At 37.7% G+C, this 72,089-nt stretch overlaps 1 protein-coding gene across 1 annotated transcript; it reads left to right on the top strand.

Annotated features, from left to right (window-relative positions):
- The first annotated feature begins 33,931 nt into the window (after positions 1-33,931).
- MACC1 (MET transcriptional regulator MACC1) lies at positions 33,932-69,879 on the top strand. Its single transcript, XM_058814053.1, has 5 exons — positions 33,932-34,014; positions 53,717-53,831; positions 55,911-57,949; positions 60,445-60,633; positions 66,833-69,879. Exons 1-5 carry the CDS (start codon positions 34,012-34,014, stop codon positions 67,043-67,045), a joined length of 2,559 nt encoding a protein of 852 aa, XP_058670036.1. The 5' UTR covers positions 33,932-34,011; the 3' UTR covers positions 67,046-69,879.
- Positions 69,880-72,089: the final 2,210 nt, after the last annotated feature.

Raw genomic sequence — 72,089 nt, 5'->3', positions numbered from 1 at the left:
GGAATGCCCATGGCTTTCACTGTGGCATGGTACACAGATGTTACACCACAGGATATACTTATCGGCTTGGATTTAGGACAGAAAACACTAATACTGCCCAAACCCAATTAATAATTTGTTCTCAGTACCTTCAATTCTGATGAATATGCTCCTATTTCTTTCTGCAAATGTTCATATAATTTTCCAACAGATGTACTGAATTGCAAATATGAATGGACTGTGATATACTGAACCAAGATTTTCAAATATGGCCAGGATTCAAAGCATCCTGGAACTGACCAACATAATTTTGGATATCCAGCTTACATGGGAGCTAATTTTTTTTCTAGTTTCTACTGAAACCAAGTGGATTGCCATCTGAAATCTGAAGATGGTTGGACGCACCATTTTTCTTACAGAAAGCCAGACCTAGTTCCAAACAAAGCTGCCACCCTTTTCTGTGTTCCTTTCTTTACCCAGCTGAACTAGGAAAAGTAGGCTCGTGTTATTAACAACCAATTGTTACAGATACTGCAACTTTTTTTTTCCCCGCTGTGGAATAAGAATTTATTTCTTTCAACATTTTTATTAAAAATTATTGATACCATCTTTCTTTGCTATGTAGCTATTTCTCAGTTATTTTTGTATGATTCAAGCCAATTGTTCTGAATGATATTCAGGAACCACTTCCATGATTGCATGTCCTGTTCACTTAGGCCACATAGGTTTTTAGAGCTGTCTTCATTGGCTGATGGCAGGGCACCTATTCTGTAAATGAACATGGTTTTTCCCAGTTGAGAAGAGATGATGCTGTCTCTACAGAGCTTCTATCTAATACTCCCAATTCAATCACTGACACTTAATTTCTCTTTTATTGTCTGTAGCCTGTGACTAAAATGCAGCAGTGACTCACTATTATATAAAACAAGTCCATATTTTTCTTTTTAACTTTATGCTTCTTTTCAAAGTATGGGCGTGCCAGCTCTAATGTGCCCGTGGCATCATTGGGAAAGAATTTGGAGGCAGGATAAATGTATTCCTTCCTTTCACGAGAAATTCCACCTATTTAAAGATTTTAAAGCAGGCAGATGGGAAATGCCTAAAAAAAGCACAAACCCAGGGGAAGCAGAAAAAGAGCAGGTTGGAATGGACCATCTGTGAAAACTTTCTGACTATCACATGTAAGGCTTGAATTGCTGGCATAGAGAATGAAAGCATCATTATCTCCAGATGATGCAGATGTTGGGTCTGCCTCAAAATATTGCAAAATTGTTCAATCTGTGCAGCAGTAATTTTCCAAGCTGTATGAATAGCATAATCTAAGCTGGATTCAATAGGCTGACACCACCTGCCCAATCAAGCAAAACAGGGGTCCTTTCTTTTATGCCAGTTTACACACAGCATTTTCTGTCTTGTTATTTTGTGCGTTGCAGGAAAGGTAACTTTGGTCAGACAAATTTGGCAATTCCAAGAGAATTCCTAAAATTATTTGACTGAAAACCAAGCTGGATCTTAGACAAGCTGAACTAGACTTAAGAGACCTACTGCTCTATGAAAAGTCATGATACCCACAATATGTAATTAGGGATATTTCTTTTTAGTTTTCTTTCCTTTGATTTTTTAAAATTAATTTCATTTTCCAGCAGGTTCTGATGAAAATATCCTCTTTAAAAAAAAACAAACCAAAACCCAAACTCTTCAATTTTATTTATTTTTCTGAGTGCATGCATTTGAATAAATGAAGAAATATTGCTAAAGAACAGTTAACTATTTTTAAAAAACTTATTTTAGCACTATTATCTTGCAGCAATAAATGGTTTTCAGCTATAACATCTTTCCTGAGTCGAAAGAGTGGACAGTGACAAGTATGAACAGGAAGTGGTACTGGCTAGAGTTTAAAGAGATCCTCTAAAATGAACTTTATTATTTTGAAAGTAATTTTAAAGTCATCTTGCTCTATTCTTTTCCCCTGTCTCCTCATGGGATTTTTCTTTATTATGGGTTTCTGTAAGTGCAGATCCCAGCTTCTGAGTAAAAATTTGGAATGTGTGTGTGTGTATATAACAACATAATTAGTGAATATAGTGAGCCATTGAAATTGCAACAAAAAATTCCCTACCAGATTTTATAACAGCTGCTGAAGTCATGTGGATAAGCCTGCTCCCAGTCTGGACATCAAGGGAAAGAGATCAAAGGATTGTTCAGAGCTAATCATGCCTAGAGTACGGTAAAAGAAACAATGGCAAAATTATGTTTAATTTTTAGGTTTTTTAAATTACTTGTGTTCATAATTATTTTGTAGACAACTGTAACCTTGTTTCAAAACTTTCAGGCTCAATTTGAAAGTATTCACCCAGATTCTCCATAGGAACAAACATGTTGCTATGGAAATGGACCAGAGCAAAGACAAAATATAGATGCACAAAGATTCCCCAGAGGAATGTAATTTGAGGCATTAGTACAATGCTTTAACAGTATAAACAGTGTCCTGGTATGCCTTGTTTTCTTCATCAAAAGTACAATAAAATATTCCTAATCCTAAATGATCTGTTGTTTTCGGACAACTTTTAAATCTTTTAACTTTTAAAAGATTAGCCATATTTCTAACAATTTTTTCACTTATTTTTTCAATAAAAGACAATAATTGATATTGCTTAAGTGCTCTTAAAAGAAAAGTGTAAATCAGCAATAAATTGGACACAACTTCACAGAAAAAAAAGTGGTGAAAGCTTTGCTGATGCAAAGAGATCTTGCTTGCTGTGAGTTTAGTATTCCTAATAAATGTCTAAAAATGGCTTCCTTTTTCTTCATTGGTGCAAAATATGCCGAGCCCATCTGGAACTTCTGAGGGAAAAGATGAGTGCTTCTGCTCTGAAACCCATGTATCTCCCACTTGGCATAAGCAAAAATCTTTGTTAAATTTTTGGATCAAAGGACCTCTTCACAGTAATTCACTGAATGGAAATTTCCTGCCCAGGTCAGTACTGCATTTATAAAAGTGCAACAGCTCCTGCAATTTTTTCTTATAAGCATCAGTTTCATAGGTCTCTCATTTTGAGAAAGTAGCTTGTGGAATTCAGGATACATGGCCTTTTACAGCACTGCACTGCTGTGTAGTACCACCACAAGAGACCACTGAGAGGGGACCTCTGCAAGCATCCAGAGGGAGGGTGCCCAGAGGATGGAGCCAGACTGTTCTCAGGGGTGCCCAGCAATTGGGCAGGAGGTCCTGGGCAGAAACTGCTGCACAAGAAATTCCACCTGAACATGAGGAAGACCTTTACTGTGCAGGTGATCAAGCACTGGATCAGATAAACCAGAGACGTTGTGGAGTTTCCCTCACTCGAGATATTCAAGAACCACCTGGACTCAATCCTGTTCCATGTGCTCCAGGAAGTCCCTGCTTGATCAGGGAGGTTGGACCAGATGACTCACTGTGGTCTCTTCCAACCTCATCCATTCTGTGACCTGTGAACACAAAGAAGAAAATATTCCAAATATAAATTACATAGATCAGCTTCATGGATACCCTGTTCTTAATATTACATCTGGAAGCTATTAAGGAAAATGGATTTCTCTTCAGGGATGTTTTATTGACATTAATTTGCACAGATTTAAAAATATTTCCCTACAGCTGTTAGCACCAGACAAGCTTTTGTGTGAAAATAACTGGGTTTTTAAAATATAGATGTGTATTTGTATGAAGGATTAATCTTGTTAGAGAACAAAAATACCCAGAAATGCTTCCAAATAAGTGCTCAATCAAATGGGAAGTAGGTACCAGATTACCTCCTTCAGAGTGCTTCTATATATGGATGAATGCGTCTTCTTTAATGAGTTTAAGTTCCTTGAAAACTTCATGCTTGAATCTGAGTTCTCTGTTTCTCTTATGCTTTCATTTCTAAAAAATATTTTTGGAGCACATTTGTAGGGGGATAGAATATAAGAAAATAAAGGTAGTATAGAAAGTAATCTTACCCCTAAGGAGTTGCAGCTGAGCCAATTATTAGAGATTTGGCCTGACTTTAACAGGCTGCAGCTGTAGCCAATGAGAAGAGTGCTATAAAAGAGTGGATTGGTTGGTTGAGAGGGGGATTGGAGTTAGCTGGCTGCAGTGAGGAGCAGGAGGAGTTAGTGCTTAGAGGAGATGCCCATGGGAAACCTCGAGGAGGTATGAAGCGCTTGCAATAAGGAGACAACAGTATGGAATCTTTGCGATATAATGACAATACGCTCCCCCTCTGCCCCCAAAAAGCTGGTCAGTAATATTTGGTTAAGAGATACTGTCACCTCCTCATTTAGTTCTGGAAGTAGATTGTTAAAGCAATGTCCTTAGGAGTTCAGAAGTATTGTTTGAACCTATTCTTTGCTTAACCCTAGCTGGGCTCTTGGGGGCTTATTCTGAATAATTCTCTCACTAGTAATGTCAAATTTAAAAGGAATTTATGTATGCCCATGAAAGTTCTTTAGAGGGGAAGCCTAATTTCCAAGATACACAAATGTTCCCGGTGCTGTCTGAACCAGGCTAATTTATGTGTGGGACAGAAATGGTTTGGATCTTGAAAATGGAGGAAGAATTGTCAGAAGTCTTGGTGAAGTTTCAAGGCTATCCAAGTATCTGTAACTAAGGTGAAACTAAAAGTTTAAACAGGAAGGCAAAATGCTAATGAGTTGAGCTTATAATGAGAAGACTGAAAAACGTAAGTGATACGACTTTTCTTTAAGACTGAGCTTTTGTTGGAGTGAAGTGGTAAAAATAACATAGGATCCTTCGATTAAATAAAAAAGGATTAGTTTGAAAGTTTTGGTTTTTATTGAAGAAATGTGTGTGCCACCAACAGGCAGGAAAAACAAGGATCAAAAAGCTATATGGTGAAATGTAACCTTTGGGAACTAATAAGAGTCACAGCTATATTAAAACCCCATCAAGTGAGGAAAGCGTGCTCTACGCCACACAGACAACAAATCAGAGGCTGGTGGCAAGGCAGCAGCAATGCATTCTTCAGGCAGAGGCAGTGCATTAAAATGATTACACTTGGATAAACTGAGCATCTGCATTCAGGGCAAATGTACTTCCAGTGTCAGCAAGCAAGACACAAACCCAGATGATTGTTCCTAAATAAGCTGTGGCATCACTGTGTATGCTGGCACATGCCAATTTTTTTGTTGGGGTTGAGCATGGCATGAAAGTGAGTTATTTGGGTATTGACAACAAAGAACAAGATACCTGCCCGTTGCTGATTCCTGGAATTCCAGTTGAGAGGCAATGCTGTTCAACTGGTGAAAAGTAGGACATGAGAACCGTAGGCACGGCTGCCCTTCTGCTCTTGCAAATTCATTTGCTGCTTCCTCTAAAAAGCTTCAGCAGAATGTGTAGTCTGGTACACATGAAACATAAAATAAGTTTCCCAGAAATCTAGATGTGAATAGTCTCTTTACATATTCTCAACAGGGAGAAAATTTTTAGTATTTTAGTTTTAAAAAGTACAATAAGGCAGCACAAATGAAAGTTTTGGTGTTACTTGGAGTATGTGAAAACCAAGCACTTTATAAAAACAAACCCACAAGAAGGCTTTACCTGCCCCCACACAGAGTTATGCACAACGACCAGAAAAGCTCCCCAAAACTGAAACGTAGAGCACAAAGGTTTACACACGACGTAGGTGACAAGCAAAGCTGTGACAGGAGACAAAGTCGTATCTGGAGATGAAAGCTAAACTACTGAAATATGAATGTCTTACCAAATGGAAAACAATTATGTAGAATCTTTGCAAAGGAAATGATGGTTTAGTGACATCTAGTGATGTTAATGCTTGTCTAGATATTTCCATCAAAATAGGACATCAAATATTGGTTTAAGGTAATCCATATTGTACTCTAAAGGAAAATATGGTTTGTGCAGATGTTCAGATTTTTGCTGGGGAAATCCAAATTATGTATATAATTTTGGGGTTTAATAGTTTAAAAGTCACTTAAAAGTGAACTACAAGCAAATTTGGTTCATCTTGGAATAATGGAATTGTATAAAAATCAGCAAAGAAAAATGTAAGCAAATAAAAAGATGAAAAATGTAACTGGACCATGATTTTACCATGAAAATAAATCCCACATGGGACCTTCTACTCTTCATGTTGTTGAAATTTCATTAGTTTAGATGTTCAAATATTATATAAAGGCAAATACACATGCTCTGTATTATCTAGATGTAAGCACTGAAGCTCTGAAGTGACTATGGCACATTTTTATGTTATCTAAAGAATCATGAAATCAATGTATTTTTATTCTCTGTCAGCAGAGCCCCAAGGAGTTGAGCTTATAATGAAAACACTGAATAAGTTAAGTAATATGAATTTTCTTTAAGACTAAGCTTTTGCTGGAGTGATAAAAACAACACAGGCTCCTTGAATCAAATAAAAAAAATATTACAGATTATTTTCTGCACTTTTTACTTGCATGAGAACATTAATTTTAAAAAAAGCGCCCCACTGTAAAATACTTGAAGCCATGCAATTAAGTATTATTTTAAGGCAGGGGCCCGGTGTTAGAATTCTTATATTTCCCCAGAAGTCTCTCCCATTTTTGCACTCAACTTTTCTGTTCTGTATCTACCTCATTTATAATCCTTCCATCTTGTATCTCTTAGATTTTAGGTTTGATATGTTATGGTTTCTTTATCAACCAGGTTCAATACCATCCCAAAACTTTGACATCAATTATTTTTATTTTTTTTTTTTTTGCTAAATTAAGGGGAAAACCACAGTTCTTTAATATGAGACCATAACTTCTCTGTTCCAAGAACAAGTTCATTACTGTTAAGGAACAAATGTACTGTAACCACACAAGAAAATTGAACATCTCTTTTCTAGTTCTTAAGCTGCTGTTTTATTTGGCAGAGGGGAGGAGTGTATTGTTGGCCTTTATTTGTCTTTCATTTCATACCCTGCAAAGCTGCCCTCAAGCACCACTGGGTATGACATATGTTGCTGTGATATACAGCATGAACTGTTGATGTCCTGCCCTAAGAATGTCTTGGGAAGAGCAAGATGTCAGTGTGGTTACTGAATGCCTGCTTCCCAACATTATGACAAGGAAAAATTTGTATTAGCACAAAACCCAGAGCATCTTCTGCAGAATTCAGAAGGGTTCATGTATGCTACAATAAAATAGGCTTCCAGACTGCCTAGATAAATGCAGATTTGGCATTGAGCAGAGGCTGATGTACGATCTGTGAAGCTGGAAGCAGAAGACAGGATAAAATTATGTGTTTTGTGTGTACAGGCCCACTGTGCAGAAATGATAATAAGGTGAGAATGACAACTGGATATTTTCTGGTGTGCACTTTTTCTGTCAAAGAAAACTAACCTGCTGAAAATAGAAATATCCTGGGGAATGTTGATCTCTGTAGACACTTGTTTGGCTTTTTCACAAAGCGGGTTTTAGACTTTGGCTGCTGATCTAGCCATGAGGATCCCAGAGTTTTCATCAACTGGCCCTTCAGATGCTTGCTGCTTCCTGACTACCAAGATCTCTATCCTTCCAGGACAGTGCAATTCAGCATGTGAAAGCTTAGAGTCCCTGGGAACTCACTGCCAGACAACATAGCTGTCTTTGAAACCATGAGTTCAGCCCTTGAAATGTTTTGCTTTTTAAGAAATTATAGCACCTAGACTCCCATTTCAAGCAGAAATCAACTTTCAAAATTTCATTTTGATTTGTGATGTTTAAAACATTATAAATGATACCTTAAAAATTACTAGAAAATAATGATGGAAAAACAAGCTGAAAGAAAAAAGGGCAAAGTTCAGTGGAGATGGACGAGCTGAAAATACTACTACTACTACTACTACTACTACTAATAATAATAATAATAATAATTCATGAGTGGGAGGTTAAATGCAAGAAAATGTGTCAATGTACTGTGTCAATGGGACCCTTCTAGAATATTCATATTCTCAGGTAAAATGAGAATCTTCATATTTGTGTTTTCTTTGGTCTTTTTCCTTTGCATTATCATCTGTTGTATTCAGACTAGAGCTACATATCCCCATAGCATTTATTAGCACAACAGCAAGAGCAAGAATACTCAAAAAAAAAAAAATTGATGTCCTAGACTGCATCTCAAGATAATCAACATTTTGGAACAAAACCCAGGGGTGAAATTCTGGCTTGATTTATATCCCTGACTATTATTTTTAATGAGACTTTTATTGCATACTATTTTCTTTTCTCAGGTGCTATACAGGTACATTAACTTAAGTATATTATTCTAGTGTTGGAGCCAGCAGATCTCATTCATCACTTTCAAGTTGACTATAATTTCTTTCAGTACTTTCCTGTGATTTCTTTAACCTTTTTTAATTTGGGGTTTTTTGGCCATTGTGCAAACTTTCATTTCACATAGCTGTTCTGTGAAAGGAGTTCCCTAGACCGTGATTAGAATTTCTCTGCATATCTGCCCTTTTATGCTGAAGTCTCCCAAGAAATCTCATTTTCATTCTGTGCAATACTTGTTCTTTTGCCCTCCTTGCTAGCCACCAATCTGACATGTACTGTGACTTGCTTAATCATCATCTAGTTCAATGATTAACTTGACATTGCAGATTATTTAGCATATTCCTGTTGTGGCAATTTTGCAATTTATTGTTCTATTCATATTGACCACTAACACTTAAACTAATATTGCAATTCACAATCATTGCTTGTCAGCTGAAGTATTTCAATTCTTGTGTGATCTTGCTACATGAGCAGAGGTATTTGAATGCTTGTATAATCCTTACATAATGAAATTTTACTGTATTCTTTTTGCTTTTCTCATCATAACATCTAATTCTTCTTCTGCCAATCAATTTTTAAAGCATTTGTCTTCTCATGCAGATTACTTAGAGTATAAATATTTTTTCACATATTTGCTTTCACAGTACAATATAATCTTAGACTCACACAAAATTCTGATGGAAAGAAACCCTTGGAAGCATCTAGTTCAACTTCCTGCTCACATTAGCTATAATGGCAGACCAGGCTTTTCTGGGCATTACTGTGAAAACAAAGGATGGATGCAGCACACTCTCCTCATAACCAGGCAATCTGTTTCAGCTGATAAAAGCTTTTCCTTCTATCTAGTCTGGAATTTTCCTTTTTTGTTTTATGACCATTGTCTCTCATCCCAACACCACCATATTTTTATGAACAGCCTGGCTCACCCAATTACACTCCATCATTTTGTAGGTAGTTCCTTTGAAATCCTCTCAGCAGGATAGTCTCCTTGTTTTTATTTGGCCACAGAACCAAAATCTTTTTGATGTTTGATCATTGACCATCATCTTAAACACCTAAACTAATGCTAGCGTGTGTGACTTTGCTCTTGCTTTACCCTATGCTGCAGACACATTTGCTGCTGTGTCCTGTGCTTCAGACAGAAGTTGATTAATTAACTCCACTCAGCTCTCCAAGGAGTACTTTGCCACATTTTAGACCATTTTCTCTTGTCAGGAGGCAGTCAGATTGTGAAATGGTGGCACTGTTAATTTAATTAAGTGATAACCTCCCCATTTCCAACGTGGATTTTTTGGCAAGTCAGTCCCTGACTGACTTTTTCTGGGCAGTCTCCTTTCTGATTCTGAAGTCAGGGCACTCACTGCAGACCTTGCTGGGCTTCACTGGCCTATTGAGATCTATCATCAGGTATGGACCGTCTGGGATTTTACCACACTTTTAATTCAGTTCCATCTGCAGTTTTCCATTTTTTTTCAGTATTATTATTTTTTGGCATTTTGGTTTGGCTTTTACCCCCAAATATCAGCAGATAACAATTGAGGTTTCATGTGTAATGTGAGCCTCATTAACTAATCAAGCATAATATTGTTTGGAAATCTTAGTTATTCTTAGGTAGAGGTTGTGCTGTACCTGATGTCTCATAGCTGCCCATATCTGGTTATAGACTGCCACGTTTTGTACCTTCACCTTAGTTCAGAGTACCTCCCATAACAGGGAAAATAACAGAAATTCATCTTCCGTACACCTCTTGCAACACTTTCTAGGCATCAAATTATTTCTTAAACTTCCTTAGGCCAGCTTTCTGAGGTATATTTAAGAGACTAAATAGAAAGAAAAACTTAAAGCAATTTATAAAATTAGTCTTTTATACTGTGCCCGGACAAGGCAGAATTCTGCCTTTCTTAGTCTGTGCTGTGTAAGTTTTCGGCATTCTTCTTTGCTCGGCTGATTTACGTCCGGAGAGTGATAGCTCAGAGAATGCCACTTGCTCGGTTTCTCGGCTGTTTAGGCTTGTAAGGTTCTCTGCTTCTGCTGTTTAGGTGTTCTGGAATTCTCAGGGATGGTCTTGAAGAGCCGACGCTTCAAAGGACGAGGAGAGACTTCTGATCTTGTCTCGGTCTTGGTGTTTATTAATTGTTTATCTAAAAGATTTTCTTTCAGCCCGACAGAGGTCTGCACAGCAAGTCAGCCATGGGCACACTGCGAGCCCCCGGGGCGGTCACTTATCTTTATACCCGAAGTTACGTGTACAATATTTATCATTTCTCCCCAATACCTTCTACCCTTATTAACCGGTGCACTTTTAGTAATGACCAATCCCAAAGTGCCACCACCACCACAGAAGATGGAGGCCAAGAAGAAGAAGAAGGAGGACAGGACACGCCCCAATTCCTCCATCTTACTTCTTTAGACCCCCCTGTACCAAGATCCTAAACCCTGTGTTTTACACTTTAACTAACTTATCCCTTCACCATTCACCCAGTGAATTCCTCCCAGTCCTCATACAGGTCTCATCTCCTGTGTAGGATCAAAATCCTGCCACCAGACACTTCTGGCAACATTCCAGGATTCCCGAGCCCCCCAAGGGTGGTCTCAGCCTCTCTGCACCTCCATCCTGAGGTGCTGAGATCCCACAGTGCTGTAAGTCTCCCCACTTTTAAGAATCTTGGAGTCAGGATGAGCAAGTGGTTTGTGTACACAAAACACATTGCTCAGAAGATTTTGATCCATCTCATGCATTGATTGTTCACTGTTATACTGAGTGAACTGTGGAAAATTCCTTCAAGATCTCTAGGAGGACGCAGAATATTTTGTTATTGACTTTGATATACATAGGTATAACACCTCATCAAGAGCTGATGAACATTTCTTTTTCCTTTATTTAAAAAGACAATGGTATCACACCTTGGAGCCAAATCCTAAAATCTATGACAGAGTAAGCAGGCAGGTAGGGTCTGTACGCTGCCTTTTTGAAAAGCTTGATTACACCTAAAGGAGGGCAAGCCCTACAGATTTTTGACCAGCATGCAAGAATAGGATTACTAAAAGCAACAGCAAGCTGGCCATGAAGCTGTAGGGGAGCTACTTAAGACTAATTTGTCCTTCTCACTGACTCTGGTTAGTCAATTTTTTAATTTTAGGCCCTTGCTGAGTTTTTGCTCATATAAATTCCTGTTACAATTACCTTGATCTTAAACCCATGACTCAGTTTCAGAAGGTCACCCAGCAGGTGGCACTCCCCATCTGATTTAAAACTGATCCAGAAGAGAAAGGTCTTGGCACTTACACGGCAGGGCAGACCTGCCAAGCCACATCCTGGGTGGTAGACAGGTGCCTTCATCTCCATCCCAACTTTCCCACATGGGGGCATCTTTTCTGCTGACCCACTGGCAGAGGAACATTTCTAGGCTTCACATCATCTCCAGCATCTTTATGTTGTGGTTCCTTCCTTATTGCATAGCCTAGAAAGAGGCTGAAAAGTCCAGCTGGTGCAAAGGAAGCTGCAAGTAGCAATGACCAGAAAATAGCTGTAGAACTGAGGTGAAGGGTGACGTGGAAGTCTGTAAAGTGCATGCCTGAAGGAGGTTAAAATAAGCTTGGCATTGGAGTGAATGCAAAAAGATTGACATGCGTATGCATTTGTCTCAAGACATATAATTTACATCTCCCTCTTCTGTAGGTTTCTTGACCTTTTCAATATTTCAAGTTTCGCATAATTAACATATTTCTTCTGGTTAGAGAGGCTGAAAGGTTAGAAAGGTTGAAATCAGAAATAAACGGATGTCTCCTTTGAGTCAACAGATGAAAAAGGCACAGTCTGACACAAACTAAAATTTTAATTAATGGAAAATATGAGACAGTAAGAAAGAATCAAATACGAAACAAGATGTCAAGGATCTAGACCAGCTGAGTCTGAGGGAGCTTCTCCCTAGCCCCTAAATTTCTCTGTATTTTGATAGCTTTCATCCTCCCTCTTATTTTTCCCATTGAGAAACACCTGAAATATCTTTTACGTTCTTCCTCTCACTCAGGTTGTGTTTTCTCTGCATCTTCTATAGCTTTAGTATTCCTGTGTTCCCAAAGAAATCATCATAATGTCTTTTTTTGATTAATTTTGCTGCCCTACATCCTTCTGCTTTGTACCCTTCCATAGTAGTTTGCATCCCTGGAAAAATCTTTCAGGAGTGCTAAATTTAATAAAGATTTTTTGATATCTATTTTCTATATCCAAACACATTAGAGGAAGTTCATTTGCTACATTGGAAGAAATACTCCTTACAGTCCAAATATAAATACTGTTTTGTTTTTCTAATTGGAGCTATCATAAATAAGTATATATTTTATTTCTAATGATTAATCATGAAGCTGATATAATCTAAATTTTCATATCTTAATAGGTCATTTTACTACTGGTTTTATTCTGTTGATTGTTCTGGATGTTCTTATTTCTCACCTGTGTCTGTTCAAAAAATTCATGCCTGTCATTACAGGTTGCAGTTTATGAAACCAGACTTATGAAATGTATAAATCCTGTTTGTTAAAAAATCAGAGTTTGCTGTATCAGAGACTTAAAACCACTACCCACAATTAAAGGGCTGACAATCTGAGAGGTACAGCAGAATTTTATTTTCTTGTATGATGCTGGTGAGATGCTGAAATACTTTGTTAATATGTAAGAGAATGCATGTTGTTCTAGAATCAGAAATCCTGATTTTTACTTTCAGGGATTCCTTATTTTATCATTCGGCGTGGGGTTTTAGGGCAGTAAATAATCTGCATTATGGATTGCATCTGTGAAATTTGGGATCAATTGCAGCCCATCTTCCACTTGCTAAATATTACATACGTATGTCATATGTTTGTGCATGTTATGGCCCTGTTCTTTCACTATGTAGGCTCTAAACACATTCTAAATGTTTTGCTATATAAAAATGAGAAAAGGCTGCCACAAACTGTGAATTCCATAATTATTTTGTCCTAGGCAATATTCCAAGACACAGAGAACTACTGATGTTATTTCTATTACAGAGTCATTAGTGTCAAATGCAAACCCTCAAAATAATGAGCCATACCTCATTTTCCAAGAACTGTGAAATTACATCATTTTAATTCTCCTGTCACTTTTAAATCTTGTCTTTAGGAGTTTTTTCCTTAGCTATTCTCAATCTGTATCAAGTGGATACACATACCTATGTGTACTTTTCTGTCTTCACATGTAAGTGTGTGAAAGTCAGTGCATAGTTTTTACTTTTCCATATATGTAGTAATTCCAGAACAAAATCAATTCCAGTTGCATACATGTGAAATGTCTGTTTTTCATAGCCTGTCTGGCAGAAAATATTTTGTTCTATTGGGATGATGATAACAGGGAGCTGTATGAACTCTTTTATGTCTGCATGCATAGTCTCAAATCGTCCATTTACAATGACCTATATTGTATTTAAAATATCTCAAAATTTTCTGATTAAAGAGGCTTGTCATGACAATTAAAAGTAGTTTTTTTAGTGATTATCATATATTAAATTATAAGTATTTTAATTTATTGGCAGTGTCTTGCTTTCAAAGACAGAGACTGGCAAGTCTGTAATTACAGTTTGTATAATTTCACCATTTTCCCCAGCAAGAACAAATATGCAGACATCTATAATGCTTCATTAACACCCTTATTTAAAAAGCTCTTCAATATCTGACTACATTAATTTTAAATTTTTTTTTGTTATGATCTGTAATGTGGAACGGCCTTTTTCAGCTCTACTTTATGTGCCAAAAAATAGTACTGAAGATAGAGAAGCAAGAATAAGGTCTGGCATTCAAAAAGTTTTAGTTTCTTAAAAAAGAAAAAAATTAAAAAGAATCTGACTTCAAGGTCATATTGGAAATCTAGGGCAAAATAAGGTTTCAGGTTCCAGGCTAGTGCCCTCCACACAATGAATAATGTGCTAGGCGATATACTGCTAGAAGAAATTGCTGAAATACTTTTAGGGAAAAGAAAAAAAAAAAAAGAAAAGGATTCATATCCTTTTGAAAGAAAGATGTTAGATGTATAAAGGCTTTAACCTTCATTCATTTTCCACTACTTCTGTTGAGAATTGAAAGTACATAGTATGTTGCAGGACTGTTCACCTACATATGGTCCTTAGAAATGTATGAGTGCTTTTTGTTCTGCCAAATAAATGCATGCTGTAGGGAACAATCACTGTTCAAGCATTCTTTATTGCAGGTTGTCACTCATGTATTTGAATTGTACATTTTTCTCCATATGAACTGAGAAATCTTTACCCAGTTTTTTCCTGCCCCTTTATGAGATTTGGACATGTCACTTGATAAAAATCAATTTTTCAAAACATCCCCATCCCAAAGCTTCCTTGGGTCTATATGCGCTGTTTTTCATTGTATGGGTTTGACTCTGTTACTGACAAAAAAAACTGAATGCATTTTTTCTTTCTTACATTCAAATTAAACATAGGAAACAGTAAACACAAATGCTGAATTCAAGGTTTTGCAAATGCAAAAGCCTAGACATGAAACTAGGAGAATTTTTACAGTAATCTTATGAACTCTTCAGAAAGTCAGTCAATTTTTTGTATGAGGTGCTGATATACTGATCATATGTCAAAGTAAGAAGCTTACTATGCAGAGAATCTGCAGCCTCTTGGTTTTTACTGTTTCTAGGGTTAAAAATCACACAAGAAACGATGTGCACTGCAGTGTAAAAATGACTGAGACCACTTTCACTTTCATTTTGTATCTGGTCTGTGTTCTGGAGGGACAGACTGTGAATTGTACGCTGCATTGACAGACACCATGACTGCAAAGTAGCTCTAATGTGTATTCTCTTGACTGTAATGCATTTTCTTCTTGCCCAGTGCTGCAGACAGAGCAGCCAGACACGTGACTGGGAACAGCTGCTCATCCTTTCTATGCTGGTGAGCCTGAGAAGCAAAACCTTCTCTCCAAGGTAAAGCCACTCTGCATTGTTTTGCAATCCAATGGCAAAAGTAACCTGGAATTTAATTTGTTTTTGAAAACCCCTTTTGTATTTTACTTCATTAGATGAGGACTAGAAAAAAAGTACGAGTCTTAGTCAAAGTGGGTTTAAGGCAACATTACTTTTATCCATGGTCTGATTCTAAACAATAAAGAGAGCAATGCAGAAGCAAAACAGTAAGAGATCTGAACTCACTTCAAAACCTTTAGCAGATCCAGCTAGCAACTGAAACTATTTTGGCACTGAGACCTCTGGAAAAAAGGAGATAGCAGGATGAAAAATTGCAGAAGACTAGAAGTGGAAAAATTTTTCTGTGAGTGGATAAATTTCCAAGGGTTATTCATACTAAAAACAGAACATTTTAGTTCTATATCTAACTTGCTGCCATCAGCTCCCAAGACCAATAATTCCTGTTTCAGATTTAAAAATTGACCCCACAAACCACAATGGAACATTTATTTTTAAATTTAAAAAAACTTTCTTTTTTTGTTTAAATGCAATTAATGATAAAAGACACTTCAAAGCATTGCTGTTCTCTATAATTTCACAAATATTTAAACACACAGATCCCAAAAAAGTGGCTGTGGCCACCAATGACCAACATCCATCCCTAGTGATGGCTGAAATACATGTCAAAATGAACCTCAGAGATGCTATGAAAGCAGGGGAAAAAAATCAAGGAGGAAGACACAACTTTGATGGGAAGATATGAGAGATATGCTATGGATACTGGAAAAAACAAACAACCAAAAAAAAACTTGACCAAAAAAGCCATCAAAAAGCATGGCATGCCATCAAGTGCAGGGACTTACATCAAGGCTTACCGAAGTGATCCCCATACAGATGCCAACAAATTTCCTTTAGGACAGGGAAATGAAATCTTGCGATTTCAATGGGGATCAATTTGGGCAAGCTTTAGTGCATGTCCCTGTGCTTGATGGCATGCCACGTCTTTTGATGGCTTTCATATCACCTAAGACTTTTTCTTTCTTTTTTTTTTTTTTTTTTTAAGTATCCATACCATGTCCCTCATATCTTCCCCTCCAAGTTTTGTCTTCCTCCTTGTCTTTTTCCCCTGATTTTGCAACATCTGTGAAGTTAGTTTTGGCCTCTTTTGGTCTTTTGCACTGCACCTGATGTAATCCCGGTCCATTTTCTTGTAGTCACTAAATTTCCCATTTTTTTTTTTTTTCCTGCAGTTGCATTGCCTTTGATGATATCTCCATTCCTGAGTGTTTTTATGTCCTTCTTTTCTGTTTCGCTAGATCCTACATTGTTGTTGCCAAAGCAATGGGAAACATCAAGGCGGAAACCAGAACTCTGGGGTGAAGTGACATGGCACGGGTACTGAAAAAAAAATCTTCACCAACGTGAAAGCCATCAAAAGGAATGGGATACCATGAAGTGTAGGGGCATGGACCAAAGCTTATCTAAATTGCCCCCACTGAAATTTTGGAAACAGAAAAGGAGGACTTTCAAACACTCTGGTATGGGGATATAATGAAATGATATGTAGTTGAAGAGAAAAAAAAGAAAATTGAGAATTTTAGTGACTCTAGGAAAATGGACCCGTACTGAGTTTCCATGTGTGCCTTGAGGATTGATAGCAGTCACTTGTCCTGCACTACTCTATTCAACCCAGATTGATCAAGATAGACAAAATATCCGTGAACTAAACATGCATAAAAGCCACGGTAACTATTTTCCTGAGCATTTACTTGTACTCTGAAATTGATAATTTCTTCTCAAGGGTCCTTAGTACAAGGAAATGGTGCTACAATTCACATCCCACAGAGGCTTGGCACATAACATAGTAAAATTCTCTTTCCTCTCCCTAATTATGACCGTGGAGAGGTGGTTCTTGTGCTCACTGCTGTGCCATTCTCTGCTTCATTCAAAATTTGTGTTCCAAAATCAAGGGCTCAGAATTTAGGAGACATGTGGCTAAGTTGGGTTTGGTTTACAGTTACATGATTACAAAGAATTTCTGCCTCTGTTCCAGGAGGCACTTTCTTTTCCAGTCTTAATGACCCTTGGGATTAATAGGTCTCAAATTCCCTTAGGATCTGTTACACGTCCTCCAGTGAGGAACATTTCAGGAAACCCCAAAAGTCTCCTCATTCTCTTCCTCTTCTCTGTGGTTTCTTCTGTAGTATAATTATTATTACACAAGACAGCAGATGCAGAACTGAAACAGGTAACCAACCCCCAAGTATTTGTAGGCTTTCTAAAACAACACTTGCAGCTTTTTGTAGTGTACCCGGCAGTGATCAAGTGTGAACCCTTGAGTTTTATCTTCAGTCAGTATTATGAAAAGAAAATGCAGAAAAGCTGCCCTGGAACAAGAAGAAAGGTGTTCTTTTTCCATTAAGACAACATGTGTAGTCTGAACATCAAAGACAATGAGTGGAAAAGAAGCAAAAGGATGCATAAACTCTGCTAACTAAAGGCATCCTACAACATCTCACTTGGATAATTGGGTGACATCATTAACAAAACCTACGGATCATCTTCATTTCTTGGGAAGAGGGTATCAAGGCAATGGAGCCTCAGCCCTTGTCATCCTTGGCTCCTGAAGCTGGTGAGGTTACTTCAGCCACAAGCCTCTGGACCACACTTCTTTGTCCATGGCAATATCATGACTTGCATGAAAAACCTTCCTATGTGCCTGCTATGTGTTCAACCTGTTTGGTAAGGAATGATATGTATGGGATGTAGTGATAAATTATGTTCAGCACAGTACTGGTGCAAAAAAATCAGCCCCAATGGGATTTAAAATGGGTTCTCAGGTCTTTTTTAAATAGGAGAAAAAATATTAAAGGCTGCATTATTATTAATCATTGCATGAAAAATTAAAATTGTGTTATCAAGAGGAGTCTCTGTAACATGTCTTTTCTTGATGCATCTTACTCAGTTATCACATGCCCCTAAGAAGCCTTTTTACATCTTTCTTTCCATTAAAAATTCTTTCACCCCATTCTCTCAAACACTTCAGCTGTGTTAGCACAGCGCTACAAACCATCCCTGGCCTGCTCTCTGTTGCTGTAGTATATTAAACTGGTCTTGGCTCTATAAATTTTCTTCATAGGCTTGGGCATATTTTTGTCTCAAATACTTTTCTGAAGTTTATGGGATCCTTAATTTTTCATGGATCGTAAAGTCAGAATGAACTGTTGAGGTATCTGTTTTGCCCTCCCAGATAAACCATTCCGCATAATTTCTCTGAAACAGATTACACTTGGATGGACCTGCCCCAGGCCTATCTTACAGCCCTGAGGAGGCTCCTGCAGAAATGCCGGGCAAATATTTTGATACAATACTTTCCTCACTTCTCTGGACTTTTTCTTGCCTGTTGGTGCTATTTCTGATAGAATCTCAGTAGTACAGACCGGTGTAGCAAATTTTAGGGTTTATCAGAGGTGTCAGGGTGCCAGGACTGCTGGGTGCTCTGGAGGTCATTACCTGCAAGCAATTGTAGCATGCAGCATCTCTCTGCTGCACTCTAAAAAGATCCTGGAGCAAACTCTGGAAGGCACAAACATGCCTGATTTACATCTGCTTGTTTAATCTTGTGTCTACAAATACCTTGGTATATGTCAGCCAGAGATAGATTGATTAGGTTTATACTTTACAAAAAACCAAAATAAAACAAAATCAAAGCTTTATAAGGTTTTGGAAATTCCAAGTTTGTTAGAATATTCTTTATAAACTTCCTTTTTACTTCTGTTTTCTTCTTTAGGAGTATGTATTTTACATATAATGACAAGCATAAAATTTTTATTTAAAATATGAACTCACTGACTGAAATATCAATAAAAGAAAAATATACCTTTATTTCTAATTGCATTATCATGTTACAAGGAGGCTCTGTGAAAATGTACATGCTTTTCTGGTGATTGAGTACACGGTGTTTCCAGCCTTGTATTTCGTGGGGAAAGCTCTGTTGTTTCCATAGGAAAAAAAAAAAAGAGGGAAGTTGGCAAAAGAACCTGTTCTGGAATAGAATTATTCCACTATCAAACTAATGTGAGTTTCCAAGCATTTCTGTGTGTGCGTGTGGAATGGAGCCATGCTACAGCAGCTTTTTTTTTGCAAAGCTTTAAAAATATGACTCATGGGTGTTTTGTCAGTGGAATTGTTTGCAAAAGATGTTAGAGTACTATTTGTTTTCAAATTCTCTGTTCACTCTGGTTTCAAATGTTTATATACATATCACATTCAGAAATCTCTTGATTCAAATCATCTGAACATGATATGGTGTAGATAAAAACCACTTCATCACATTTTTTTCATCACCTTTCCATGTGATATCTGTTATAGAAGAGTCCATTTTTCAAAATACTGTATGTTACTGTACAAGTTGAATTTAAAACATTTTTTTTCTTAAATGTGACATCAGAAAAGCATGTCTGCGCACACATCAATAAATGAAAACTTTACAAGTTATATATATAACTTCAAATCTTTATGCTTCAAGGGTAAATTAATAATAAGACTCTCAGTACCACTGATGATTAATTGGAATAAAGTCTTAATAAAAAAAGTAACAACAAAAAATTCTTAATATTACGAATGCTATAATGTATACTTAAAGTCATTATGAATGTTGAAGTGAGAATTTTATTTATTACTGAACATGACAGTAACGTCCAAATATTCAAAATCTAAATTTCTATTAACTTCAGAACTCATAGAACAGAGTAAAGACCATTTTTTATAGGTGTGCTACTGCTGGTCTTTGTGATAATGACTGAAGGAAGGACACAAAAAAATCAGAAGGGGAAGGAAAGGGACATGGAGAAAAATACACCTTTCATACTTTATGGATGTAACCAGATTTTCTACTTCAATCTGGCTTTTTTACTTTATAGAACCACTGGGTTCCTGGTGATGAAATGAAGAAAGGATAGTTAATTTCTGTTTATTTAATGGAAATATTTTTCTTATTCCTCTAGTAAATTAACTAGTGTTTATGTCTAACAAAGTTCTAAACAAAGAAAAAATCTTTGAAAATTATGATTTGACAGCATATTTTTATGTCATTTCTATCTCTCTAATTCATTAATGTTTCACCGATGTTTAGAGCTACAAAGATATTTCACTTATGGTAATATTGCTGCTTGTCATGAAAATGAAGCTGAAACATATGGCAGGATATGTCCAAAAGGAAATAAACAGTAAGGGGCTTTGTTTTGGTGGGGTTTTTTTTCTGTGTTTTTTTGTTTGTTTGTTTTTAAATTAGACATAGCTTTTTTCATGGTTTTCTACTTTTCAAAAATCCACCATAAAGTAAAGTGGCATTTACAGCCAGGCTGGTACTTATTGAAAGTTTGGCTGATGTCATTTGGAAACTTTGTATGAGGCATTTCTTAAGAGTGGATCTTGTGGTGAGGTTAGGCTATGAAAAATCTGCATCACTTTCCCAAATTGTTGTGATTTTAGTATGATTCTTAATTAGAAGAAGAGATCAAAATTTTTAGTCAAAATATCTGCTTAATTTCTTTATTTGTCTTGGAAATATTTTTAAATAGAAGAATTTTCTTATGAAGTTCAGAGAACTTTTTTTTTAAAGAAAAAAGGTTTACTGTAAATGTATTTAACTGTTTTAGTATTTTCTTCCCTCAAGTACAAGCCTAACATTCTGACTTTCCCTTCAATATTCTGCTGAATTTCAGATTACTCTGTAAACAACAGTCAACAAACAAATCCAAGTTCAGCTAGACAGTTTCATTTATCAGGAGGTCTGTATATTTTTAGAAGTGTAATAAATAGAAATGGAACAAAATAATGAGAAAATATAATGTTTTCCTGAAGATAAAATGAAATATATTTAAAATTGAATGTATTTTAAATAGTTTAATTAAAAAAAGGCATTCTATTTCTAACCAAATGTAAACCTTTTTTTCTTGGTGCAGTAATTGCCTGTACTTATCAGCACCTGAAAAAAATAAAAATAATACTTGATCCCAGGAAGAGAGTTGAAACATTTAATCAGAGATCACTAAAGCCTTTCCTTCCATGCCGCTCAGGGAAATGAAATCCTTGCTCTGCTCACTGTAATTTCAGTACCTTCAAGGTTTTTATTTCAAAGTCTGAGACAATGTGTGCCATCTCTGTGGTCATGTAGCTTTTAGTTGAGAATAGCTTCTGATGAAATACATTTACTTGACAAGGGTTCCATAACCAGAAAAAAGTTTGAGGCACCAAAGCTCTTAATTTTTGAACAATACCAGAGACTTGATAAGTTTTCAGTATTCAGTGGAGAAAAATGAAAAAGGAAAATTGTAGCAAAATTCTAAGTGGTGGTAATCTTGTAAAACAAAGATTTTCATAGCAAGGTGACTGTATTGAATAATCTGAAGACATGCCTGTCTCTCAGAGGCTGAGTACAACTTGTTTCAACTGCTTTTTGCAAGCAGATGTGATCTTGGTACTTTACAACAACTGGAAGAGGGTAAAATCAAATGCACAGTTCCAGTTACTCAAAATTAGACAACTGAAATCATGGATCTTAAGATCTTGCAATGGTTTCTTGTAAATGATATCCAGTTATGGTTGATGACAGAGCAAACTTTCCCAAGAAAAGCAGCTGACTTCATTGGAGCACAAATGGATAATGACAAGTTCATATGGAGTCTTCACGATTACTCAGTGTAGAGAAGTTGTAGCAATAAAGTTCCAGTACTAGTGATAAAGTTTCAGCCCTGAGACTCAACATTTTTCATGGAAACCTCTGTAAGGATTCCAATACTACTGAGGCCTTGGTCACATGGGAAGCAAAATGGAGATGGCAAAGACTCTGTTTGCTCCTTTTAATGTCCATGCTAGGAATTTGGCATAGCTTCAGACAGTAATGACACTACTATTTTATGTGACAACCCTGTGGAGGTTTAGAAAACTATAAAGTTTAATTCAAATTACACAAAGATGATGTTATTTTGCAGGCCAAAAAAAAAAAAAAAAGTCATGATGATGATATAAGGAATTTGACCAAAAAGATAGCATATGTGTGAAGAAGAAATGGTTTTAATTTCTGAGCTGACTAGAACGAGTTGCAATAGGAAAACTTGAACACATGCAAAGAAAGAATTTAAAGTGATTGTTTGAACTGATTGCAAAGTGTTGTGAGCTTTAAAAATCACCTTCTTTCATACTTAGTTATATGGAAAAATTCCTAAGACGGTAGATCTTTCCAATGCAGGTGGCAGCAAAAGAAGACAAATCTTATTTGTCTCCACTCCTGAAATCTAAAAGTAAGATGTCAAGCAAAGCTTAGCACCTTGTAATTCAAATGGCTGAATGAGCCTGCAGTAAGAGGTTTTTCAAAGTACAATTTCAGATTATGTATGCAATGAGGAGCACTCACTTGATGAATTATACTACAAGAGCTCCAGCTACAGGATCTTTGGCAAAGAAGCAAGGATAAAAATCTGTGAAGGGTGTAATTTCTGAACTGCCACAGACATTTTGGCAGGAATGATTTGTCAAGGGCAAATCCACTAAAAAGTTGTCAAGTTAGGAATTTTTGAAAGTGCCTGAGATTCCAAGGAAGAAGAAAGTTCCAAGGAAAGTGTGTCTGACAAAACTAGACACTCAAATTCATCAAAGTACTTCATGACATTTTTCCTTGGCTCATAACTGCTTTTCCCAAGGTCCAGCAGTCGATCAAACTTTGAACAAAAGAGGCGCCAATTATGGAAGATCTGGTCATTCATATGAACTTAATAGAAACATGCATGCAGATGTGCTTTGGATGAATGGCTTTAAATGTAGCTTTCATTGTCAGATTTTATAACTTTCTTAGCATGTTTCCTGTCACGATTTGTCTGATTCAGTGAGTGAGGAAGGTTCTGGATAATGGAAAGGGGGAAGTGAGATTGAGGCCTGAATTGAAGGGGCTGGTATCATGGAGCATTCTTTTGACCAGAGAAATGAATCCTGGAAGAAGTCGTGTCGCAAGGGGCAGTCCAGCATGCTCTGCTATTCTGCAATTAAATGCTCTATGTGCAGCTGGTCAGCAAATAAACATTGGTAGAGGAACCAGAGTGAAGGCAATGCATGGCCAGTGCAGGAGATGTGCCCAGGCTGCCAAGGAACAGGAGCCTGGATTCACGCACAAGCCTCGACCTCTCCAGGTGTGAGGCTTCACAGGTCATACCTGTTGCAAGGCAGTGTGAGCTCACAGCCAGATTGTTAATGTCAGATCAGAAATATGTATATTTCTTCAACCAAACAGATACAGTGTCTGTATTCAAAAGCAGCAAAGGCAGTAACAACGGGCCTGGTGGCACTGGTAATGAACGTTCTTTGTGGGCGTATTTAAATACTCTCTTCATCATAACGAACTGTGTCTTTGATCCACAATTTAACAGTCATGACTGAACTTGCATTTGATTTTACATGTTTATGAGGGGAAAAAAATTATCATTTACAGCTTGCAGATGTTGTTGAAGAATCCATTTCAAGACACTCATCAGGAAGACTATTCTCTGAACCTTTTTTCAGTTTTGTTATTTGTTCTTTTCCCTCATATTTAAAAGATTAATATTTGAACAGTATTTTGCTATGATTAAATTTGTCCACTATTAATAAAGTGAGATAATGATCCCCTATTCCAAAAATCTATTTTCATATTTAGAAATTAAGTCCAAAATGCCAGTAAACTAACCAAGTAAAATGAGAAGTTAGTAATATAAAAGCAAAACTTTAAGGTTTTACATGGTCAAGTATTTATGAGCATTTCTTACATGTTTTTGCATCTGTATTACTGTAGTCTGTAAGTTTTTCTGGAGCATGGCAGCATCACTGTCCAATTTATGTACGTCTTTGAAGTTCGCCTTCAGCAAGAAATGCATGCAAAGGGAATCATCATAGATCCTCTGTGATCCAGTGACTCCAAACCATCTTAGACTGATTAACTTTGGTGCATGCATTTACTGAAATGCAACTGTTATTTTTTCTTACCATTTTGAGGTAGTTTTACAGCCCTTTTTATTCCCTGTTCCTACCTGAGCTTCCAGCCACAAAGCAGCACTGCTGCTGATCGAAACTCAAAAGTTGTCTAAGTCCTCAAAGTTGCAGCTGATAACACCACAATCAGTGGAACTGCAATTTCATTTCCTCTGCATAATCATGGCTTCCTCACTGTATTGGATTTAAAAACCAAAAAGAACTCTGTGTGACACTGGAAGATGCCAGGTTAAGCATTGGTTGTATTATTTTGATGGAAAATGTTTACTGAAACCACCCCTGTCATTTAAAGAAGTTTAAAGCAGTTCGTTATTTGATCTTATCTGCTCCTGTAGGTGTCAACAAAGATAAATCATTGCATTCAAAATGAAGGCAAGAGGAACGAACCTTGCAAGATTTTTATGTGAGCACTCCCTTGAGCTAGTCAGTGCTCAAAATATTCAGTGATTTGCAGAGACCTGCCTTCCAGAACAGGGCCCATAAAGATCTCTAAATCAAATATGCTTCTATTTCCACATTTTTCAGTTAATAGGCACCCAGTGTACTGAAGTGATGTTCTGTGTTTATTAACTTCAGTAGGGATCAGACCCTCAGAAAAAGCAAACTGGAATTATTCCCTTCACTTCAGCAGAGTTGCCCTCATTGCTAGCAGATCTGGCATTACTAGTTGTTTTTTTTTAAATTCTCAGCATATGCTGTACTTAAATCCTACTGTTTATTGCACCTTGCAGGCTTTCTCTAAGCTGGAAAATCATTTTTAGTCAGAAATTGAGAGCCTGAGAAGAGAAACAAGGAGAAATACGATGTTACTGGAAGATGAATACTAGAATATTGTCTTCTTGCATTGCCATTACTCCCATATTAGCAGTCTCAGTGCAAAAAGTGTCAGTACAGGTAGGGAGTGCTCAGCGGCCATCGCCTCATGGGCTGCAGGAAATGGCTGTGGGTGGAGGGCTGCTGGACCAGCACACACTGCTCTGGTGGTGGAGGCACTAATTACAGTCATTATGGTAATCAGAGGCAACTGGAGGTATTACTGAATAAGAGGTTCTCTTTTAAGTACCATGGGCACACAGGTAACAGCAGCTCTTCCCAGAGCTGGCCAGGTCTCAGAGATGTTTTTCTGAAATACTGAAATACTCTTGGGTTCCTGCCCTATTAGTCCTAAGGAAGCCAGAAATGATCTTCCCTTTTGGTAGGCAATATTAAAGACCATCTCTGGGCCTTTACATGAGATCCAGATTGGCCTTGTGAGGTAATTTGGGAATTAAAGCCAGGTCCTGCTTTTAAGTTACAAAGATGGAAAAGCCAGGCCTTTTCTGAAAGGAGTGGGGTCACTGAGTTAGGAGTAACTGTGATATACTCATAGTCCATGAGAAATTCCTTGTCAAAAGAGAAAAGTTCCAGTTGCACAAGAAGTCTTTTCAGGTCAGGTGGGTGTTTGTAGAGCTTTTTGAAAATTGCATTTCAGTTATTAAAGGTGACAGAATCATCAGGATGGTGTAGCACTGGTTGCTTTGTGAAGCTGAGAGACTCATACTCCAGAGGTCAGATTCTGGCTCATAAAAAAACATTCATATGCAATGTAAGTATGATAATACTGTTCCTAAAGAACAAAACACCAAAATACATGGTTAACTATGCATCATCCACAGCAACAAGATTAGATTATGTTTTGCTGACTCAAAAACCTGATTGAACACCCAAGTGAATACATAGCTCAACAGTTTCTTTATCAGCAGTGGGTTTTTTTTCCTTGGCATTGTTATAAAAAGTTTTGTTTTACTTAATGTACCTGATGGTGAGAAACAGTGTTTTTTTCCAGGAAATGAATGCACAAAACATAAGAGCTCAGATGCACAATCCTGTATCAAAAAACATGTGACAAAGGCCAACCAGAGCTTCACTGGTTAGAGACACTATAAAAGTAAATAGAATCAAATTATCTAAGGAGAGTACAACCAAACCCAGTACCTTTTTAATCTTCAAAAATGACGTGTAAGTAATTGATGAATAAAACGTGATCAGTCCAGATATCTCATACAATGTTAAGGGAGTTGTAAAGATATTTTTTTTATACTACGAACAGTATTGAAAGCTTAACTCCTATTTCTAGTTGTACACAACATTGGAAAGGTAACCTTTGCACTACCTTATCACCATACCACACAGTAAACATGACTAATGGATACTTAAGGTATTAGACATAAAAGTACCGGATATGAGAGGTCAAAAATGTTGTAATCTTAGAGTATTGTTTCAGTCATTGCAGATATAGGCAGTCATCTGGCATATTCTAACAGATCACGTTTCAAGGATATGTCACAGTGAGCAGCACCATGCTGTTGAATTAAGGAGGCCAGGTAATTGTGAGAAAGGATGAGAAATCAGCTTTTAGCTTCATTCACAACTTCTCGGCTGACTTCTTATTCATCTGCTCTTTAAGCCACATTTCACAGAAAAACTGCATTTGGGTTTATTATTAATACAGGCTAAAGCATCCTTAAACTAAGGAGAAATATTTTCTACTGAACTGATGAAAGGTTCTGAGATGGAGGAATAAAACCCAAAACCAAACTCACTTTACAATGAAGAAAACAATGAATTTGTGGTTTTTTTTGTTTTCAAGGCTTATTAGCTCCTATATATGTGGAGATAAAAATCTGTTTTAAATGGATAAACAGTTGATTTTCAGGTACAATTATAATTATGATGCATTTGATAGATATTTAGCAAATAATTGGCAAGACCAATAAGTTGGTAAGAAGGTATAACCCAAAAAATTCAATGCCTTTGAGCCTTTCCAAAATTGCATTTTTATTAAGCTGAAGCAAAAAGGAGAAACCCAAACACGTAAGTACTTCATTTCAGCTTTAAATAGCATAAAGAATATGAAACTCTTATTATTTACATCCATTCTCAACCCCTATCTAACATGAAGAAAATCAGTTTTAAGCTTTTAATGGCGCTACAATGCATATTTCAGGTCTTACCCTGGTGTCTTAAATCTGATTTTCAGAAGCGGCTGCTTTCCATACAGGCACCTAAACAAAGGCTTGTCTTTCAAGGGCGTCTGGTATCTCCTGACTCCCAGAGTGAGGCACCCATGGCCAGATTTTCAAGTTCTTAACGTAGTCATTGCTGAAAAACAAGTCCATGTTGACAATGCATATGGTCAAAGTGAGCCACCTACTACTTAATTCAGCAGAGCTGCTTGGGATCTGCAATGAGATCAGATTGTGGCTCTTTATGTCTCTGTGTTCCTATGAGGAAGAGCAGCTTTAGGATTCAAATTTCTTTGGAATTTCTGTTTTGATCTGTTTTATTCCTGTTAAAAAAGGAAACCTTCTCTGGATTTTGTGATTTGACTTCATGCCCCTCTTTCATTTGTAATTTTGTGAGAGTCTCTGAGACTCTGTGAGTCTCTGAGGTCTAATAATAGAAGAACCTTTCCTCCACCGATATCCTCAGCTTTCTTTTTCATGGAACCTAGTGTTCTATTCAGTCTGAGATTTCTGTGCCTGCGTTAGGCTGAACTGGCTCATGAATTCACAAACTACTGGTGAGGATCAATTAGAGCCTTACATAGAAATGGCATGATCATGTAGACTCTGTTTCCTGAGGAAATTAGGCTAAAACTTACAAGAAAAATCTTATTTTCTCCTTCTCTAGTAATGAGCTATATTCTACTCAAGTGTAGCTCAGTACAGTGTGCTCCTATTTTCTAGAAATATAATACAAGAAAATCTGAGATAGAACACTATTTTAATTCCTCACTGCTCATTGCTGTTTAAGACATTACATTTTTGGCCCTGACCCTTTCTTTTGCCTGCAGACTTTTATTTACTGTCACATGTAATATTTTCCTTGGTGACGTGTAATATAAGTGAAGTGGGATTTAATGATGAACTAGGACTGAAATAGGGTTTTCCCAACCTGAAAGATGTTATTATTCTGCCCAGTCTGATGCTACAGGAGGAAGTGCTGTGTGGCCCTGCTCTCTGCTGCTGCTTCTGCCTTGGGTCTGGAGGCATCACTTCAAGGATTTCAGGACTGGTCTCTGCAAAATACTGCTTGGGCCATGAGGGTCTTCACCTTTGTTTTACTGACTGAAGTGGGAGGATTGTAAGCTCAAGCTGAGCTTGTTTGCCTTCTTTTGAGGTCTCTTTGTACCTTTTCTCTGTAAGAATGGACTAAGTGAACCTTCCCTGCAGGTTTGGCTGTGGGAGAGAGGTTTGCTAGTGACAGAATGGAAGTGGTATAAACAAAAAAATACTTTATTTAATGAACACACTTTGCATAAAGTAATCTAGAAACCAGCCAAACTAAACAGCTTTAGTTACAGAGAGGAAACAAATGTTTTCATGGTACAAAAGATATCTTGTGAATCTTTCCCTGGGGCACAAGTTCCAACCCACTTGTTATTTCAAGAGAGAAAGAGATCTTTCTCTACCACTTTCAGAGCTCTTCCTCCAAGTCCCTTTTGGCAACTATATGCTCACCATTCAGGAATGTTCCTGCTGTAATATTCTTCAGTCCAGTTTGCCAGCTTATTTATCATTGATTGAATGATCCTCTTTAAGGTTTTTGTTATAAAAAAATAAGTTCTCCTTTTAATATAATTTCATGTTCCATCAGCATTAAGACATGGTATACTCATTCCTTCATTAAGATAAATACTAGAAGAAAACAATGGTTTTCCTTGAGCTGTTGGTATAAGTATATATATATATATATATATATATATATACACATATATATATATATGTATATATGTATGTATAAGTAATTATATATACTTATAACTTATATATATATACTTATATACTTATCTATATATATAAGTAGTTTCCTTGATATGTTTCCTTGATATATTGAAAACAAGACCAATTCTGTTTTCTGTAGAGCTGAGAGCTCTATTTTAGAAAAAAACCAACCAAATTTAACAAACAAAATCTCCCCTCCAAAAAAAACCCACCAAACCCAAACCCCAGAAACAAAACCCAAATCCCCCACAAAAAACAAACCCATATTTCAGTTTTTGGTCCAGATTTCTCTGGACAAATAATTAACCTTTTTTTTTTTTTCCCAGAATGCAAGCAGATCTAGTAAGCACAAATATAGCTTTTGCTGCTCAATATAGCAACTTCCTTACAAATTTTGTTGTTGGACAGTGTTATTTCAGTGTGGTCTGCTGCTGGCTTTAGCAGTTTCAGTACACACTTCTGCTTTAGCTGTAGTTTTCCATACTATGGTACTCTTACCAGAAGTTCTGTGTGTTCATTAAAGTGTGATGTCACAGATTTTTATAAATCAAATATTCACCTTGACTAAAGTCTGAGATACAGCCTGCTGGGGATGCAACATACTTTAAGAGCTGTTTTTCTGATGTTCAACATTGCCCAGAACTGTATCCCACCCTTCAGAAATCAGGTAAAATCTTTCTGGTTCCTTTGGTTCACTATTTATCAGGAAAAGTGGGTTTGCCTGCCTGGGTGGAGTATTCATTAGAGTTTGTAAAGCTTGCTTTGCTTTGGATATGTGTCTTAGTGTAAGTCATATCTCTTAAGAATGTGAGTTTTGGCAGTGCTTGATACTGGCAAGAGCCCTAATGTGATACAGAGCTGGCAGGAGTGCTTTTGCTGGTATGGAGTATACTCAGAGCCCTGGAATCACTAAAAACAGCCTGAATTGCTTTCGCCAGCGTTACTGTATTATTAAACATTTTCTAGCACAGTCCTGTCAGAGGAGCAGTTTTCACCCCCACGCTTCTCTTGGTTATTAATTGTTATTTTACTGGGAGGAGTGTCCAAGCTGATCCTGATGTGTAGATATCGTTGGCCTGAATATTTTCTGCCAGGGAAGTTTTTCTACCATTTGTGGGAAGGGGCGGGGGAAGAATGATATATTTGACCATGTCTGAGTGGATTCCTTATACCCAGAATGTCCTGACATTGAACCTTTTTCTCCTCTCCCAGATGCAACTGTAAATCATAGTGTAGTGACCACAGATAATTTGTGTTGGAAATAATTATAGAGGTAACTGTCACGTAGCCTATGGTTAATAGTGCCCCTCTTCTAATGTCTTGATGGGCAAGGAGTTTGTATGGAGTTTGTATTTGTTTTCTCATGAGCTTTAGGAACAACTGAAATGAATGGGATGAGAATGAAACAGGGTAAAGTGAGGCCTTGGTGTTTCCCATGCTTTGGATGAGAGCTGCAGCAAACAGATGCAGGTCCAAGAGCACATGCCAAGTTCTGCCTCAGCTGTTCCATCTGCTGCAAGCAAATAAAATATGTTTACACACAGAACCTAAGTGTGCCCTTTGACCCTACAGTCATTGCAAGGTTCAGCCATCAAAACATGTAGTAATTTAAATACTAAATCAGTGAAAGAGAAAGCACATACTGTAATCAGACAAGAAGAAAAGACATGGCTGCCATTTCCCATGCATGTTATGCTACTTCAAGCCATCATGTGATTTTTTTATGCTCCCAAACACTCCAGCATCCTGTCACCATTACCAGTACGATTGCAAAAGCTAAAGGGTGTGGCTTGGTGGCATTCACCTACCTCCAAAGCGAGGTATCCTGTGGTGCTGCTTTTGCCCTGGAGTTGGCATCTGCTGGAGACCATCTCTACTGTACTGCTGTGCTTTTTCCGGGCTCAGATGGACTGGCCCACCATGTCTGGATTTCATCCAGGGCTTGCCAAATACATGTCCTCCCATCTTCCAGACTTTCCATCTTGGAATTATCCTCATTTGTCTCTCTTCTGTTCCAGGAGATTTCTCCCTAAATTCCACTGATTTCAATGACAGAAATATATCTGAGAAGTGGGTAAACCTTAGCAAACAAAAAAAGGAAAAATAAAATTGCCAGGTGAGTCTGTCAGCATCTGCTGTTGGTTTTGTCTGTGTGTACACCATGCATGTACAACCAGTGCAGTTAATTAAACCCGTGAAAGCGCTTATTAACTGTCCACATATTATTTGGCATTCCTAAGGCCTAGGAATCTAAATCTCTTTCTGGAAGACTTTGCTCTGAAAACAAGCCAAACTGCAGAAAACTGCAGTGTCTCATCAAATGATGTTCAAAAAACTGCTGTTGCAGTGCCAGGGTTTCTGAGGAGTCTGGAAATGAAAAGTTGGCTGGTCAGAACTGTTTCTGGAGTGGTAGCAGACTATGCGGTGCTCTTTTAAATATCTGGTTTAGATGCCTTCAAGGTAAGCTTTATTATGCAACAAGACATAAGTGGCAGACTTTAATAAATATGTGGGAACTAATAGATGGTCACCATTGCAGGGAAAACCCAGATAGACTAGGTTATTAATACTTGGGCCCTTTTGTAGTTAGGAGTTTTCCAGTGCCTAAAGGGATGCTACAAGAAAGATGAAGAGAGACTTTTTAGAGGCATGTAGGGATAGGATAAGAGAAAAAGGCTTTAGATTGAAAGAGAATAAGTTTAGATTTGATATTAGGAAGAAATTCCACACTGAGAGGTGGTGAGGCACTGGAACAAGTTACCCAGAGAAGCTGTGGATGCCCCATCCCTGGAAGTGTTCAAGGACAGGTTGGATGGTCTAGTGCAAGTTGTCCAGCCCAAATAATTTTATGATTCTATAGCTTTATGAGACCCAGGGATCAACTCAAGTCTTGTAGATGTTTTATGTAAGTCACCAGGGTCCCAACTGCAGCTTTATGGGTTCTAAACTCATTTTCTACCTGAGAAACAGCTGGAGGGACACTATTTTAATTGAATTTTGATTAATCCCTACAAACAGGGATATTAAAAGTCCTCAGCCTAAACTTAAAGTCTTTCCGTTTAAGATAAAATACCATTAATTATTTTTTAAATTATTCTTTATTCAGAAGAATGGATTGATAAAAACATCTGGCTCTGAAAATACTTCTACTTTTAACCAACATTACTTTTCTGAGGTAATGTTCCATTCAGAGAAATGAAGCCTAGGAAAGGTACCTTACCTAAACAGAAATCTTAAAGAGTAGTCTGACATAATCGAAAAGGGATTGAAATTTAGAGTTTAGATCACTAAAATCTTAATTTATTATTAGATTATATTGGTATGACAGTGAGTTTCAACAGGTTTGGGTGGTCATTGTCATTAGTATTAGACACACATGAAAGACATTATCTACCTCAAGAAAGCTCAAAAACCCCAGAAAATTAAACATGTAATGCTAATTAAATGCTTGCTTTCATAACAGCTCTGGGCAAGCCACTAAATGTCACTGGAAATTTTTCCCTTCTCTTCCTGGTATCTGACAGGGCTTATCTGTCCTACATTTCTATTTTCAGATCTTAATTGTCCCAACTATGCCTTTAGAGAAGCAGTGGTAGTAGAAACCACCCAATTTTTCTGTAACTGGTCGTTTTAACACCATAGAGTGAATAACTATGCTGTATTACTCTAACATCCTGCTTCTGATAGCAGGATAAAGCTCTCTCAAAAATCTATCTGTTGCTTAAATCGTTTGGATATGGGGCATCTCTTTCTTCATCTTTGTCATGTATGGTGAGGTGGGAGAGGCTATTTGCTGGATTGGGTGGGAGAAAAAGTGTTCGATTCTCTCAATGGTGCTGTAATGGACTGAACATTTCATTGAAATAGTTGGCCAAAAATTTCATTTTTTTCAGGATGAAACTGTTTGCTGAGTTTCACTCCACTTTGCTGTCACATCAAACATTACCACTTATTTTGGCAGGTTGCTTATTTGTTGGAAATTGCCCACCAATTAACACTATTCATAAATATCCAGGATTCTGTCTTTCTCCATTTTTTAATCCTGTCTGACTTACACTTCAACTTTTTGAATGCATGTTTAGGAAGCCTGTGAAACCTCTTTCCATGAACTCTCTTTCTTCTGTGAGTCCTTAGAGTCATAAACCCACAGGTAGCAAATTAAAACAGGATAGGCAAATCATCCCTTCTCAAGTCCCTGTTACCTTCCTGTCACGTTTTTCTTATCTGTCTGTTCCTGTAACCTTTCTCCTTCTAAACTTTATTCTATGAAATTCTTAAGTCACTGAAAAAAACCGCCTGCAATATAACATGTGGGAAAATTTACTATTTCTTAAAGGATATGGGGCTAAAAAGGAACGTTTTTCTCCTCACCCTGCCAAATGTTTCTCTATTCCCTCCTCTGTAGATATGTTATGTTAGGCCACTGCCACCCCTCCTTCACTTGCTTCCTTATATCCAGTTGTCTGATTCTCTCGCATACACAGAGATGCCTAAACCGGTCATACAGGTTCAAGCAATTTCAGTCACAGTATTCACTGCCAGTAAATCTAATTATTTCTAACTTGACCTTAATCAGAAGGCCACTCTTTGAACCCCTCCCAGCAATTCAGTATATCTGCAGCATGGCATGTGAGAACAGAAAATCCTCAGTCTGTTCAGTGGCACACAAGGAGCACATGCTTCCTCCTTCTCCTCTGCTTATCTCTCTCCCCCCTAAGGTGAAACTTGCACACCACCTCCCCTGGTTTCAGGTGTAATCATAAACCAGCTCAAGGCAATTATGGGTAATGTAGTCCCATGGTTCACGCCTGTCTGTTGGAACCAGCGGTGCCAGGTTCCTGCTAGACTGCACATTCCAGCAGGCATTGCTCAGCACTCCCAAGAGGGAGGCTGGCCAGGTGTGCTCCGGCACCACCTGAACTCTGAGCACGCCAGAGTGTTTCAAAGCCAGAGCAGCAATAAGTGCTCCTTCAACAGTACTGATGTCTTGAACAAAAACATAATTTGGATCTAGGGAAAAGCTCTGTTTCCAGAATGGTGAGTTTGCTTTTGTTTTTCTTTCAAGTATCTTTTGCTGGTTACATTTAAAATGCATTGGAGGATCTTAAATATCAGAGTGGTTTTTTGCCTGGCACTATTGCATCAGTCCAGTACTATCTTTTGGCCATTGCTAGTTCCAGGTGCTACTGAAAAAGGTGCAGAACTTATGGACATTTTGAATTGCATGATATCGTACCCCAGGGTGATTTGGGATGTGTGGAGAAAGGCACCTGCTAAGTGTTGGTGATTACCTTTGTTGAGAACATAAGTAATTGTGACCCTCCTAAAATTTTTAATCAGTTTTAAGCTCTCCTTCTCTGTTCTTTTTATTTCTGTGAAATGAGCTGCTGTAGATTGGGGAGGGTGTGTGCGCATGCAACTCTGTGGGCTTTGTGGGTTTTTTTGCTGGTTGATTGGTTGGTTTGGTTTTATTGAAGCACTAAATGAACTAAAACAGTCCATGCTTGCAGCTGTTGGGTTGGCCTCCAGCTTTTGAGGTCAGAATGGTGAACACCCCCTAACAATCCTCCCTGAGAACAAGGCAGCCATTAGAAGTCAGAGAAAGAGACTTTAAAGAGCACATAAACTTCTGGACACTAAATTTTTCATTCTCTATTAAAAGAATCCTTGAAAGGTAATACCTTCAGCCTAAGTGGAGGCAAGACCTATCATGCTGACATACCTTGAACCACCTCCCTCTATGGCTAAAAAATAACAAGGAGAGTTGGCAGCTTGTAGAAATAGAAATATTTAAGTGAAAGACAAAAAAAAGAAACAGCTCTTGTTCTTTTCCTACCTATTATTACCACACAGCTAATACCATTTTTTTTCATATGGAGGTATTTTTTTTTTAAGAAGAAAGATCAAAATGTTAACAGCTTGAAAATAGTTTTTGACTGGCATTATTATAAAAGGGAAATAGGTGTCCTCCTGAGTAACTGATACAGGGAGAGAAGAAGTGAAGGACTTATTGCTACTGGGTAGATCTTGGGAGGCTAAAATTGCTGCACTGGCAGCACTTTCCCTGGCCCAAAATCATGTATTTGACAGTAGTTAATAGAAAAGGCCCTGACACTGAATTTACACTCTGAAAGCAGCTGCAGAGTGTCTGTGTTGGGTGGGACATACACAACAGGATTAACAGCACAAGTTCAAGCTGGTTCTTGACGTGTTAGAATCCAGAGTTTGGTGTTTGCCTTGGGTACATTAACAGCCGGGAATACCTACATTTGTATTCACTACTACAACAACAATATCCTGTGGGAGTATGTTCAACAGGCTAATTACATAGAGTCATAGAGTCAAAGAATTGCTTAGGTGGAAAAGACCCCTAAGAACATAAAGTCCAACCATTACACCAGCACTGCCACGTCTGCCACTAAACCATGTCCTTGAGAGACACACCTATGCATCTTTTAAATACCTTCAGGGATGGTGACTCCACCACGTCTCTGAACAGCTTGTTCCAAAGCTTGACAACCCTTTTGGTGAAGAATTTTTTTGTAATATCCAGCCTAAGTGTTACCTGGCACAACTTGAGGCCATTTCCTTCTGCCTTATTGCTTGCTAGCTGGGAAAAGAGGCTGACCCCCACCTCACTCTACAGCCTCCTTTTCAGGTAGCTGTATAGAGTAATAATGTCCCCCTTGAGCCTCCTTTTTCCCAGCCTAAACAACCCCAGCTCCCTCAGCTGTTCCCCAAAATACTTGCGTCCCCTTTCATCAACTTTTTTTGCCCTTCTTTGGACTTGCCATAGTATGTTGTAATAGAAGGTTTATTTAGCATTTAAATATTTGGTGTAAGTTCGTGTGCTGTCTTGCTTCCTTGTCTTTCTCCTCTTGTTATGAGAATGGCTAATTGGGTTCAATTGCACACTTCTTTGTTATTTAATGTTTTTGTAACTCTTTATCATAGTGATTTCCCCCTTTGGCCCAGCAATATTTGTGTTTGGTGGACTATCTGTGAGAGATTTCTATGAATGGTATCCAAGGGAAAAAATATCTTTGATGCTCACTATCTCTGAATTTGGATGCCATTCCTCTCTATTATTCAAAATAGATAAACTCAAGATCCTTGAGAAACTACGTGTGTTCATGCCACTGTAAACTTTGGCACAAGTCTCTGCAGGGAAGTCCACCCTTGAAATATGAATACAAATATGTGGAACAAACACCAAAAACTGGCACAGTGCAGAAGTATAAATCACACTGCTGTAAAAGGCAAAAGACTGGCTTTTTTTTGGACAGAACAGCCAAATATTCAGCCTAATCTGATGATCTCTAGAGGATGTCCTCCTGTCTGAAAAGCTGAGCTCTGAAGTAGTGGCAGCTGTAGTTCATCATGACATAGTGCATTTCACCACAGACATGGCGCATACTTGTAACAAAATCTGTAAAACAATAAGCGTAGTTCTGTCTGGAACTATAGGCTCTTCTATCACTTCTATTGCATTAATTGTAATTTATCTCACAGGTGGAAAATAAACCATGATAAATAAATAAAATAAAATAAATAAATAAATAAAATTTTCCACAATGGAAAATAAAATATGATTTGGAAAGATAAAAAAAGCCACTTGAATATCATCCCTCTCCTTATGTCCCATATACTGCTGCTATCCCCAAACGTTTAGTCAAGTTTTACCTTAGATCTTTTTAACTTCTATGGAAGCCTTATCTTCTCATCTCTTGCCATCTTTCTGGAATTATTTTCAGTTCATCTCCTCCAAGTCTGCAATTTCAGGAGAAAATAGGTAGGTTTTTCCAGAAACTGAATTTCAGAGTAAAATGATATCATATACTAATGGAAAACATGTAACTTCAATTACCCCTGCAATATTTTACCATCTTTTCATCTGCTTCTCAGTACAGATGAGTATCCCATTTGCATTTCTGCATATCCTTTGTAAACTGCTGAAGGTCATGCTTAAGCTTTTCCTAAGAAATTTCAACTAGATTAGAAATCAATGTTTATGAGTAATTTTAAATTGTTCCTTTGAGACCACATTTTCTTATCTACAACAAACTTACTCTCACTCTGGTTTTAGGCTTTCCTGTAGTTCTTCATAGTCTGCTGTAGTGTTAATAATCTCAGTAATTTTGGTTCATGAGCAAACACAGTCAAAGCATTCTCCACTGACTTTCCCTTTCCAGCCTCCAGAATTTCCTCAAAGAGCCTATTGTGTACTTCAATATGTGGGGTCACTGCAGTACATCCCTACCAAGGAGCAGTGGTGAAGCTGAATCAGGGCTTTGAAACACTGAAAGCACCAGAAAACTGAAACAATTGTGTAGCTTGTGGCAAAGGAGGTTTTGGGCTCTTCTTTGGTGTCCTTTTGGTGATGAGCAAAAGTTTTTAGGTTTGGAGGTACATGAAATTTTATAGAAGGCATATACTGATTATTTGCTGTAAGAGTAGGAGTCCTTTTTTTGTGCAGCTGAACTTCACCTTGTAAGCCAGCCTAATCAAGGAGAAGATGGCTATTTAGCTGAAAACTATATTATATGCTGCCTCTCCCTTGCTGTGTGAGTTACTCTGCAGGCTGAAATGCTCTGAAATCCCAAAGCCCAGAAGAGAATAATTGAGGCCTTATGTCTGGGATATGTACTTACAAAAGAATTTAGATGACAATTATTTGAGTCCAAAATGTAAAGAGTGGACTATGTGGCCATTTTCTTCAGCTCTCTCAATAGGGAAAGGACCTTTTTGAATTTTTAGAGAAAGTCTGCTTTCACTGGAGACTCAAAGTACTTACAAATCTTTGTATTCTTCTCTGCTGCACACCTGTGAGATGGAAAGCTGCCACCTCGCTTTGGGTAACTCCTTGAACACCATTTAAGCTCAGTAGTGGCTGGGTGCTGCAGAATGGGCTAGTCCCCTTTCTCATGCCCAGCCATTGCTCCCTGCAGGCCAGCACAGGAGGACACTGAGTCATTGTGCCTGGACCAGCTCCGGGTGGGACCAGATAAGCACCAGTGTTGATGCAAAGGAGACACAGGACTGCTGTTTTCTGGAGCAGCCAGACAGACAGCCACCAGTCAGATGGCATCCCCAAGACCAGGCTTAGCCTCAAGCACAGTGCCACATGATCTCATTTATTTTCTAACACTTTGAAGACTTGGGAGACTTGACCCTTCTTCTATTCCAGGCTTGCTCTGAACTAATTCTTTAATCTCTCTCTCTCTCTCCATGGAGGCATATAATATTTCCCTGCATTAAATAGGGGCTCACAAGTACTTAAACTGATTAAAATTATTCTAGATCATATTGTTTTATACTTTAATCTGCACTGACCTCTAGTTAGATATAATGATATTATTTCAGGTTTTGTCTGAACCTGCTAATAACTGCCAACAGCCTTGCTGGTCCATTGTGCCAGTCATCCTGTGATCATGCCAAAGGAAGCAGCTCCTTTCCCCTGGCTGAATAAGCTGTATCGCAAAACATTCGTGTAACAACTTGACAAGGAGTTGTTCAAGCTCTCCCCTGAGCCTACGTCTGTAAAAAATTCCAGAAGTTTCACAAGTCAATGCAAAGCTTGTGACCCATCTGTAGAAAATCCTAAAGCCTCATTTCTGTCCTATTATCCTAATGGGACCAAAGTTTGGATATGTATTTACATTTAGAATAAACTGTTTTTCAACATGCACTAAGCTGTGTAATTAAAAAGAAATGACATTGTCTGAAATAAGTTGGGGGAGGGACAACTGACAAAGCTTTGAAGTGGTTGGTTTATATTCATACATGATCTCACACAAGACCTCTGAGCCCTGGAGAAAAGGCTGTGATGTGATGATAACCTTCTTGGGTTCATTCTGATCCACAAGCTTTAGCAGGATGTCTGTAAAGGTGGGAGGAGTGGTGCACAGCAGGGAGACAAGAAATATCAATTTATTCATAGCACTGCTCTAATTCCTGTAGCACTAATTGTTACCTGTTGCTCTGTGTGAAATTATAGTGTCTCAAACACGAGTAATGACAGATTGTTCTGCTCAGAGACTCCTTTTCTTTTCTTTTCTTTTCTTTTCTTTTCTTTTCTTTTCTTTTCTTTTCTTTTCTTTTCTTTTCTTTTCTTTTCTTTTCTTTTCTTTTCTTTTCTTTTCTTTTCTTCTTTTCTTTTCTTTTCTTTTCTTTTCTTTTCTTTTCTTTTCTTTTCTTTTCTTTTCTTTTCTTTTCTTTTCTTTTCTTTTCTTTTCTTTTCTTTTCTTTTCTTTTCTTTTCTTTTCTTTTCTTTTCTTTTCTTTTCTTTTCTTTTCTTTTCTTTTCTTTTTTCTTTTCGTCTTCTATTCCTCTTTTCTGGCTTGCATTGAGCAGTGGACGCTAATATGGCAGAGCAGAAAAGTGCTACTAATCAGGAAAATATGTAGGAGAGCCCTTTGCACCTTGGAATTCCCTGATGTATTTTAACCAGTAATGATTGTACTGCAGTCACAAAACACACAGCAAAAGGTATTGTGTTCACTACTCACATGCTCCCCAGATAAGTAAGAACTTCCCTAGACTTTTCCTCATCTCATGCAATAAATAGTAGCAGAAACAGAAGGACAATATCTTGAAAGTCTGAACTTGATGGGAGTTGCATTTTCCACCACTGCAAATATTTTTCAATAGTAAATTGTATGAGACTTCTAAGTTTGGCTACTAGTATATTGTTTTACCAGATAAATGAAGATGTGGGAGAGAGAAACACTGTACGGTGTGTGTGTCTATATTTGTATTTTCCTGCTATGTGTTATACATAGCTACACTTGTATCTGATTTCTGCTCACAGCTGGAAAGGGAAGACAAACATAGCAGTGTCAAAAGCTGCCAGGAGGTGTTATGAATACCTGCCTTGCACCAGTTAATTGCCTTTTCAAGGTGTAGGCACTTGAGAGAAGGACTCTTGTGATATTTATGCAATATTTTCATCCCTTTGGTCTTAGTGACAGTTCTCTTCCCGTGGCACTTTCAAGTCCTGTTCCCATTCACAGATTTTCTGAGTGGTCTGGAAAAGCTGTTTGGAGATGGATTTTTAAGGAGTTAGCACTTGTTTACACAATTCTTACAGTAGGGGTGGAAGACATTGGAATATGGTTATCAGTTTCTTTGTAGTTTAGTCTTCCCATCCTGGTTTGGAGTTTGGACTACTTAACCTTTGAAGGTAGCCTTCCAACCCAAACGATTCTATGATTTTATGATATGTAAACTTGTTTATCTGCATTTCCTTATCTTGTGCATTAAACAATCTGTTAGTATGAGGCTCTGTTTTTATGTATTTGTACAAAGCTTAGCAGAAGGATGCTATTAATGCTAGTTCTATAAGAATGCCAATGAAAAAGTAAAAGAAAGCCCTGATTTGAGCCCAAACACAATATAAACACAAGCTCTCACGCTCAGAATTGGATTTTTTAAGCAATTTTCAGTTCAATAAAAAGTTTTACAATCACACAATTTGTCCACAATAGCATCTAGGTAAAATTCTATGGCCCCAATTCTTAATATGAGGAGGAAAGAGGATTGTCTTACTGGGTTTTTTTTTTTTGCTCTGAAACCTATGAATTAATCAAATGTAGTGATTCTTAAATTATCATAACCATAGGATTTTCCAGATTTCTATGCCTGTGGTGCCAAAAGCTGTGTCTTGTCACAGATAGGTCTATGAGGCTAATAGAAAAACCTAATTGTTTCCTAGGTGGCACATCATGCCTCTCCTAATATGGAGAAAGTGCAGCAAAAGCTCACTCAGTTTCCCTGTAGGCAGGAGGTTTACTTATGGATTATGAGTTAAGCCTCGGTTTTTTAAAATGCTGATCTCTAAAGAACTCTAAAATGAAGTTACTTGTGTGGATGCTAGTGATTCAACATACTGAATGATGATGATAGACAGTGACTTACCATTTTAAATATTGCTAAAATCAGCAATTTGGGATTAATCTGCGCTGTAAAATAAAATGATCTGATCCAGTTTTCACAGCAGAGCAAACTGTTTAGTTACATTTGTCAAGACTGTTGGGGCGTGACATCATTTCTTCCTGTGTGGAGTAAAATCTCCTGAAGTTCTAAAGATTAGAACTTGCACCATCCTAGACAAATATCTTCTTATGTTCTCATTCATGACCTTCTCTGTGATACTTTTCACTTCTGGTGGATGTGAGATCACTGTATAATAGTAAACAAAAAACCATTACATTATAGAAGGTGTTTAGATAATAATGATTCAAGTTTTGAGCAAAGTTGTGAGCAAAATTCCTAATATTTACAGATGAAGGAACCGATACAAAGACAACCCTGGGTGGTGATCTGTCAGGAGCTGACCTGAACTAACTTCATGCTGGGCCAACATTTGGACCATGCACGTCCAAGAATATTTGAAAAATTAAAGTTTAGATGAAGCTTTGGAAGCAGAATATATTTAATTTGAGTATCGATTGACATGCTTCATGCTTTTCTTTCCCTTTCTGTATTAGACAACTCTTTGTTGGAGAATCTCGTGTTCTGCAAATACCTGCTCGTCATCATCAGTGACCTGAAATACACATGAATAATTGCCATAAAAGGGAGGCTGAAAAACACGTTCAATAAATTGCACAATCAGGATTACATGTGTCTGTAGGACAGAGATAAAACAAATAACAGGAGTCTCCTGTCTCATTACAGCGAAGGAAAAATGCCTTAAGCAAGGTTACTTGGTGTCATGCATCAAAGTGCACATCAAGGTGTGTGCTTGACTTGCTATTTGTAAGCTAAATGTTAAAAGGATGTTTATGATATTTAGGACATCATGGCACTTGTATACCTTAATCAAGGAACCACTGGCAGTGATGGCAAGGATATATGTGCAGTGGTAGGAGTGAGCTGATTGACCTGAGCAGTCTTTCAACTGCACTGTAAATGTATTGTGTATGCTGATCTCTATAGAAAAACAAATCCAACACAAAATACAAATTTGTTTAGGAAAAATTGAACGGTGGAATTTTGCATATAAGGTTCTGCAGTATATCACATTACAAAACACACATTTTGAACCTTATTATCTTGAGGTGTAGGAGCTAGTTAAAGGTGTAAAACTCAAGACCTGATGCCAAGGAGGTGAGATGGGTAAGGGAATGCTTTGATCATCAAAGTCAGTGACCTTATGGAAGGGCTGCGAATTCTTCCTCCCACGTTGTGGTACAAATGGAGCAAGGGCAGTAAATTTATGAAGGTGACACCAGAAAAAGTTTTTCTTTAGGGCTGGCATTTGGAAAGTGTTCCTGAATAGGCTGAATTCTCTGACCTGACACATGGAAGGTGCCTTCAGGTTCCTAACGAGGAAAATCAAAGCACTAAAAAGCTACTGTAAGTGAGGTCTGGATTTTAGTTTATTTGACTTGTAACCTTGTATCTGATCCATTTCTGTCCAAAGCAAAGGCTGCTCTGCTGTTACTGATCAGTCTGAAGCAGACCAGCTAGAAAAACAACTCTAGCTGCCTAGAAACATAGATCCCAAAAAGAAAGGGCCTGTGCTGGTACCTGCAGGGACTTTGTACCCTGGGCTGTTTAGTGGTATTTGAGATGGATGTCTGCTCTTTTCAACCTGCTGTAGCCAATGTATGGGACACTGTTGGTAGTTTCCTCCAGCAGGGAGGGATTATCCTCCCTTCCTGCAAGCCAGGCTGTCAGAAAAACAACTCTAGACATCGCATGAAGATTTTATTTCCAAATAGTAGTTGTGAAATTAATGTGGTTTTGCAGGATGTTTAAATATCCTAGTGGTCACAAATCAATTTCTGTAGTCTGACAATAGCCTATAGAGCAGTTTCACTTTGTATACCACATGTTTTTCTTTCTTGTGAGTGGAGCATCACATGGCTACTAAGGTGGGTTTAGGTGACAAATGCCACCCAGGATTGGTTTTTTTGTTTGGTTGGTTTTTTGGTTTTTTTTTTTTTTTTTTTTTTTTTTTGGGTTTTTTTTTTTTTTTTTTTTTTTTTTTTTGTTGGTTTTTTTGTTTTTTAGGAAGTCAGTGAAATCATGGAGCTTCAGCTTTTTCAAAGACTTAATAGTATAACATATTGAGCATGCTTAGCCTTTAGAAAACTGAAAGGCAAGCATGCTCAGTATCTGTGAATGGTGATGCAAAACAAAGGATTGAAACTAGGACTGTCACAAGGTTTAGGAGTTGCCACTTTTCTTGGGGAAAATTATTTTCTGCTTGTAAAAGTTCTTGGAAAAAGGCAAGAATGGTTGGAGTTGTGGATTTGTTTTTGTTTTGGTTTGGGGTTTTGTTTGTTTTGTTTTGGGGTTTTTGGTTTGGTTTCTTTTTTTGTTTTTTTGGGGGTTTTTGTTGTTTTGTTTTGCTCATTTTTTATTTATTGGAAGGGAGGAAGGAGATAGGGGCAGACCAAGGGAGAAGCTGGACATAATATATGGTATAAATGCTGTGATTCTATCTAAGAGTTACTGATCTACAGCCTTTCACTTCCACTGGAAAGGCAATAACTTCAGTTGTGGTGAAAAATGGTAAAGCTTGCTGAGACAGAAAAATTGAAATAAAAGTCTGGGCAGATATTTTGAACTGATGGAGTATAATCAGCTGCATTTCTGAATCATTGTTCTGGTGATTTTCTGCAGGGGTATCTAAGAGACTCTCTTTGGGAATTTAATAAGTTTGCTTTCAGTCCAACTTTCTAAGCAATTTGTGACTACATCTCTTCAGCCACTGCTTTTATTTCAGGATGCCAGTCATATTTTTTAGGACAAATGAAAATTTTTCTGCAACTAAACTGACTATTTTTTTTTGTATGTAAAAGGATAAAATTTAAAATTTATGATAATTTATGGGTTGATTTTTTTTTCCCCTTTGGCATGTGACTGAAGTGGAGAGTCTTTTCTATTATAGAGCTTGAGCCACTGACATCCTCATTTTCTGTCCTATGCTCATTCCCTCAAAATCTCTAACACAATGTCATAGCCAGTGAACCTGTGTGGAGATAGGGAAGGAAATAAGAAAGAATAAAGCAACAGCTTTCTGCCTTCTTTTTCTTTGCACCACTGCCATATTAAATGCAGAGAAGGAATAACTTTAAGTTATTATTAACATTAGTTTTCTTCATGGCAAATGGTATGGAAAAATGTTCTGGAGCTGTGTGGGATAGATTTCTTGTATCATTAGGCACCCATCAGTGTATAGTGCCAGGTCAGACTATTCCTGAGCAATTACAACTCTCTCAGCTGCTTCATCAAATTTTGCCCTCAGTGATGTTGGCTCAAAAGGAAGAGCAGGAACCAGTGGGAAAGTAGGGTGCCTGTCTGCTGATGGACAGGGATGTCAGGAAAAGCAAGCTGGAGCTCTGCTGCTGCTTTTGGGGGGAATAGAGACAATGTGAGATAAAAGTCAGCACAGGAATGCCTGGGTTAACGTGGTATCCAATTTGTTGTACAAACATTTCACTGTTTAATTTTGGATATCAGCCAACTGGCTGGTGAGAACCTCGGGAATAACTTCTGTGTCTGAGTTGTTCAGGGAGAATACACAGCCTTAAGATGCTTCCAGGGGGTAATACTATCAATTGCAATATAATAGTGTGGTTTTCCTGGATGGGAAAACTGGCTTTCCACTGAGGTACTTCATCTAGGCTAATTGTGTGCATCACCAGAACGAGAACTGCTGCTGAAAACACAGTTGGATTCTGTGGTGCAGTGAAAAGAATGAAGGTGGTTAAAGAATATAGCGATGGGAGGAAGAAGAGACCTGGAAAAATTATCTCTTACACTTCTTGCTCTCACTTCTGTAAAAGAAGAAATTGTTGAAGGGTGACCATAACTTCTGCATAAAAGTGGATGAGATTGAACATGTTATTCTGCCTATTGTACTAAACATTAATGACCAAAACATAGATGCCCTCCTCTAAACAGGTAGGAATAGATAGTACAATGAATGAGCCTGTAAAGCAGCTAGATTTGAAAACTAAATTTGCACACAAAAGGGCATGCAATTTTTTGGAAATTTGTTGCCTCAAATCTTCCCAAACTTGATTGCTCCTTCAGAAAAAGATCCCCAGTGACAATGACCACTCTATTTAATGTTTGGGTTTTTGGGTTTATTTTTTTGGGTTTGTTTTGGTTAGGTTTGGTTTTGGTTTTGGTTTTGTTTGTTGGGTGTTTTTTTGTTTTGGTTTTGTTTTGTTTTGTTTTGTTTTTTTAATGGAGTCATTTTGGTTTTAAAACTTCCAGCAGTACTGGAAGTAGCAGTTCCTAATTTTCTTAGTTAGAACTTCTTTCTTTTTCCCCTGATATGTGCAGTCTTCTGTAATTAGAGATGGATCATTAAATTGGACCTGATATTGCATGACAGTTTGTCTTTGTCTGACTTCCTTTGCTGGATCTTTACCATTTTACAGTTGATCTGGCAGTCATATTATTTCAGTGAAAGTATTCAGTTCAGAGGTTCAAATGTCCTTCATTAGTACAGAAACTATCCATTTAAACATGTATCCTATTTGATAGAAATAATTGGGCCTTTTCTTGTCAAGAGAACGTGTGATTGTTGTGTAAAGGGAGAGTCTGCAGTATAATGAGAGGTGCTGTTTTTGGCTTTTAGAGAACAAAATTCATTTTTATGAACTTCCCTCCCTTCTTCCCTTCAAAATTGCGTTGTCAAAAATAACTTTAAAATATTGGCAGCTGTAACTTAATGGACAGCTCAGACTATTATTAACAACACAGGCACAAATGGTTTAAATGCAATGATGTCTCACTTCTGGAGAAAAGATCCAACCAAACCTGGGGAACTGTAATTGCCATAAAAAGCAACAAAGGAAAATTGCACTTTCTGCAGTTTATCTTGAAAGTTGTCTCTGTGATTAAGACTCCCTTTCTGATGCTCTTTTTGCCATGTTCTTCCTAAAGTGTCAAGGATTATTAAACAAGTTCTTCAGTCAAAACAGATCAATACACAAAAAGAAGGTTACAGTCTTTCCTTGTGAATATTACTGTGATCTATCAAACATACTATTAGTGCTGGTACATGTTCTCTGTGCCTGTTATGTGGCCAGTCAAGTAGAGCAAAATGTAGTTTATGGATGCATTGAAGAATGATTATGCTTGCAGTTATTAACTCTTTGAACTAACCTCTAATTATAACCAGAGGAATCCTTGTCAAATGGATTTACTTTCTTCTACTATATTTAATATAATTATTTTTCCCAAACAGGTAGTTACCTGTTTTATTAATTTTTTCCATGTTGAGCTGATCACGTCACACATTTTCCATTGTTTCTGCCATCTCAGTATTTATTTTCCTTTATATTTCCCAAGAGAAATGGAACAACTGATTGACATGTATCCCCCCTCTTCACAATGCCATTCTTTCCCTACACAACTGGGGTATTTTTTTGCTAGTTTATACATTTTGAAAGCTTGCCTGAGACAGAGTAAACCTTGCAAAGAAAAGTCTTCATGTGTGTTACTCTGTTAATTCATTTTTTGGTTGGTGTGTGTGTTGGGGTTTTTCTGTCCTCACTCCAAGTTAACCAATATCAAACCAAAGTGGTTCCATGTGAAAAGGTTCAACTGACAGTACAGACTTTCTGACATGTTTTTCCTTTGTGTTGAGGCAGAATTCTGTCATGCTCATGGAAATAAGCTTTTCTAGCACCTTATCTCATCAAAAGCACAGCACATTGTAATGTCCACATTGTAGTGTCCCCCTGTATCCTTCTTCGTGCACTCACCTCAGTTTGCTGAAACGAGGACACCAGAAGCCTAAAGGCACCTTTTATATGCCTGGATATCAGGTTCAATTTCCTGCAAAGCTCTTATTGCATATTTGGCTCATGCATCTTTAATCTACACCTGTCCAAAATAAAGTGTCACTATCCAGGCAGCACACTGACAGGCAATTTAGTTCCACAGTTGGATGTTCAAGACTGGATCCTGACACAGTGTCACCCACATCACTTTGTCATAACATTCCTAGACTGAAGTTGCAGAAAAACCATCCTACGTATTTGCAACATATCCAGATTATTTGGGTGCTCAAAGTCTGCTGTTAATATTAATTACAGTAATAATTTCAAGAGCTTTAAGAGCTAATGAGCAACTAAAACACTGGTCTTTCTCTGTGGGTGGTTTCCTTAATGCATTCTGCTTTACCCTGATGCTGTGAAGAGAGCACAGCTTTTGCAGGATCTTTTTATCACATCACTGGGTCAGATGAGATGTTCAAATTTTGAAAGTCAGGAGGGATTTCTTCCCTGCCTGTGCTCAGTCCTTAAATTTAAAAGCAATTATTTCTATGAAACATGTAACTCAGAAGTGCCTGATTGACAATTTCTATGGAAGAACTGAAGAACTACTTCACGACTTGACCTGAGTTTGATTATCTGGAAAGTGGATCCTTTGCTTGCTTTCTGGCTGGATAGTAGATGTGCTATTTTCTATACATAACTGGAAAAATCTGGAAGAGTGTTGCCAGAATCAAGTATTTGGGACAGAGGAAGGATGCTTTTTTTTCCTTTTTGGTCATGCCCCAGTGACTCTGAGGCATGAAAAGGATTTCATCTTATGCTACCACTACTTCTGTCCCCCACCACTGCTTCCTGCCCTCAAAGACCTCAGCCCAAAGCTGACTTGTGGCACCAGCAGACAGGCTCAGACATGAGCCTTTCCCAGGGCAGGACATAATGAACACTGTGCAGGGCTGGGAGCGCGCTCTAAGCCCTGCTAGTGGGCAGATGTCTCCACTTGCCACTGACAGGCAAGCTGCTCAGTCAGAGACCCAGCGTGATTCCTGCAAGCAGCCTGGATGTGAGAAAAAGTCTGGCTGAGTGGAAAGAGAAGAAGAAATCAGGGTAATGAAATATAGAGTACTTTGGAGGTATCATGTACTTAAAAACCTGTGATCACAGCTATAGTTCACAGGGATCTAAATAGCTAACAGAGATTTTAAGAATCCTGGTAGCTCCCACTTCTCTAGGTTGATTAAAATTTTTGATAGCTGAGGTTTCTGTGTCATCCTAGCAACATTAAAAGTACTTAAGGAAAAGCAGCAGGGCTCTGGTTCACAGGCATAATGTGGTAGATAGACTTTGCCTTGCTCTGCTATGTTTAATGCATGAGTTATGGTGTCACTGAAACATTTGTGGCACCTAGAAATGGAAATTTTATTTTGTAATGAAACTTCTAAATTATAGGTGTTCCTTACAGAGTACTTTCAATATCCACTTTGAAGGAACAGCTGTTGGCTTCAGTCAGTAGTTCAACATTACAATACTTGTAGTATTTTAATCTCTGTGAGCCAAAAGTTGTTTCACAGAACCTCCAAAAGTGAAGAAACTCACTGTGCTTCCAAAGCATGTACAAGTATACACACTAAGTGAGAATTCAGTGTGATTTTTCACTATTGTTTTCATAGGTGTAAGGACTATTGTTTTTATAGGTGTAAGGACATCCATAGAAGAATTAGGCTAATAAACTTGCAATGTTTTCTCTCTTCATGAAAAAGAAAAAATACTGCAGTTTCATAGTGCAAAGGTAATTTGTTAGTGATATCTTTATTTTCCCTTCCCTGTTCTGGAAGAAGTTATTAAGAAGTAGAATGCAACAAGTTTCTTTTTTCCTGAGGCCTGAGTGAAACAGTGGAGTATTTGAGAGTGGTAACTAAAATCTAAAAGATAACATCCAAACTTGACTACACATTCTGAGGCTTTTGGAAAGCAATATTCCCAAATGTGTGGTTTATAACTGAAAATAAACACTCTACCACTTATGCTTATAACAAGCAGTTTTAGAAGTGTAGATGTGTGGAAGGGAAGGATACTTGCCTTGTGGAGGGCGTGTGTAGAATATAGCTATTTTTGTTTGCATAGTGTTCCCCAAACAGGCTGAAAAGCAGTCAGTTCTGGATTGTGCAGACTTGAGCAGAGCCTATAAAAACCCACCTGCAAAATAGTGGAAATGTACTGAGAGGATGACCCACTTCAATTCCTATTTTTGTTGTGCTGAGAGTACCACCCTTTAGCTCCAGCTCAGGTGAGGCATTATAAGAGAGATTTTGTCAGTTCCAAGCAGCCATGTAGACAAATGTTGGGTCTGCAGAAAGTCTAAGCCCTGGCTTCAGTGTGAATGGCTCTCCTGTTCCCACAGGTTGATAAATTTTCAGAACATCAAAAAAGTAGGTACCAAACTTGGCAGCTGTTTAACAACAGAGTAAACTAGTAGATATATCTATTGAAAATTCCTTTCTATAATTACAGCCAAAATGGCAAGATATTGGGTCATACTAAATTAATGTTTCTGTTGAATATTAAAAGCCAATTTTATCTCTGCTATAAGCGAGATACAGACACATTTCCTTGATTGCCTCACATGCAGCAGGCTAAAATAAGTCAAAGGCTCCCTCACTTCAGCTGAATGTTCCATTTGCTATGCTGTACTGCCACTGCCTACAGTACAGCTCTGTCATCAAAGATTTGTAACTTGGGTCCAAGAGCCTTTCATTAAACTCTGAGCTGCCAAAAGCTGTTCTAGGCCTCAAGAGCCAAGGGACAGTTAAAATATGGCTTATTACTGTAGCTAATGTTTACTCAAAAATATATTAGTCTGCTGAGAAAGGGCAGTGGTTTACATTTGTTGATGTCCTTCTGTTGGCAGTCCTTCTGAAACACTCCCTATTCTGTGTATTGCTGTCTCTTTAGAATTCATTTTCTTCTCTCTGTATAATAGAATTTAAATAATTCAGTATACTTAGTATTTGGTTAGATGAGGACCATTTTATTTTACATTATGATGCACTTACATTTCTCCTTTTTCAGAAAGAAACTTGAAAGTCTAACAACCCAATCCACACAAGTAGGAAGTAATTTTCCCTCATTTAACCCAAAAGTGAGCCTTAGGAATGAAACATGTCACCAACACCTGTGTCTGTTTCGTGCTCTGTCACTGCTAATGCATGAACTTCATCCTTGACACAAAGGCCATGGATCTTTTTGAATAAGGGTAGCATTGTCTGTGTGGGGAACATGTAGAAATCCATGGGGAGACACGGCCACAGAAGAGCTCTGTTCTTAACAAAACCTGCTTTTGAAGAAGGATTAAGGTAGAATGGAATATAAATTGTTAGTGTTTTGGTCTGGGATGTTGATACTTAAAAAACACAATGGAATGTGTTCTTTCTTATTTTTGAAGGCAAAGGCAGTGGGAAGGTCTTTGCCTTTGGGCTTCTCTTATTTTCTTCATTACCACTGTTTTAGACACAGCAGGATATGTTTTTTTTTTGGTAGTGAGACTGGGAAAAAAAAAGGTGCACTTGAATTTTGTAAAACCTGGATGAAATTTCTGGAGGCGTTTTATGCAGCAAAAAATGCCGTCTGCAGCAAATCTGTCTCCTGACTTCTGTGAAACTGAACTTTCTACCCAAGACTTTCTTCTTCCTCTAGGGCATCTACTGCATTTTTCTTCCTCTGTAACAGTGCTGCCTGCAGTGCTCTGAGTCTTGAGTTACATGCTCTCATGGGTCAAGCAATCCTCAGCAGAAGGCACCTGGCAAACTGTTGCATGCCCTCATACAAGTGCCACATCTCTCAGCAGTCGCTCAGGTTCACTCACTGGTCACCTCCACAGCTGATCTCTTTCCAACCTCTTCACTTCTTCACTCCCTCCTGACTTCCCACTGTGAATTGATGTGCCATCAGTCAAATAATTCCTTGCACCATTAAGCACTTGTCAGTTTACATCTTTCTTATTCAGTTGCTACAGCAAATGAAAAGCTTGGTCTCTGGTTCTCCCTATACACAGTTCCCTCTGTTTGCAGAGAAAGCTTTTCATACCTTTCCCTTTCAGTGTTTATCAGTATGCCTGTTTATCCCATATGCATCCACCTCACTTCTCTTGTGAGTGATTGTTCAGAATTTGTTCAGGTAAGGCCCTAGTTAATAGGTTTCTGCTACCAAAAGTTTAATTTGGGTTGCTATTTTATCACAGAATGTATCCATGGAAAAGGGTAAGCCTTTGCTTTTCTTATTTTCTTAGTCTCATAGAAAGAAACTGGGTCTTTAGTCATTCCCAGCACTCAGGCTGGAACAGAGAAGAGGTGGGACCCAACCCTGGTGTCAGCTGATGTAACCCAGTGCAGGAGGCACATTGCCCAGTACCCAGGGGTGTGTGTACAGCTTGTCCCCAGCGTTTCCCACATCCCTTGACATGCTGGCCAGATGTGGTCATCTTTTGCCCAGGAATGTTTATATATCCCCCCTTCTCTCATCCTCTGCTTGGCTGGCCTGAAGACGTGCCTCAATCACAAGGGATCCCTCATCATCCTGTCATACCAAGAAATGCTTTCATGAGGGCGGAGGATTATTTTTGAAAGTGGTTTTCCTTTTCAGTATCTGCCTTTTCTATCTCTATGCCGGGCTAGTGATGAACATTTTGAAAAATTCCCAGAGGGAACTTTAAGGAAATGGTTTATTCTATTTGCAGAAGTCCTTATTATGTTTAAAAAACTTCCACATGCAGTCTTGTTGTCATGTCTCATTTCAATATAATCCCCCTGTGTAAAGAGATTGTTTTTCTTTCCCTCACTCTCTTCTCCCTTCTCCATGAGTTTCCTATTTTAGCCCCTATTAATTTGCACTCTTATGCCCTCTTGTCATCCTTATTTTCTCCCTCCCACTTTATGCAGCTTCTGAAGTAATTGTAGGTGTTTTAACTATTTAAAGAACCATTCTTAAATTCACTTGTGAATTATCAGCAAATTGTCTGTCAGAGATTAGTGCTGGCAACAAGTACACTGGTACTGTAAAATAAAGGCTTACTTTTTGTACATTTTTTGAGATTTTAGACTATGGATACCTTATGCTTGAATTATTAAACCTCCATAGTGTGTATGTAGAAGCCAGAGATAATTATCTTGCATGTTTATAAAATGTGTTCAGTTTTTCAGCATTTTGAGATGCAGCAGCAAAACAAAATTGATTTCCTTTGAAGGAGTCTCTATATGTTATCAAATATTTTCACTTATCAGAGACAGAAGAAACAGTGATATCTCTATACAGATGTGAAATACCAGATCTTGGAATTAATGGTGTTGGGACTAAGGAGGCATTTCAGTTTCCAGTTTTGTTCTGTTGGGGTAGTAGTAGCAGAAGCCAGAATATATTGGCATTGGAGGCTAGCTTTACCTACTTGCTAAAATCAGGACTCCAAAGGCCAAATAAAAGAGGTTTCTGGTAACAAAGGAACCTGAAAATCTATACAGCCCTCAAGGTACTTGGGTGACTGTTGAGCTTTGCCTGACCTCAGCCTTGCATGCTGCTTGTGTACAAAATAACACCTGAACAGACTGCCATTAGCTGAAGGTATCTCTTGTGGTAAGAGCAAAAAGTACCAATATACACTTGCAAGGGAAAAAATTGCAAACCATGGCATTGGGCAATGAAAACAAATAGCTGGCTTCAGTTTTCTGCAGTAATGCTTGGATATAAAGCATGCTTCCTTTTCCCATAATGGAACCGGAACTGAAAATTCCTTTTTCTTACATCTGCAGCAAATATAGGCTCAATCCTTTTTTTCTTTATTTTAAAAGTGATAAAAACAGATCTACTTAGACTGCAATGTTTGCTGCGGTAGTAACAAGGCTGCAATATTTCAGGGTCCCAAACAAAGCTATTGTATCCCATGTACGGACCCCAGAAAATTCTGGATTTTTTCCTTCTGTCTTCCTTCCCCTTCCTTGTTTCTTTGTTCGTCTCATTTTCCCCCCAGATATCTTAATGTATCTGTTTATATGATGTATCTGTTTGTATTTATATCTCACTACATATAGGATGTGTGAAAGGATCCGGGAAAGTTGCTAGATGATGTCTTGCTTTTTAGCACTAGCTTGAAGAACTTTTCTGCCAAAAAGATCTCTCATCTTTTATTTCCTCTAACTTCTGTTTCTGGGATACAGCAATTTCAGCATGTAGGATTCTAAATGCTCACTTGAAATTTCTGTAACTCCTCTTTCTATAGGAGACACAATAATTCCTGCTTTCTCCAGCATTAGGCAATGTACCTTGAGAAGCTCATCCTTCTGTTGCCTACTTCAAAGGGACTGCACCAAAATGAAACAGAACTTCTTGTAGCCAGAACAAGGAAGAAAAGAGACCTGAATATCCTTTCTTAGGCTGTTGCTATGATGGTGTGGTCTCTAAGGAATGGTACTTTAAGTAATTCTTGAGCTGACTAGAAGGAAATCTGACCTGATCTTCTTTCTGAGAGGAATATAAGAAGAAAAATAAAGCAGAAATGGTTGAAAATACTTTCTATTAATTGGCATGGAAAGTAACAGATATAGATCCATTCCCTTAATGATTCTACTCAAACTTACCTGAAAACGGGAGGTAGGATGTCTATTTTATTTTTTAAAAAATATTTTATTCAAGACCTGAGTGGAAGCTATTGCATAATTGGCCCAGTTCCAATTGCAAGACACTTAAATTTGTGAGTTATTGGATTACACTATGGGCTGGGATGTCATGTTGTACTGCAGCTGTAGCATCTGCTGGGTTTGATGTACATACAATCATAAGACTTATGATTGTGATGCTCTTGGGCAAAGTTCATAAATTTACTCATCATCTAACCTTCAATTTTTTTTCATGTCATTCTACAGGAGCAAGCTCAATTTTTCTTCAACAGATTCCCCTTTTCCAAATTGCATACTTGCTGATGTTTTATATGCTTGACTGTCTTCTAGGAGGAAAATTCTTCCAGTAGTGGAACTGACTCCCTAAGCAGTGGAGAGATTCCACGAAGTCGGTCAGAGGGGACTTTGATTGATGTGGATGACCAGGCACCCTCAGACAGCTACAGTATGGCTCTTCTGCTATTTTCTCTACTAAGGCTCTCCAGCTAAAGTCTTTATTTCTGCAAAACTCTGGGTCAGGCAGGCTGGGAGGAAGAGTTGAAATCCTTAATGTAACATTAACAAATACTACTTAGAGTAAGTTTACTGGGGGTCAAGGTAGGGAAGAGAGGAGGAAGTTCTTAGCCAAACTAGATTAATTTAGGGTTTTAAGACCATGAAGGCAGGTTAATTTTGAGGTTAGCTCAATTTAAAAACCGGAGTCTTGGAAAAGTTGATTTAATCTCTGTGCTATTTTAACCCCAAAGCTGAGAAAACTTTGCCCTCTACAAGATAGGCATTTTCTTAGCTTCTTGTCCAGTAGCAGATATAACAGCTAGCCTGACACTTGCTGTGTAAGTTATGGAGCAGGAATTATTTCTTTGCTGGCATGCTGCACCCCAGTAATTGTGCTGTTGTGCTTTCTCATGCTCTTGGCATGAGAAAGCGTCGGTCCTAGTGACTCAGGCTCTGACAGAGTTTTCTGCTTATATTTTTCCTGTAGAAACATGCCCTTTAGGATGGGGAAAAAAACCCAAACAAAACCTTTATGCTTATTTTGGGCTTAATTAATCTATATTTTTAATATGCCATACTGATCTGACTGTAATAATATCACAGCACAAGGAAAGATTTTGGCCTATGGGCAGAGACAAAAGAACTTTTCAGTGGTGCTTGAGCAGCATGTGCCCCTCTGGTGATCCTGGTTAAGACAAAGTGCTCCAGGATAAGGAGCTGCCCCTGGGCTCAATCCCCCTGGCAGCTCACCGGGAAGGCTCTTGTCAAGCAGTGTTAGAGCTTTGTAGATAGGCACCTGGCAAACAAGTAAATTCCACCTTGGTTCTTCCAAACTGGGAATTTTCCAGAACCATGGAAAGACGTCACGGTTTTGGCTTTTTATTACATTTTGAAAAAGGAAACAAAAAGAGAAGTATGAACATTTAATTCTTTTTTTTTCTTTTTGTGGCTGTATGCACTGTCATGCTTGCATTTGAGCAGTATAGAATAATCTTGGAAATGGAAAGTACTATGGAAGGTGTGATAATGTAAGCTATAGATATGGTGAAAAAAAATAGACATAATGCCTTTTCCCTCTAAAATTTAAACTCTTTGCAAGAATATATAAAGAAGGGATAGTATAGCCTCTATATATAGGAAAAAAATGGCAAAATGAAGTAATAGAAACCCTTAGCATAAAAAATTGCAGATATTCCATTGCAAGAAGGGTGAGTCACAATCAACTGTAAACCAGCTTCTCTGAACAATTCTTAATACAAAATATAAGGATGTCTCTTCTTCAGAAAAAATAATTATTTCTACTAATAATGAGATTTTTATTAGAAAACATATATAAATATAATTTATGCACCTGGATTTGTCTATTTAAATGCAATCTCAGAAAGTTAGTAGTCACACAAACAATTTTCTCAACCTTCAAGTTGTACAAGGTCTCATAATTTATATCAATGATTGTTTTCTGATGCAAAGCTAGTATAACAAATTCCACACACATGGAGACAAACTGTAAGAGTGCTGCTATCAATTAAATGCACATGTACTAGCATGAAAAGGAATCTTAAATAATGCATTTATCTGTACCATCTGCAGTGTTTGAAAAATGAAACTAGTTGTTTAATCTTTGCAAAGAGACAGACACAAAGGAAAGAAGTCCACACCATTTTGTAAGAGGCCAAAGATTAATGGAATATAATGGTTTGAATCTTATGGAAATTTATCATACTCAATGCTAATTAATAATCATATGAGTTAATAAAGATCAACACCACAAAGAAGTGTCTTTACATCCTTCAACACCAATTTGCTATTCAGCACTAATTTGTTAGCAGTCTTTCTATTAAGTAAGATTCTTAATTAAATCAATTTTGATACTGTTTAAAAACCTGAAGGAGAAATACTGAAATTATCTATGTGTATTTGAGGAGGAAAATTTAGTCACTTCTTAGTTTAACAAACTATCAGTTGGACATGAATGCAACATCTCAAGTATCGGTGCTTCAGAAAATGCTTCTTTTTTTCTTTTAAACAGATGCCAATGAAAGTAAACTCGATTTGGATATTGACTGGCCTGGTGTATTCAAACATGCACAATCTGTTTCCAAGACTAATCCTTTCTGGAATGAACTGTCAGGATCCAACCCTTTTGTACATGACATAGCTGCTTCCAATAGAAATGAAAATAATAAGTGTCTTTCTATCTTAAAGGAAAAACCTTATTTGTTCTCTAAAATTTCAAGCAATAGGGACTCTTTGGATTCCTCAGGTGATGAGCTAGATATTGACTGTCTCCTAAGAAAGACCTCAACAAGAAGATCTGGACGATCCAAGAGTGTCTCTGACTTCCTGGATATAGTTGATAACCAAAGATTTAATCCTCACAACACAGCACCTCAAAAAACTACAGTTTCTGATATGACATGGCTTCAGAATGACCGTGAAGCCTACAAGATTGCTTGGCTGAGCCACCGACAGCTCACCCGGTCCTGCCTGGATTTGGAAGCCATGAGCCACAGCCCTGGGTGGGCACAAACACAAGCTACAGACATTCATGTAGTTTGTAAACTGAATCACGAAGGGGGCTCGGTACAGCTACCTGACTCAGATATCAACATTCATGTCCCTGTGGGTCATGTATTACCAGGAGAATTCCAAGAAGTAGGTTTAAAGGCTATCCTTAACCCTCCATTGTCATGCAACAATGAGCTGTCCAGCACAGTAAGTCCTCTGATAGAACTTACACTCAGCAACCTCAACACAAATGAAGCCATTTTCCTAGAAGTGAAAGTTGCAGCTAAAGTGAAGAGCGATCCATTCAGCCAAGTTATGAGTGATATTGTGTGTTTTTTTAGTCTCAACAAAGAAGGACCTTTTAAGAAGCTAGAGAATTGCTATATTTATCAAGATACAATACAAGTAAAGCTAACGGACCTGAGTCATGTGATGTATGCAGTGATTGCCATACAAGCAAGCAGAATCCAGCCTCCAGCAACTAACGTGTGGGACTATGTCCATAGAACAGTCTCAGTTGGAATTTATGGTCCCAAATACATTCATCCATCTTTTACGGCAGTTTTTACAGTCTTTGGTCACAACTACATTCCAGGAAAACTCACGATTTGTGATATAAAAAAGGGGGGGAAAAGTATGCCTCCTGTGGTGTTTCAGCTGTGGGGAAAGCATACATTTCTGCTTGAAAAACCACAAGACCTAAACATTTCTTTGATATCCTGTGATCCAGACTTTCAAGTAAAAATGGAAGATCAAAGCAAAAATATTAAAAAGGAGGAGTTGAAAACTGGTGAAATGGTCCGCCAACAATTCCTGTTTTCCATGCTTGGATGCAGGGAGATGCATTTCTTTGTTTTCCTTGTTCAGATTAAAATCTTGAAAAGTAGCCAAGTAACACAGTTCCATGTTACGACTCCTGATCCAGCTCCAAAATTAAGTGGAATTATTAATAGGCCAAAGCGCCTACAAAACCGCAAGGCAATCAAGTCTGCACCATGGCTTTTGATACCAACAATAAAATATCCAAAGTTTCAAGACAAAACTTTGAGTGTCAACACTTATGGAGTGGCCTTGAAAACTGTGTTACGTCAGAATAAGATTGACTATTTGCTGGAATATTTTAAAGGAGACACAATAGCACTGCTTGGTGAAGACAAAGTTAAAGCCATTGGACAAACTAAAACGAAAGAGTGGTACGTGGGAGTTCTCAGAAGAAAGATTGGTCTTGTACATTGCAAAAACATTAAAGTGATTCCTAAAGAACAAGCTATGGACACTGCTGATAGTGAGTTAACAACCAGGAATCTTGTTGAACAAATTGCATTGCCATTCAAAAAACTGACTTATATCTACTCGATAGTTCTGTCTACAGTATCAGAGAGTGTTTATGACTGGAGAGCTTTAGCTGAGGTGTTGGGATACTCACATATGTCTTTGGATGACTTTAATGAGGCACATATTGATAAAGAATCAGAAAGAGTTGCACATGTTGTGAAAAAGATGAAGCAAGACTGCCATGCTAACAAAAAAAAAAGACTATTTCTTTATGAACTCATTGTTGTAAGTATTGCATGAGCTAACTGACTTGTTGGAAATGCATTGACAAGAAATTACTGTTAGTAATGTAGGAACAAGAAAACATGATTCTGTATCCTTGCAGGATCTTTATAAACCTGAATATATTACTAAAAGTTGTAGACACCAATAGGTGGAAAATACATTCAAACTCTCATGAAGAATAATACTTTGATCAATACATTCTGAACAGTCTTCTATTAATGCTGCATGAACTGTGTTCATTTAGTAGGTTGACTAAGATGACTTTTCTGGTTTTTAAATAGCCATGATTGAAAATGTTTTGTCATTTGTCTTGGTAAATTGCTTTCCTGAGAAATTCACATTCCTGTTGTGAAATATTAAGTAACATTACTATACTGTGGAAATTCCCCTATACATACATAGATATAGATAGATGTCATCTATCTGTCTATATATCTATCTATATTTATGTCTATATTTATATGTCTACATCTGGATATATATATACATAGATATTTGTCTGTGGTAAGTTGCATGTCTAGCTTAGCTTCATATAATTAAAAGGGACATCTCGATCCAAATGTTGAGGGCAAGATTTTTCTGTCCACACCTTACAACTTCATAGTCAATGCTGCAGTGGCCTAAGAAGGATTTTGCAAGTATTTCAGTATGTCTTTTCATGGACCTCATTTGTAAGCCATTGGACAACTTCTCTGTGACTAAATACTACCAAATGGGAATCAAAAGCTTATTATAATTATTTCCAGGTAATAAGTGGCACTATTAACAATCCTAATTTACTTACTGATCTGTGTGCAAATTAGTTTGAAATTCATGGTCACTTAATACTCTCCTTGGCTCTGACAGAAAATTTGACCAACATATTAAGGGACAGAAGATAATTAAATTTCTGATATGCAAATAAAGTATTACAAAAATGGATGTTTAAAAACTCACATTGTAGCTATTCATCTAATGCTGTTTGACTATCCTTAACTGTAAACCTCCACTGAGTTTACTTCTCAAAACTAGTCTACCCCTTTGTAGTGTTGACAGAAATTTCAGCAGGATTCAGAAAGTTTTGGTAGCTGTGGCCACTTAGAATTCTTAAGAGAACATCAAACTTTGTGGAATAAAACTGAGCCAATATGAAGTATAGCAAAGCCTGTCACATCTCTTTACAAAAAGGAGAGTGGGATCTAAATGTGAAAATTGTCCACACTTTTAACTGAATACAGTTAAACAGAGTTCATTACAAAACAGGCAAAAAGTGGGGCATAATTAGGTTAAGCTTATAGAAACATAGAATGGCTTGGGTTGGAAGGGACCTTAAAGATCATCTCATTCCAACCACCCTGTCATGGGCAGGACACCTTTCACTAGACCAGGGTGCTCAATGTCCTGTTTTGGGAGATTTATGTATTTTTGCTAGGAAGGGCCAATACAGGTCCTTGTCAAGTTAGATATAAATCTAGATGTCATCCATGTAATTTTTGGGTGGAATTTTCTGTTACTTCTTTTAAAAAAAATCTCCATTTTTTTTGTCTTTTATACGGTTCTTGCTTATCAGAGCAAACACAAACTGAACAACTTTGTCTCCAGTTTAGGGGAATTTTGTACAATACACTGTAGTCAGTTTCTTGCTACTCTGTCTACCAAAGTTCTATTGTTTGCTGTGAGGACTTCATTGGTTAATACTTTAAAATTAAATCACACGTATGTCTGATTTCTGCAGAAATCCTTGATACGTCAGTAAAAATCAGTATCTAAAAAACAAGGAAAATTTCTGTGTTTTGATCTTGATCTTCTCCTGAAAACCTCAACAGTTTCAGTGGAATATTTTGGAGTGAATTGAGGAGAAGGAAAAAACCCAGCATTTATTTTTCCCACTAGCTCTTATCCAAACAAATAAAGAAAGAAGAATGCAATGTATCTACATATCAAGGTTATACTCCTTCAACCATTTTAATTTGAGTGTCTTTAAATGCTCTTTTGGCAAGGAGGAGGGAATGGTTTCATGTTTGCATTTCTCCTTAATGGTCAAAAAAATTATTAGTTCTGTGGGAGGAGTAAATCAAAAGATGCTGGCCAATGTGTAATTTTCCAAATAAAGCCCTAGATTAAGGACCACACCTTAGTATAATAGTGCTCTAACTAAATGTTGAAGTCTCATGTCATACTTCTAAGAAACTAATTTTTTTTTGCCAAATATTTTTGTTGGAGAAGTATGATTTCTTTCAGGATCTTGAAGCTTGGCAGGACCCACTTGACACTGGAATGCTGAAGCAGCTGAATGCCAGCTTGATTTTTTTTTTTCTTAAGCTCATGGGCATTTTTCCTCTGAAAGTGTTGGCAACACCATTTTGTAGGAAAAAAACCCACATATTTGTAAGAACACAAAAGTAAAAAAAGTCTTCCTGTTTACGAAGAAACGCAGAATAGTGCTATAAAATTGAATTAAAATGTTCTGTTTGTAATTACTGGTGAAGAATCACTAATGAAAATCATTGTTGCAGGCACTTTTGAAGATAGATTGCCAGGGATTAGTGGCACGTCTTACCCAGGACACCATCATCTTGACTTCAGCTGTCAAGCTTGGCAGGAGCTGGCGGGAGCTTGCAGAGAAGCTAGCCCGCCTCACAAAGCAGCAAATAGAGGCTTACGAAGTGCCCCACCACGGGAAAAATGGAGCAGTAGCCATGGAGGTAAGGGGCTGGTGTAACAGGGCATGCACATTTCCTCCTGGGCACAAACACAGCCAGGGACCTTCCTTCTTCCTGGTTTTGCAGGCTTCTTTCCTTTTGCACTGTCCAGTGAAGGTCTCAGCTCCTGTCTTGAGCTTCAGGGCTGGGTTCAATCCTTTTTTATTGTCCTGTCCACTTGTCCTCACTCACACCTCTGCTGTCATTTCAGACACAGTGAGGAGGACCAGCTGGTCCTTGCAGGAGCCACTTCTAATCACACTCTGCACAGCTTTTGCTATGTCCACAAAAAGGAAGCTGACTTCTATCACTAATACTTTTCTGTGCCAGTGTAACACTTTTTATCATTTAGCTTAAGTAGCATGAGAAGAGGTTGGAAGCCCTGACACCAATTTTACTTCTGATGTATGAATGTGGCAAATCTATGCTTTAAGTTTGAGTTTGTCAGGTACATCATAATTTTTTTTTTCCTTTGTAAAGTATCTTCTTGTACAGAAGTTTGAGCTTTGTATAAAAGCCAATTTATCGTCTCAGATCTATTTTAGTGCATACAGATCTAAGGAGAAATTTAGGTGCATAATGAAATCTCTAGTGCCATTTGAGGTGACCGGAGGTACTTGTGGCATCCTTGCAATATCAGATGTGCCACAAGACTTGGGGTGGAGCCTTGTCCACTTTTCTGAGCTGAGGGTCAGCTTCTGCTCCTGGCACACCTCTGCCTGGACAAGCAGGTTACTTCCTGCCCTCTATCCCCTAACACAAAGCATGCAGTAGCTCCATTCTTTCCCACAGAGTTATGTGCCAATGACTTCTAGGTTCCAGACTGGTTTTAACTCTGAAAATCCCTTTTTTGTGAGCATTGCTGAATGATCGTTCTGACTTGAGAGCTTACATTCAGGCTTGACTCTGCCTCTGCCTAGACCATCATCCCCTGATTATTGCAGGTTTTGTACATGATTCAGACTGCATTCCCTCTCCCTCATCTCTTGGTTCCAAAGGAATTGCTATTTCCCATTCACAGGTTCACAACTACTCAAGATAATTTCTTCTTCCTTTTTCTATTTCCCCATAGCTGGTTCTATTTATTCCCTGCCAAACCTTTCCTTTCCACTGTCTGAATCCAGTGCATCTGTCATCTTGTTTTTATTTGCGTGGTGATAACTATCAAGATATTTCTGCTCTAATCATGAACTACTACCACTTATTCCTTTTGAATGCTCTGCCCTCCCTCCCCAATCAATATTTGATCAAAATTATACATGTTTGCTCATGTGCTTTCTGCACTTTTCAACAAAATTATCTCCATAATTGTTGTTTGTAATCACAGCTTCCTTCTGAGATCCAGTTTTTCTCTTTGATCTATTTTGTGTAGTTTGTTTTCTTTTCTGGGTACTTCAGTCTGGATGCACCTTCCTCCAATTTTTTTCTCATAAAATTATCAGCCTTTCCAATCCCATGTCTACTCTCTTGGCTTTGTCTTTTTTACTGTTAGGCAGTGGCTTGTCTGATTTCTTTCACTTTTGTTCTAGTTATTAAGCTTTCTCTGTTTGGCTAACAAACCCCCAGCTTTCTACAAGAAGGAATTATTGACATGAACAATATACAACTCTGCTGGTCTCCATGTTATTTGGGAATGTTTCCCCTTTGCTGACAGAGGGTATAAATAAAACAATCTTATAACTGTTTTTCCAGCATCATGCCTATTTATTTTTAGATTAAGAAACATTTTATATAAACACTTTGCTTTGAATGGGTTTTGATTTTCCATGAAACCTATCTTCTACCTCATACACTCTACTCATTTGTTTTCGAGAGATTTTTATGGCAAACCATACAGAAAATTCTCTGCCTTTCAGTGACAATATCTGCTGGCAAAACAGTGTGTTCAAATTCATCACAATTAAAACCTTACAATACAGTACTCTCTATTTTTTTCAGAGAACATTCAACATCAAAGATCAGAATTTTGCTGTATTTCTGTGTCTTTTTCTCAAAGATTATATTGGGCCTATGGAGGATTTATTGGTTTTGGGTGAGCTTTTTAATTGTGCTTGTCCACATGGGTGTGAATTCAAAGCACAAGGTTTCTAGCACTGGTGTCTCATGTGATCACTCAGTACCCTCAATGTTCACTGAATCTAACCTAAATTTCAGTACTTTCTAGTGGATATCAGTGCTTTCTTCTGACATCTAACTTTTCAATTGATAGTAGTTTTTGGCTTTAAAACCTGAAACCCAGCAAAGCTGGGGGAGGTTAGTAAGTTTTGACTAGTTATTGAGGATGATATGAAAATATTAACTAGTGCATTCCCCACCAAAGATTGTTCCATCATCAGGAGGATTGATTGGTTAATAAAGACTTCTGCTTTTAAACTTCATATTTTTCTTGGTGGGAGAAATTTTCTTGCAGATAATGACAGAGGCAACTTGAGGTGCCTACAATTGGTGCATAGCTTATGAAGCATTTTTCATCAGTAAATTCCAAATCACTTTGCTGAGGACATAGGTGTCATTATTGCATACTCAGCAAAGAGAGTGGGAAAGAAGGAAAACTCATGCGCACAGCTGAGATGAGACTTGACCAGGATGCTGCAGTGATTTAATGTTTTGCCTGAGATTTTGCTTTGACGCAATTTAGGAATTTTGAATGCAATTCAGTTCACCCATTGCATTAGAGTATGTGCATGGGGAGAAGAATCTGCCTTAGAACCACTGCTGTGTTTGCAGTACTAGTTTAATGTGATGAGAGTGTAGATTACTGCTGAGTTAATTATGCATCAGTGGTGACCAGTTTGTAAAGCTTTTGATCCCTGCATTCTCCTTTTTCTTCTTTCTTTCTTTTATTTTGTCTTAGATTAAAAAAAACCAACCAACCAAACAAACAAATCAGTTGTGCATGATTAGAGGAAACCAAGGTTTTTATTAAAGGATATTTCAGCCAATTATCTTATTACAAAGTCAGACTGATCTTCAGCATAGGTCAAAGCATAACATCTTTTCCTATTCGTTGTTTTGTCACATTCTAGTGAAGACAGAAAAGTGTACCCTCATTCTTTAAATACCCTGCTTTAACAGGAATGTAAGAAAATGAAGAAAGAGACCCAGAAAGAGCATAGTCAGTGACAGAATTTCAGGAGATACCAGCTTCTCTTGTTGGGAATACCAGCTTCTCTTGTTCGTTACTTTGGCTATCAAGATAAATATAAGAATACAGAAACTTTCTGGTCCCAACATAAACGCAACAGTAGTGATCTGCTTTTGTTCATTAAAATATGTTATAATATATAATATTTACAGTAGTACATTAAAAAAACTCCTATTTTCAACTTAGCCTCTCCAAAAAAGCCCCAAAAGAATTCTTCAATCTCCTTCTTCCCACCTGCCACCAATGTACTTTTCTCCTTCTGTAACCTTATGGTTATGACTTAAGATAGACTTGCTTAAAAGAAATATTATGCACCATTCATTTGGGAAAATGATGATACCTTTCTCCCCTGTAGACCTAAAATGAGAAAATTCACTGAGACATCAGGCACTTTTTTATTAAACTCAAGGTGGAAACTAGACTTATCAGACTGTGAGACAGTAAGTTTAGACTAGACTAGACTAATTAGACTTTGGGGCTGTAAGTCTAAGGGTTTTTTTTCCATTTGAGTATGACAGCAGAATTTGAGAGAAATGTTTACAGAAATAATGACAAAATCAGTATTGGGTAGGCTGAAAGATAGCCCAAAAATATGGAGAAGAGTTCAGAACTATGAGCAAAGAAATTCTCCTCCTACTCAGTTCCTCCAGGCATCAAGTAAATGAAGCTTAAATTAAAGAAATAAAGCTTGATGTTGTGTACTCTTTGTAAATTAATAAGATAATATTGAGGAAATAACCAATTTCCTTCAGAATTATCCTTCACAACCATAAAAACTGTTTTTTTTTATAAAAGAGGAAAAGATGCTAAAAAAACCTCAACTTCCTGATCACTTTTGTGTGTGTGTATTTATATAAATAAAAATGTGGAGTCATCAGTCCAGATACATTTATTGCTATGCATAAGTATGTTCCTGTTAGAGCTGTGAATGACAGAACCCTTCAGGAGAATCATGGGTTTCTTTGTGGATTTGTGCATCATCCCTGCAACTGTTAACTCAATTACTGTTTGCAAAACATTTATTGCCAATAAGGAGAGGGAAAACAGAATTTTGATTGCCCAAGTAACATTTGGAAAAGCAGTAGCTGGAAAAATAATTATTTTGTTTGTTAGCTGAACAAATTCACTCAGCAGTTTGAAACATAAAAGTCCAGCTTGGTACCTTAATCATGCTGCTATAACTTAATTAATGTTGTTAGACCAGTGACAAATTACACCTGCTATAGATCTGCTCCATTTGTTTGGCATAAACCAAATAAATTGTAGTTTGAAAAACATAAAAGCACTGATAATCTTTTAATTTCTTTTGTTTCTTGCAGGAAAAAAATTAAATTTTATATCTTGATTAAAATTTATAAAAGCTTTTGACTTGCCTCTTTTAGAATGTTTGGGTGCTTTTTAAAAATAGAGTTTACAGATAAATCATGTTAGAATCACAGAATCATTGCAGTTGAAAAAGACCTCTAAGATCAGCTAGTCAGATGATCTAGCACTGTCAAGCCCACCACTAAACAATGTCCCTATTACCTATGTGTGATTTAAAAATGCCCAGGGATGGTGACTCAACCACTTCCCTGAGCAGCCTGACCTACCTTTCACTGAATTATTTTTTCCTAATATCCAATCTAAATTAATTAAAGGGACTTCATTTTGCTCCCCATCCTTGTTTTCCAGCTCAGCAGAATGGATACCCAGAAAGCAGCTGATCTGGGTATTTAAACCTGAGGCAAGGAAGGCATTAAGTACCTCAGCCTTGCCCTCATCCTTTGCCACAGTGTTGCCCCTATATCTAAAATAAAGGTTGGAGATTCTCCTTAGCCTAAAGATGCTGACATACTTTTAGAAGCATCTTTTATTGTCTTTTATGGCAGTAGCCAGATAAGGTTTCTGCTGCTGTTGCCAGAAAACATTTCTGAAAGGTAAAAAGCAATTTTAAAATTTCCAGGCTGAGTAGAGGGACAGTAGGATGTTGATTAATGGGTAGTAACCATCAAAAGCACAACCAAATAGGGAAACTGTTGCTGGGTTGTCTTGGTTTGAAAAGACAGCTGTCTGCTAAGGAAGGCAGGAGCCTTCCTTGAAATGGAAAACATAAATCCCCTCCCTCAAAATTATTATCATTTTGAAATTAAGAGGCTCTCAGGCAAAGATATGGGAATAGGAAGAACAGTTCTTTACTAGGAAAATTAAAAATACTGATGCAATAGTATAAAAAAGAAAAAAACACTGACAGAGTCAGAATAAGACCTGACACTCTGTTGGTCAGGGTGTTGGTAGCAGTCCTATTAAATGGAGGCTGCAGTCCTCCTGGAGTGATAAATGTGGTTCTGTTGGAGCAGTGATCCTGTAGAAGGGTGTAGTTTTCCTCTGAGGGTCCTGTGGTGGTGTAAATGGGCCTGGTCCTCCTCTGGGAATCCAGTGGAGAAGAAAGCTGTTCTTCTTAGAATCCAGTGGGGAAAAAGCTGTTTCTGGTGCTCCAAATCTCAGACTATATCCGGGTAGGAATGCTTGGCTCCTCCCCTGGGGCGGAGCTTCTCACAATGGGATGATGTAATTTTATCAGTCAGGCAGTGAAACTCAATGGCCCACTAATAGAAACCATCTCCAGGGAGGGAGGATTTGTTGTGGAAGAGATAAAGAAAACTGCCCAATCAACAGACAATAACTGCCTCACCTCTAACAGATGGCAAATAGAATACACACCCCCAGCCTAAGACATGGGCATATGCATTGCAAAAGATGAAAAGTATTTTCCTTCCATTCTTGTTATTTGACTTATAGTTTCAGATAAGGATATATTTTGACTTGGTGATAATCATCTGAATGAAGAATTTATCTATTATTTACCTCTCTGAGAATTTGAGAGTTTCATAGAAATAATGTGATTAAGATTACTGGAGATTTAATATCAACACGCCTCTTTTTATAAAGAATTTCAGCATGCCCAGTGATTAAACACTTATTTTCTCTTTTCTTTTCTATGACTTTTCAATTATTTAGCTACTTTTTTTCTGAATAATTAAATTTCTGACACTTTTTTTTTCCCTTTATTTTCAGATGATGTGGAAACCTGCATATGACTTTCTCTACACTTGGGCTGCCCATTATGGAGATGGTTACAGGGACGTCTTACAAGACCTGCAATCAGCCTTGGATAAAATGAAAAATCCAGTGACAAAAGAGTGGCGAGAGTTAACTGGAACTCTGATTCTTGTGAATTGCATGGAGGTTTTAAGAGCAAGTGCCTTTTCCAAAATGGAGGAAGAGTAATGGACAAAATATTTTTTTGGAAACTATACCTCTGTGTAGAGATATAGTTTGTGTATTTATATTTCAGAGATACTTATAGAGCATAACAGAATGAAGTTTATTTTAACTGAGCTGATGTCGGGTCTAGCCCTATGGTTCTCAACTACAGATTTCCAGAGCATGCTAGTGGCTTCTGAGTAAATAAGAAAAGAATGGGGAATTAAACTAATGAGGTCAACAAAAATGACTTGTATTCTATGGGGTATTTTCTAAAAGGAGCTATTTCTGATTGCACTGACTTCTAGGCAGAGATCAGTTTTAAAAATTCATGGATGAGTTCAGGACGTGGAGCCTCGTTTACATTGTTTTCAGTGAAGTGTTAAAATCTAAATATTTAATCTTTTAGTATTTGGTGCTCAAACCCCTCAACTCTAATTTATTCGGTGCAGGTTAGCCTACAAAAAAACCTTTAAGATTCTTTTATCCTCATCTGGGACAAAATTAATCTAATTGTCTCACCAAACAGGAATTCAACAGTTCCTGGAAAAATAGGTGTGTGCCGCACACACTCAAAAAATAGGTGTGCGCTGCACTTTTCCAAACAGCTTCTGCTATCTGTTTTAAAGACTCAAGGGAGACAGAAGTTACAATCTCAAAAGTGTTTGGTTTTGATTTATTTATTGATGTAACTCAACAGGGTTTTGTCTCTTTTCGTATTTTTGTTAGTTTATATTTCTGCAATTTTTTTTCTACATTCTGCTGAATGCAAATTCCAGAAAATTCCAGAAGCCTACTTTATGCACACTGATCCATCTGATCATTTGTGTAGTCCTTCCCTGTTGCTTTTTGGTAAGTACATGGGGGAAGAAGACTTTGTAGGTACAAGGACTGGAAACAATTCATACTCACATCTATTGATTGTTTTCTTCTACCTCACTGGGTATGGAAGATGGCTATTATTTTCTTAAAAAAAAGTTAACAGTGCTTTTATAGTGGAGTGCTTTTAAGATTAATTTATTTATGGAAGAATTAATTATAACTAGTCATATGTTCTAAAAAGAACCCTGCTTAGATGCTATCATTAAAAATCTTCCAAAAACTGAGTAGCTTATTATAAGTACAGAAAATACAGGCTGAATAATAGTTACAGGCTGACCAAATTTTTTAATATAATTTTTAATGTATTAAATATATTTTTAGTTAAGTGGTAGATTTACAAGGTTAAATCCATTTTGAGCTCCTTTGATCAACATTCATTCAGAAACATCAGCAAATACTCAAGACAACCAGTTGAAAAGAGAATTGGCATTCTGCCATCACTTGTAGTTGACAAGACAAAGCCAAATTCTTTCAGGAGTAGCACAAAACACTACTTCAGTCCAGAAACTGCACTTCCTCTGTTATCTTAGTTCATTTCTGCTAAGGGAGGTTTTGCCATTCTAAAATAAAACTACATTTAGACATTTTTCTTCCCCTCTTCTTTCCTCTAACCTTTTTCTTTTCTACCTTCATTAAGCTTTTCCAATGTACCCATATCTCAGGAAGGAGGCTGAGGAAGGAGTACTTTTCTGGATATTAGGTAAATTCATTCACCAGAAGGTCCTCCATTATCTGGGCATTTTCTGAATTAGCATGCGGGCAAGTTATCAGACGACGCCCTTGATTTGCAAGACAGTGAGGAATTCAGTCCACAGAGCACAATTTGCTGTTGCTGATCAAGGAAAGGTGAAGAAAAAGGAGTCAGATTATCAAAGCTCCCTGTTGTTTCAGGCACCAGCACCAATTTTATATGTTTCCCCACACAGTTTTAAGAAGAGGTGCAGAGAACACATAAATTTCTCTCATGATCTGCACTTCAGTGCAGAGCCAGCTTGTCCTTCCTCCTGCAGGTAGTGAAGCTCTGAAAGATGAGAAAGTAGGTTGTCTTACTCTTGTGTGCTGCTAGGTAAGGAAAAGGTATAAAATATATTAATAGACATCTTTAAAGGTAAAAAAACACATGCAAATATTAGAATATAAAATATTAAGAACTAATACAAACTCGCTGAGAATTTTTTTAAGTCTCCTAGACTGCTTCTGCTTCTACCTTAGACCCTGCTCTTAGCTGACTGTGAAACCTGAACAGGATTTTGTAGTGGTTCAAGAGGCCACACACCAGATCGACTTAAAACCTCAGGGAAATACATTGTTTTGCTCCCTCAGAGCTGAAATACCAGAGGAGTTCACAAAGCAAATCTTTCAGCTTCACTAGATTGTCTTACTATCTGCTTTTCATGCATCCCAGCAGGCCATGCTCCCTTGCTTAAAGCCCTGTTAAGTCATATTTTAAAACTCTTTTCCTTTCACTTTTTCCCCTCTTTTGTTAACCTGGCTGCAACAGTTAAGCAACTCAGCTTGCATCTGTTTCTGAAGATGAGTCTGTGCTTCCATCCTTTTCTTCCACATCTTAATTTCTTATCTTTAGTAAATGTGTGTTTACTTTCTTTTTCAAAAGGACATGTATTAATTTCTTTGTTCAGTCCTGTATTTTTCTGTTATGAATACTAGTCAAAAGAGTGCGAAAAGCTACCAGAAGCACCAATTCCTAATGGCAAAGTCTACCGAATATCAAATATAAAGGACATGTTGTCTAAAGCCATTGAAGCTGAAGGAAAATCCATCCCAAGAAGGTAGTCAGTGGTCATGGTCTCAGGAAGAGAAGGGCCCAGGGACCTGAGGCTGTTGCCTGTAACTCTCATGGCCAGGCCCTTTCTTTGCTCTGAAAGCTTTTTCTGTCATGAACAAGAGTTGAATTTGGCCCAGCAAATTTAGCAAATATTGACTCAGTGAGTCAGTGTTCTCCTTAGCTTGCAGAATTATGCAACACGTCCTCCAAGTATATTTCTTTAAAAGGAAATTTATATCTGCCTGTAGTTGTGCTGTATTCCAGGCCTTTGACTGCTGGTTGCTAATTGCACTCCCATTTTTGCTTCAAGCTTCTGCTCATATGAATGAAATGTGCACTCGTGCAATATGCTGTTTACTTTAGCAGCCCACACTGGATATATTTTAAAAAAAAAGGTATTAAAACCCCATATTTTATTTAGTGGTCTAGTATTCAAAACCACAAAATGCCAGCTCAGAGTGAAAGCAGCTGCACTCAACAGCAACACACAGCTTGGAGCACATGGCTTAGGTAAACATGCTCTGTTCTTGACCTTTTTTCTTTTCCTCCCACCCTGTCAAGAGAGAACAGCTTTCCCATGAGCCTGCACACATACTTTCTTGGGTTTCTTCAAAGTGAGATGAGATTAACAGCTCCTTGGGAGGAGACGAGGAAAAATACCAGCCGCTGGTCCTTGCCTTAAATGACCCTCTGTTTCCAGGTTTCCTAATTTCTTTGTGTAGAAAACAGCTGTGTCAGCCAGTTCCATTTTACTTTGAAGTTGTAGGCAGAAAACCTCCCCTCACCTTCCTTCATCCTTCTATCCTCTGAATAGGTGTTTCTTAAGCAAATGAGCAAATGAAATTTGTGAGTGCATCTGTTGCTTTACGATTCCACCTACCCATGAAAACAATGGTTCCCGTGGTTGAGGGCACCTGAGTGGGGCAGACACCTTCCACGGTGGGCAGTGGCAAGGAAAACCTGTCACTCATGCTAAAAATACTGGTTTTTTTCAGTGAAGTTGGAAGCCATTTATCTTGCAGTGCAGAGGCTTCATGCCATTTAATGACACAGTGCAGTGACACATTTCTGAATTAATAACAGTCCAGATTGGAGAGAAAAGGCATATTATTCCCCCCAGAAGTTCCAGCCCTCCGGTTGGGTTTGGGGAAGGGTTCAGTTTCTTAGGTTTCACTTGCTTTTTTTGGAAAGCAGTGGTTTAGGGAAGGAAAAGGAAGTTGTTTTTTTTGAATGTGAGTAAAGTGCTACTCCCCAAGCCAGGCTCCAGGCAGCAGGCTGGATGCCAAGACCAAGCTACATGTTATGGGGTGTTCTTTGTGGAATTTTCTAGGGGAGAAAATGGGAGGAGGCACCAGCCATCTTTCTTCCTACTGAGAACAGAAAAATGTGGAGGAGTGGACAAGCGTTTATTAGGTAATTTTTTCATGAAAAACTGTTTTTCACAAATTCTTTCTGTAAACCTAAACTGTGGGGAAAACAAACACTAAGCAGTTCCAAAGGAGCAACTCAATTTTGTTGTGTTGAGCTGACTCTAAAAACCTGCTCCTAAAGTATATCTGGGCTCAGTAAGGGATCCAGCTGTCAATGACCTAGGAAATAACAAAGCTACAAATTATGTAGAACTGCAGATGGCAATGCTGTATTCCCATCTAATCCAGGGATCCTGCTTTCCATCATCCAACAGCTTGTTCAGCTATGGTCAGCTGTACCAAACAAGGATATAAAGCTATGCTGTTTTGTTGTGTTTGTGTCATAGATATGAAGTTTTCCTGTGAAAAGATGGGAATAAAATAGAGACCAAAGGATTATATTTCCCACCATGCCCAGGAACAGACTGTAGAAAATTATATTCTTCACATTAGTGTGAGACACCAACTGTTAAATTCTCTGGCAAGGCCCTAGAAAAATTGTAGATATGTAAAGGAAATGTTAGTTTAGTGTGAGTGATAACCATTGTTCTTGAAAGACATGTTTCCAATAAATATCTACAGACACTATGGGATATTCAAATAACTTGTGATTATTCTTAGTACAAAAAGTGCCATTTTCTATTTCTTGCCAATGTATATATATATGTAGATAATCTATTTTTTTAGTTTACAGTATATATTTTTAAACAAAATAAACAAAATTATGTTGTCCACTGGAATCTCTCAAGATTTTTTTGTTTTGTTTTTTATGATTAAGAAGAGCAGAGGAAGAGGTCATGAGGTAAAAGATAATGGTTCAGTAAATACCAGGAAATGAGCAATGTCTTTATACACATTTCTCTTAATTTATAAATCCTGTGTGTTAAAAAGATGAATGCACATTCCTTTTACTGTGTTCATAAGCAAAAGTAGTTTGCTGATATTGCTTCCAGAAACAGAATTATCTCACTTTTAAGAAGAGGGCAGTCTG

The sequence above is a fragment of the Ammospiza caudacuta genome, chromosome 1 (genome assembly GCF_027887145.1).
Source record: "Ammospiza caudacuta isolate bAmmCau1 chromosome 1, bAmmCau1.pri, whole genome shotgun sequence".
NCBI lineage: Eukaryota > Metazoa > Chordata > Aves > Passeriformes > Passerellidae > Ammospiza > Ammospiza caudacuta.
Note: the sequence above shows the minus strand (reverse complement) of the source record. Positions and strands in the feature narration are given on the sequence as shown.

Coding starts and splice junctions, on each gene's coding strand:
- MACC1 (XM_058814053.1), top strand. Junction 57,950..60,444: donor TTCTTTATGAACTCATTGTT/GTAAGTATTGCA, acceptor TCATTGTTGCAG/GCACTTTTGAAGATAGATTG. Junction 60,634..66,832: donor ATGGAGCAGTAGCCATGGAG/GTAAGGGGCTGG, acceptor CTTTATTTTCAG/ATGATGTGGAAACCTGCATA.